The sequence below is a fragment of the Papaver somniferum genome, chromosome 4 (genome assembly GCF_003573695.1).
Source record: "Papaver somniferum cultivar HN1 chromosome 4, ASM357369v1, whole genome shotgun sequence".
Lineage (NCBI taxonomy): Eukaryota > Viridiplantae > Streptophyta > Magnoliopsida > Ranunculales > Papaveraceae > Papaver > Papaver somniferum.
In genome coordinates, this window is record NC_039361.1 from 80,633,669 (window position 1) to 80,705,757 (window position 72,089).

A 72,089-nucleotide genomic window follows, 5' to 3' on the forward strand; every position below is an offset into this window, starting at 1 on the left:
GTATGGTCCTATGGTTAAGGTTCTAGGAAGGTGCATTCGTACCTCGGTGGCTATTAAAAAGTTCAAACATCAACTATTGATTTGAATTTGAGATTAGTCTTTTTTTTTTTTTTTTTTTTGACTTAAAAGGTTGAGAATGTATTAAAAGAAAAATGTAGTAAGGCTCAAAAGGCCCCCTTTTTTGTTACGTACAAAAGGTTATCTGCTATGTATAACTACTTTCCAAAGTGTGATAAGTTCACAGAAAAATGTAGTTCTGAAGATTTCTTTGCCTCCCTAAATATAGAGTAAATTTTTAATTTCCACTATAACTTCCTCGACTCCTTGAGGTCTTTTACTAGCCATGACCCTGCGATTTCTTTCATTCCATAGAGCCTAGCATATGGCAAAGATTACAAGCGGCCATAATTTTCTCCCCTTATGTCTACCTCTTATGAACTTTCAAGCTTGTAATTGTTGGTGAAGATTGCCTGCTTGAACCCATCTTATGTTGTAGCCGTTGATGAAGTAGCTCCAGATTATATGGGAGAAAGTGCAGTTAAGCATTAGGTGGTCCACTGTTTCTTGTGCTTGATTGCAGAATGAGCACATTGCATTTTGTATCAGGCAGCCTCTTCTAAGTAGGTTGTCATTTGTTGCTATAGAAATTTTGTGTTCCAGTGCACATGAAAAATTGCACCTTTGGGGGGACTTTCTTGATCCAAATGCAGGAGTATGGCACATCATTTGTTGGGCCTGGTAATTGTTCTATGAGCCATTTATAACATAGTCTCAGAAAATCGTTGGATGTGAAGCGTTCTGATTCTATCGGATTAAGTGCTCCTGTGCGGAGAAAGAAGCCACGAGTAAATGCTTTTGTTACTAAGTATCTTGGTTCTTCATCAAAGGCGATGCATCTGCGGCTCCAATTTGGTTCTGATGAACCTAATTCAGCCTGGGCTTGGCTTGAACGCTGGACATTATCACGTTTCTGGAAACCATTTCTACAACCTAAGAAATTGAGATTAGTCGTATACAATATATTGGATTCAAAATGATAAGAGATAAATCTTCCAAACTATAGCTTCACGGAGCCTGAGGTATACAAAGAAAAATAGCTTAATTTTTAAAGGCTTGGGTGCCGACTCGGTAACTAGATCCGATGAGGATTGTCCTTTTTATTCCAATAATGAGGTTCAGGCCGTAGAGAGGATAAATAAATAGAAATAATAATTGAAAATTAAGAGTCATGTTATTATGAGGGAAAGAATGGATTTGAGGAAGGAAAGATTACGAGGAGGTAACTGAAATTTTCAGGGAAGGATTGACTTCTTAAAAGATAACTGAAAATTCCAACATGTCCCTGAATTTATTGACCAAACACTCCGGAAAGATAAAAAATCATTTTTTTACCTAAAACTCTGAAGTTATACCGCATCTCTAAGAAAACCATGGTTGTGGTAATGGAGGTCCGAAGAATAGGCATATAAATGGAAGTACCAATCAATTATCTGAAACCGACGGAACCTCATCAGAGTACTTACACCGCCATCTTTAACAAATCATGTCGTCCTCTTCTTCAACCTATAATCCATCTTCTTTGGTGCGAACGAAACTATGTGTCTTAGATAATGAAATAAGTGTTAAGCTTAATCTTCACTATAATGCTTAGGATATTGAAATAAATTTTGGCTTCGTGACCAGATCAATGGATATTGGTTTTATTAACGACTTTTAGGTTTTCAGTTTGAGTTCATAAAGCTTCAGTGGGTACTGCCTTTTTATTTTTTCGATTAGATTCAATAGGTACTGTTGATGTTCAATAACAATTATGAAATTACTTTATGCAAACAGTTTCATTAACATAATCGTGAGTTTTTGTATCGATTCTTTTTATGAAGTGTTAAAGCATATACCAGAACCAGAGACCTTACAGAGGAAAACCCATAATATAGTTACGAGAGGGTACGATTGGCATTTACAAAATAATTATTTTTTTATCACTTTGTTTGACTTTAACATGATATTGACTAGAGTTTGGAAGGTTTTTTCCCCCTCCTCAAATCCATTGTTTCCCTCCTATTAGGATGACTCAAAATTAATGAGGCTCAGGGACATAGAGCTTTGACAACACAGACTCAATCCAAAGGGAGTAATCCTTGTACTCTTTTACAATAATTTCATCCATCCTAACTTTTATAGAGATGATATCTTCCAAATGATTATCCTCTCTTTTGTTACGAGAAAGTTTCCAAAAATTAAAACCAGACAAAATAGTTTTTAATAATCTCACGAAACTTGATAATCTCCCGTAGCATTGATGGAACCTTCGTATAAATGAAATTTAATTTTTATTTGTCTAAAATTAATAGATAATAATGAATATATTAAATCTTTGTTTTATTAAGAAATTGATGATCATGGTCAACAAGTGCACCAGGGAAAAAGTGTGTATGATAGAATTTCTTAGATAGTTTCCAGTATAGTGTACAAAGCAAAGATGCTTGTGCTATCTACAAGAAGCAGAATGATAAAATACCTAAATAAATTGAGTATAAATTTTTCCATGAATAACAAGTTTGTTGTGCCTTATAATCCTTGGCCTCTTCAGAAATATGATTGTTGCATCAGGTAGAAATTAGTAGTAGCGTAGAGAATGAAAAATACCTTTATGAATATGTGTACAAACGCCCGACTATGTTTCTTTACAAACGCAGTCGGAACAGGATAATGACAACACAAAGAAGTTTGTTAATGCAAGATGGGTTTATTCTCCAGAGACAATGTGGAGTATCTTTAGCTTTTCTCTTTATAAGGTTTATCCATCGGTATAGAGATTATAGATCCATCTTCCCAACCAACAAAGAGTCATGTTTTATGATCACCAAGCGATCGATGATTTTTTTTTCTTCTGATGGACGAAGTTCTCTGTGGCTAATGCTCGTGATTCTAAAACGAGTGAGTTGGTATACCATGATTTCCAGAGTGCTATTGTTGGAAAAAAAACGTGTGGAAAATAATGCAAAGTACAAAAAGGACTATATGAGTGGTTTATATAGCACCCTCGGCAGGAGAAGAGGCACGCTCTTAATGTACGTTCCAAACCACATTAAAGGTCCGACGTATTTTGATGATTTATTGTTAGTTGATCGAGAGAGATGTTGGACATTGAAGAGAGTTTTCGAAAAAATAGGACTCTTAGAGAATGATCAGACTGTAAGAGCATCTTTGGCTGAAACAATAACCGTCAAGATATCGTCTGCTTTGAGAAGACAGTTTGCCTCTATCTTTATCTTTTGTAGTCCGTCTGGCGTGAGAAAATTATGGGATGAATTTTTCAACAACATGGTCGAAATTTTTCGAGTTCAAGTAATACAAGCTCGACATTCGTATCAGATCGTCTTCTTCAAGTATTGTATTTGATGCTTAAGCAACACGTCAAAGATACATCTATGTATAACCTTCCACCGACTCTAGGCACATTGGTTGGGGACTTTGAGATCTTAAGTATGATTCGAGAAGAGTTATTGATTCCCATATCTGAAGAAAATTTATCGGTTGTCCATAAGTTGAACGAAGACCACTCAAAGGCGTACGATACAGTCATGGGAGTAATTGAGCGAAAGGAAAGAATTGTCTTCTTCATAGATGGTCCAGGAGGTACTGGGAATATGTTTATGTATCGTGTTAATTTGGAAAATATCAGGAAGAACTGTGAAATTATCATTGCTATTATATTACCTAGTGAGAGAACTGCACATCAAGGTTTAATCTTCCAATGATACTAGCAGCAAGATCAACGTATCGTATCACTATACAATATGACAAAGCATCGTTGTTCTTTGGAGGCATTTGGTCGTACAATGAAAGACATAACAAATATTGATGAACCATTTGGGGCAAAATTATTGACATGGGAGGTGATTTCCACCAGGTGCTACTAGTGGGTCCACGAAATAGAAGGGGACAAAGAGTATGTACATATTAAGAATAAATATTTATTAAACTATGATAATTAACTTCTATTAAACAATAAACAAAGCTTAATTACTCACCTTTGTGGGAGAAAATAAATATTTTCATATGAAGAAAATATGTGTGCAACCAGGGATGCATCATATTCTGAGTTTTTGATTTGTGTTGGTGATGAGGATGGACATGTGCGTTGCTAAATGTTATGATAAAGATTTTGTAGGAGATGGTCATACAATGGGTTAATTAGTGATGACTCAGTTTCTCAGCTTATAAATGTAATATTTCCTAACTTGGTAGAGAATATCAAAGATAAAGACTACATAGTCGACAAGGAAAGGATCACACCATTGAACGAGTATCGGGAAGCTTAATGATCAGGTAATGTCATGTTTTCTTGGGAAGGGTTTATATTCTACTCATCTGATTATGTTGACGATGATACTCACAATCTTTACTAGCAAAAATACTTGAATAATATTGCTCTAGGGAGTTTACTATTACACATTTGCAAGCAAAATCGATGCATCTATTTTTGATTAATGTAGTATGTAACGATACAGGATTAATAATCAAAGAGTTTTTTTTTCCAAATGTATAGATGATGCATTTATTAGTGGAAATTTCATAGGTAAAGGAGTCTTCATTCACAAGATTATACTAGAGTCATCTAAGAATTCGAAGCTACCATGTAAGTTTATACGCAAATAATTTCCGATATGTTTGTGTTTCTCTTTTACAGTCAAATAGGCACAAAGGAAAACAATCGAATACGCGGGTCCTTATTTTCATGAACATATATTCATCCATAGTCAAATGTACATTGCTCTCTTAAGAGGTGTTAAGTAGTAACACAGAAGTATTAGTGACTAAAGGCAGAGTTTAACTAAAGAGGGAAAGTTCACGACAAATGTTGTATTTAAAAAAGTATTTTTGTACAATTCGAGGAGAGATGTTATATAAAACTTATGTTCCTTCGTCCTACCGAAAGGTTTAGGTATTTTCCAATAGATTAAGAAAACAAAGAGTGATTAATTCTTTTTTCAAATACATCCGTAACTAATAACTTTTAATTTTTTTTTAAATATTCTAGTTTTTTGTTCCTTGTTTCTAGTGGTTGATTTTAATGTAGGGACCAATCATGAAAAAAGTGAGAAAACATGAAAAATTTCATCTATTTTGGGACTAAAATCCCTTAAATCTTTAACTAAAGTGAAAACTATCAATGAATCCAATTACAAAATATAGTGTTAGTTTGGTCTAAATGATGTAAGGTTTTTTTCTTAAAATATATTTTTAGCATGACTCAAAATTGTTGTTTGGCCCCAGGATGAGTGCTACCCACATGGGATGATGTCATCCTCTTTTAAACATTATAAAAAATATATAATTATTTCTCTTTTCTCTCTTATTTTCTCGCTAATTATAAAAATAAATAAAAAAACTTAGAACTTAAATAGATTTTGAAATATAAGTCAAAAAATAATAAATTTTATTATTCAGAAAGCTATCGACGAGATCTTTAAAACGAGTACCATTTTCATTATATTTCAAAACATTAACTTTTAATGTTATTATTAAGCTAACATTCAACTACAAAATGAATTATTATGGAGTTTATTATACAAATTGAACTACTAGAATGAACTACCACACGAGTTCATTAGACAAATGAACTACATACCGGTTCATTATACAAATGAACTACCATACGAGTTTATTTCCACAAAATGAGCTATATGAAATGAAGTACCATATGAGTTCATTGTACAAAATGACTACTATAATGAACTACTACACGAGTTCATTCGAAAAAATGAACTACCATACGAGTTCGTTAACAAAACGAACTGCTAAACATAAACTATTATACGTTTCATTCTACAAAATGAACTGCTATAAATAAACTATACGAGTTCTATAAAATGAAATATCATGCCACTATAATGAACTATTATTTAAACGGTGTTCATTCTTGAATATGAATTACCATTATCAATACCCATGAATATTAAAGCTTCGAAACATAGTATAATGAGTACTAATTGCAAAGATCTCATCGAGAGATTTCCAAATATACAAATTTTTTAATTTTCGAATTATAGTTTGAGATGTTTGATTATTATGTTCTTTTATTGTTTATTTAAAATAGAGAGAGTGAAATAAAATGAAAAAAGAAAAAATAAAGAAGAAGAAAGTGACGTGAATAATATAAAGAAGAGACAGAAAATAGGGGAAAATATAATGCAACGAAAGAGAAAAAGGATAGTTTTGAATTATAAACATAATCACTAAACAAAAATCCTCTAAATATGGATATGCCAAACTGACTTGGAACGATTTAAAATAGGTCAAAACCATAATTTCCCCTTAACTAAACTGGGTTGGGGAGTATCATTTAGTTGATTGTATATTATATCGTGAATATTTGGTAAAGATATATGGAATCTTTATTTGTCGTTGTTTTGTTTTTGTATTTTTTGTAAACCGGAATCGATTCCGACCATTTAATATTATTTTTGTCTTCTTCAATAAGATATGTTCGTAAAAGAAAAGAGGCTTTTGCCCTAATCTTGTTGATCCGAACGAAATCAGAGCCCTAAATCCCTTGGATTGAATTGAATATGTATTCAAAGTTTTAGAGCACTGCTCGGTCGAACTCGCATGCGTTGCTATCTCAAGCATGTTTGTCAATGTTAGGGATCAAAACTATAAGTCTTGATTTCTAGTCTACTTATAGATGTCTCTGACTAGGACATAGATTGTGTAGTTGAGCCTTCGAATTCACGGCGCTCATCATTTGAAGACGAAGAACTACTAAGGAGATCTTGTGGAACTTCATCGACAAAAGGTATGTGGAGACTGAAACTCATCTATCACTTGGAAAGTCTATTTCTATTATATCTCCTATATTGAGACATAAGTCGTATTACGATATAGTTTTCTACTATACACATTTGAGATTTCGAGCTGAGTTTAACTCGCTTACATATTTCTCGCAATATGTGTTGGCAAGCTTTCGCTTCAACCAAGTTCATCTTATATTTTTGACGCAAGTCAAAAGATGATCATGTGAAAATTTCCGAGCAACATCTTACATGGTTTGTGTGATACAATCATTTGGTGTAAACTTGCAATGTTTCGTTATGATTATTTCAATATCTTGAAAATTGCTTTGATGCTAATAGTGTGTGAAAACGGCTATTGTCATCCTCTAACATAAGAGTTTAGAACACTAAACCATTATTGGATATGTCATTTGTGTACTCTTGCACATATGTAATCCATGTCTGGGAACCATAGTATGCGTACCCGTACACCTACCTGTTGGCTTGAGAAATCCGGGAACCTAAGTATGTGCACCCGTTCGTGTACTGGCGTAAGGTTCATGTCCGAATATTTTTGCTGGAATTGGAAGTTCGCGTACCCATTTGCGTACTGGCAAACCCAATTTTGGTCCGGGTATTTCAAGTATGCGTACCCGTTTGCATACTTGAAGGTTAAAGTTCTAAAATCGGTTATGTTCATGAACTTAAACATTTAAAAATAAGGAATGCAATCTTTGCAAATCGTGGATATAATGTTCATGAATTGATTCGATTGAATCAAACCGATTTTGCTTCAATTGTATTCTTGTATAATTCTATGAGAATATAGCAATTGAACAACTCTTTAACTAGTTTCATTTAAGTCATTTGAACTAGTTATGGTTAAGATGAACAAGGTTGATATGAGAGTAATCAAATGGACAACTTCGGTTAACTATTATTGAACCAACATAGTTACACGTTTAGGTACGGTTACATTAACCTAAATGAGGGTACATTTCATTTATGTGTAACAAGCTAAGTTCGATCTAACAGTTGAAAGATATTAGCTTGGATGAATAAGGTTTTTCATCTAACGGTGAATATTGAATGCTTTGTTACCAAGGTAACTTGGATTGCAAACCCTGATTTGAAAAATATATAAAAGAGAACTCTAGCAACTAGGAAACCTAATCCCCACACTTATGTGTGTTACTAGTTGCATAACTAGAGTCGATTCTCCTTTAACCTTAGGTTTCTCTCGAGACCCTGTAGGTTAACGACATGAAGACTTCATTAGGATTGTGAAGCCAGGCCCAACTATTTTCTTTGTAGTTGTGTTATCTGATCTTGTTGTTTCTATCGTGTTGAGTACAATTGGAATAATTGACTCGAGATTAATATCTTTGATAGGCAAGATAAAAAGTAATCACAAACATCTTCATCTCATCGTTTGTGATTCCACAATAATTTTTTTCACTAGTCGATTAAGATTATTGTGAGGTGATTGATAATAATAGGTTATTTTTCGGGAATATAAGATTGGTTTATCAATTGGTTCCTGTTCACCTTTATTTATCAAAATACAGAACAAAAACTCTTGGGTATTTCTGTGGGAGATAGATTTATTCATTTTATAGACTTTTTTGTGTGAGATAGATTTGTTTATCAAGTCTTCGACTTTGGGTCATAGCAAATCTTGGTTGTAGGTGAGATCAACTAAGGGAATCAAGTGCGTAGTATCCTGCTGGGATCAGAGACATAAGGAACGCAACTGTATCTTGAATTAGTGTGAGATTGATTAGGGTTCAGCTATAGTCCATTCCGAAGTTAATTGGTAGTAGGCTAGTGTCTGTAGCGACTTAATACAGTGTGGTGTTCAAAGCTGGACTAGGTCCCGAGGTTTTTCTGCATTTGCGGTTTTCCTCGTTAACAAAATTCTGGTGTCTGTGTTATTTTTTTTTCCGTATTATATTTTGTTATATAATTGAAATATTACAGGTTGTGCGTTGTATCGATTAATTAGGAAATCCAACCTTTGGTTGTTGATTGAGATTGATTGATCCTTGAATATTGGTCTTTGGTACCGTTTAAGTTTACTCCTCTTATATTCAATCGGGCTCGAAAAATTCTATTTGTTGATTGCAAATTGAATTGAGAGTTAGAGATATAAACTCTTGTTTATACTTTTCTCTAGATTGAGTCTGACTGTCAAGTTGATTCTATAGAAATTATATTGGAGTAAGTCCTCTAATATTGCCAAACAAATTGTTGGGTGTGGTTGTTGATAAGCATGTATATGCTACATTTTATACCCATATTTATATTAGCTATGATACAATATTTTAGTTACTAATATTATTTTAGTGCTTTTGTAGAAAGTACAAGTGAATTCGATCATCCAGCGAATAAACAGCAAAATGTGAGACTTAATGGTGTTTGCGACGAAAATGGAAAAATGTGGTTGGCCTGGTACTTCCATATATCAACAACCACAATGATGAAATGTGGTTGGCCTGGTATTTCCATGTATCAGCAACAACAATGATCAATTATGCTGGCCTGGTATTTCTATATATCAGCAGCACTTATTATGCTGGCCTGGTATTTCCATGTATCAGCAGCCGGGTTGGCCTGGTATTTCCATGTATCAGCAACCACAATTATGAAATGGGGTTGGCCTGGTATTTCCATATATCAGCAACCACAATGATGAAATGAAGTTGGCCTGGTATTTCCATATATCAGCAACCACAATGAAAAAAATGACAAAATGTAGCTGGCCTGCTATCTCCATATATATCAGCAGCATAAAATTGTTTCATAGGCGAGGCAAAAACGCAACAAATGAATTGAAATCAAAGTGGGGTTGGCACATGCAAACTGAAAATGAGAGTATTTTATCTTTCTTACTTTATTACAAATATATTCCATCGGGAAAGATAATTTATTTTCCATGTGAAGAATTAATTGAGGAATATTTACACGTGAGATTATTTTGGTAATAAAGTAACTCTTTCTTCATTTGGGAGATTTGGAAATAAGGAGAGATTATTATTTCATTGGAAGAACGAGGTGGCAATACTATTTGGGGAAAGATACTGATGACGACATCAACTTGCATGCAACATATTTTCATAGAATAATTTATTTTGATTCTTTGATTAATAAAATAAAAGAAAGGGAAGGTTATAAGAAGAGGTTTCGACTATTTGAGAGGAGAGCCCGGCCACAGGGCCGTAAGTAGAGAAGGGTTTTGAAGTTTTGTTTTCGATTCTTCATTTTTCATTAGATAGAGTTTGACTTTAATATGTTTATGGCTTTTGAGAAAGTCATGTCTAGCTAGAGTCATGTTAGAGTTTAGGTAGAAACCAATTTAACTGTGTAAACTCTACATTTATATGCTCAATAATGATTTGAATGACTAGTATTTTTTCTTTATATGGCTTGGTATTTTATTGTTCATGTGATTTTCTTGATTATTTATGTTTTCAATTGATATGGCGTGCTTTGGTTAAGTTCTTTGACGTGATATGCTTTAGGATTGATAGGAAATGCTTTAGAATCACTACCCATGAAGCGAAGAAAATTACAGCGGAGAAACAATATTTGAAAATGCATGGAATATATTTTTAATGACTAGTAGAATTTGCATAATTAATTGGTGGAAACCAAAATCTTAATAACCCGCTCTCATTTTGTTTACTGTTAGAATTATTATTATTTCATTTTGTTCCAAATTTTTGAAAATCTTTCAAACATCATCTTGTCGATTAGTTAGTTTTGATATTAATTAGTAATAGTATTTCACACTCCTCGTGAAAACGACCTGTACTTGCCATTGTTCTGCTAGTTAGACACTGTGCACTTGCAGTATTTTATTGTAGGTTTCCCAACCTACCAAGTTTTTTGCGCCGCTGCCGGAGAGTGGTTGCAAAATACTCTCTAGTTGATATCATTGTATATAGTTTATTTTTAGTTTTTGTACATAATTTATTTTTCTTTTTCTTTTAGATTTTCCTTAATTTCTTTTTACGCAGTTTGTTTGATTTTTTTTTTAGGTACCTTAGTCCGAAGTGCTGCGGGCGAAAAGCAAGTATGTACTCGGCAAGCTTTTGCAAGAGCCACTTGGAAGATCCATTAGAGATTTGCTTAGCTCATTTTGGGTTTGGTTTTGATGATGATAGTGTTATTTGTGAAGTCAATGCCTTGTTATACTCCGCATCGTTGCTAGACACTAATAAATGGAACCCCAAATTAGAACCTCTAGTTTTGTCCAAGTCTCGACTAGTTCCATCAGTCGAGAAAGATCCGACCTTGACCCTTAAGCCATTAAGTTCTGAATTTTTTCGTCTTGATGATATTAATAATGAAACCGTTTTAGATGATAATGGGTCTATGAGTCGTGATATTATTGCTCCATTGAGCTCTTGTTCCGCGGAAATTATTTCAGCTGATTTAGAACCTGTTTTGGAGCGTGTTCGGCCAATAAAAACTGTCAAACAATCTGAATTTTTTCTGTATAGGAATGATTTACTTATCCCATCTATGCATTATTTGAATATCACTTACAGTTTTCTATTGACAATGATTTACATACCGTTTTGGAGGTTTATAGTGTTCACATGGACATATCTTCAGCTGACCGGATTAGTTGGGATGATCCTCAACTTTTTAGACCGTATATATATGATTGGATGTCTACTTTGGGGTACCAACCTCACCTTGTTTGATACTACATGATATTGGCAAGTAGGGAAACAAATACATTTCGCTTCATGGGAGTCAACCCATCAGATTTGTTCCCTCTACTCTATCTCTTATTTTTTATTATTTATTTTTGTATTTTCCATCTTAATTTCTAGGTTGGATGACTCAATTACATTGAGAAAAATATAATGTTTAAGTGTGGGGGAGTGGGTAATTATCCATATTTTGCAGGTTTTCACTTTTCTTAGAATTCAAAAAAAAAAAAATCAATTGCATAATATCTCTGTTTTGCTCGAGGACTAGCAAAATATAAGTGTGGGGGTGTTGATAAGCATGTATATGCTACATTTTATACCCATATTTATATTAGCTATGATACAATATTTTAGTTACTAATATTATTTTAGTGCTTTTGTAGAAAGTACAAGTGAATTCGATCATCCAGCGAATTAACAGCAAATTTTGAGACTTAATGGTGTTTGCGACAAAAATGGAAAAATGTGGTTGGCCTAGTACTTCCATATATCAGCAACCACAATGATGAAATGTGGTTGGCCTGGTATTTTCATGTATCAGCAACCACAATGATCAATCATGCTGGCCTGGTATTTCTATATATCAGCAGCACTTATTATGCTGGCCTGGTATTTCCATGTATCAACAGCCGGTTGGCTTGGTACTTTCATGTATCAGCAAACACGATTATGAAATGGGGTTGGCCTGGTATTTACATATATCAGCAACCACAATGATGAAATGGGGTTGGCCTGGTATTTCCATATATCAGCAACCACAATGATGAAATGAGGTTGGCCTGGTATTTCCATATATCAGCAACAACAATGAAAAAAATGACAAAATGTAGTTGGCCTGGTATCTCCATATATATCAGCACCATAAAATTGTTTCATAGGGGAGGCAAAAACGCAGCAAATGAATTGAAATCAAAGTGGGGTTGGCACATGCAAACTGAAAATTGGAGTATTTTATCTTTCTTACTTTATTACAAATATATTGCACCGGGAAAGATAATTTATTTGCCATGTGAAGAATTAATTTAGGAATATTTACACGTGAGATTATTTTGGAAATAAAGTAACTCTTTCTTCATTTGGGAGATTTTGGAAATAAGGACAGATTATTATTTCATTGGAAGAACGAGGTGGCAATACTATTTGGGGAAAGATACTGATGACGATATCAACTTGCATGCAACATGGTGTGGTTTTAAAAGAACCTACAACTTAGACCTGCAAGTATACAGGGTCAGTTGTAGAGAGTGAGGTAAGAAGGGGTTTGTCCTCAGGGACTTGGTGTGTGTAGTTGAATCTATGGACTCACCACAACTGATTTCAGAACAAGAAGTAACACAAATAGGGGTTTTTGTTTGCCGATACGGCTAGATGAATGATTATACTACACAAACAATATTAGAATGCAATTAGAAAGCACTAGGGAAGTCGAATCCACTGCTTAACCTGCACTAGATAATTCAGTTATGGATATTACTCTTGTCCTTTTAATGAATAGCGGTGAGGATTCATGTCTTCCGCTTATTCATGGTGATCTGAAGATGGATGACTAATCACAACTAAAGTATTTATCCTAAGTAATAATTGTTTGATTAAAGCACAACTATTCAAAAGATAAATCAATTCATTTAAGCATGAGTTGCAGCACAACAACATAGAATTGTTCCAACTACCTAGGTTGCATGACAAACAAGGTGAAAGTAATATGTTGTAGCACAAAGATTAAATTTATCCTTAAGCAGTTAAGCACAACAAGAACAAATTCATAACCAAAATTATCTGATATTAGATTAAGAGATTCATCTAAGCCCTAGTTAGAAAATTAGAACATTATAAGAACTGAAAAATAAACCTAAATACTACAACTTGGTGCACCGGCTAATCCGGGCATCTAGGGTTGAGCTCTGGATAACTCAGGCATACCCTCACACACACAAACCTAATATTTATTTATAGTACAAGAAATCCCCAAATTTTACAAACCCTAAATGAAAATCCCCAAATCAGAAAAATTAGGGTTTAGAAAATAACCACTAAAAAATCAATACTTTCCTAAAATCTGCTCGACCCATATTTGTACTTCTCTTCCTCTTCTGTTATTGTCTGCTCGATCAACTCCTCTTCAACTGTGATGAAACCCTAGTTTCATCTCTCTCTTGATTGTCGCACCTAGTGTGTGTGGGTGCTAAGAACGAGAAAGAGAGGCAACTAGGGAATGGGTTTATGGGGTTTTGGTGATGGAGGGGGTATGGAGATGGTGGCGCAGCGGGTGAAGGGATGGAGTTGCAGACTGTTGTAGGGGGAAGAAGAAAGAAATTTGGGGAAGAGAAGATCGATGGGAAAAAGGGAAGGGAGTGTTTGGGTGAAGGGTATAGGTTCCGAGGCTAGGGTGTGAAGCGGGGATAGCGAATTTTGATGCAGAGCGAGTAAAGAGCGTTGGATGATCCCATATAGATTGAATCGAACGGCTACGATGGAGAGGTATGTAGCGACCGTTGGATTATGAGATACAACAAAACTGACGACTTCAGATGGAGTTAGGTACTATGGTGTTTGACAGGAACTTCAGAGTTTGATGCACGATGATGAAGCGACCGTGGGATGAAGTGATGGATCCAATCTGACAGCGGAAAATGGAAGCGGTTTTGGGTATTGGAAATGGATTTGGAACTTGGGTATGCCAAGCCCATATCTTCTTTAAGAACAATTCTTCCTCTTCAAGCCCACTTCTAGTTGATCCGGCTCTTGCAAACATCATTTTTGGCTGCCTTTCTGCGGGAGTCTTTGTCGTTTCTTTGCTCTTTTCGCTCCGTGAGTTAACCAGGCTCTATTTAGTACCTAAAAATGCAAAATTAATTAAGAAAAGTATTTATTCTTGAAAACAACGAAAACACATAATATGGGATAAAATGGAGCGTTAGTGCATAAATGATGAGTTAAATGCCAATAAAAAGGTGCAAATATATACAATATATGGCACTCATCACAACATATTTTCATAGAATAATTTATTTTGATTCTTTGATTAATAAAATAAAAGAAAGGGAAGGTTATAAGAAGAGGTGTCGACTATTTGAGAGGAGAGCCCGACCACAGGACCGTAAGTAGAGAAGGGTTTTGAAGTTTTGTTTTCGATTCTTCATTTTTCATTAGCTAGAGTTTGATTTTAATATGTTTATGTCTTTTGAGAAAGTCATGTCTATCTAGAGTCATGTTAGAGTTTAGGTAGAAACAAATTTAACTGTGTAAACTCTACATTTATATGCTCAATAATGATTTGAATGACTAGTAGTTTTTCTTCATATGGCTTGGTATTTTATTGTTCATGTGATTTTCTTGATTATTTATGTTTTTCAATTGATATGGCGTGCTTTGGTTAAGTTCTTTGACGTGATATGCTTTAGGATTGATAGGTAATGCTTTAGAATCACTACCCATGAAGCAAAGAAAATTACAGCGGAGAAACAATATTTGAAAATGCATGGAATATATTTTTAATGACTATTAGAATTTGCATAACTAATTGGTGGAAACCGAAAATCCTAATAACCCGCTCTCATTTTGTTTACTGTTAGAATTATTATTATTTCATTTTGTCCCAAATTTCTGAAAATCGTTTAACCATCATCTTGTCGATTAGTTAGTTTTGATATTAATTAGTAATAGTATTTCACACTCCTCATGGGAACGACCTGTACTTGCCATTGTTCTGCTAGTTAGACACTGTGCACTTGCAGTATTTTATTGTAGGTTTCCCAACCTATCAGTTCTTGTACCCCCCGCATTTTCAATTGGTATCAGAGCAGGCAAACACATTAAAGACCTTATAAGTCTGTGTTTGTAGTGATCTGATATGGGGAAGTGATATCTCGATAAACGTACCACCAGTCTTCGATGGCTCAAATTACTTATGGTGGAAAATTGTTATATGTGCCTTTCTTCAAGCGCGTGATTTTCAATCATGGGTTTATGTAGATAATGGCTATGATGCTCTCGTTGTTGCAGTAGGAGATGCGACCGTTCCAAAGGATATTGGTGCATATGACCCTACTGAAATTCTTGCTTCGAAGCCAAATTCCGACGGTTTGAATGTCATCATTCATGCCATTATACCAGATCTTAAGCAGCATGTGACTACGTGCACTCGGTCTAAAGATGCTTGGGATATCTTAGAAACCGTATTTGAAGGGAATACCAGTGAAAAGGAAGCCAGGCTTCAATACCTTAATTCCGATTGGGAAAACCTTCGTATGGCAGATGAAAATTCATTTGATAAGTTTAATCACAAAGTGTCTGAAATTGTCAATGCATATTTTGCGTTGGGTGAGACTATTCTTGAAAAGGACATTGTGATGAAAATTCTCAGACCGCTTCCATCTAGATACGATTCTAAGAAGCATGCCATAGTTGAGGGAAATAACCCTGATGCTCTCTCCAGAAATACGCTGGTTAGGAAGTTAAAGATCTTTGATCATGAGCATACATCCAAACCCAGAAAGGATGTTTCCTTCAAAGCACAAAAGAATACTAAATTACTTGACAAAAGTAAAAGTGTTTTCATCTCTGAAGATGATCTTTCTGAGGATGGTTCATCATATGAAGATCTTGACAAGTCAGTCTCTTTGATCGCAAGACAGTTTAGAGATCTTCTATTGAAGAGAAGTAAACGGTTCTCCGGAGATAAACCTAGGTCATCAGTTAAACCTCACAATCATGTTCCTCCTAAAAACAGGGATGTTAACGAGACAGATGACGAGGATATGCCTCAGTGCTTTAAGTGTAAAGGTTTTGGTCATTTTGCAAATGAGTGTCCGAAACGTAGAAAATACACTGGGAACAAAGGTCTTGCTGCAACTTTTGATGAGATGCTTGATCATTATGATTCTAATGAAGACGAAAAATCAAGTGTTGCGCTTCTTTGTGAAAATATTGATTTTGATAATTGTAGCAATACATACATCAATCTTGATATTCTTTCAAAATAAAACTCAACCAATCTGGAGGAAAAAATTGACATTTCCGTTGAAAACTCTTTGTCTAATGTTTCAGGTTCCACTATGTGTCTAACAACTTGTACATCTTGGGCGTCTGAATTATATTCTAGGTTGACATGCTCGTATTATTCACTCAAAGGTCATGAACTTTCAAAGTGTTTCAAGTATAAACACAAAATGAGGTATGTCAACAAACTTCAACGAAGAGAAAATCGATTAAACAAGCTCAAACTTGTTCAAAAAACCGCTGAGGTATGTAAGATTTTATCTTCTTCGAAGAAGTTGGTTTCCAAGGATAAGACAAGACCAATAGAGAAGAAAGTATAGTCTAAGCATTTTGAGAGACAGGGTTCAATGAATTCCTTTCAAAAAGTTCATGGTGGACAGATTGTTGTTCACCGCAGCACAACTTGATTGTGTTGTTTGGTGCATCTTGTCTCATGTGCCTGATCAAAAGAGACAAGATTGTGCATACCTCAGGCTTTAGCAAAAGTGTTTTTTTTTGTGATTCTTTTCTTAGCTTTGCCGTGTTTTACAAGTTTTGGAATTCTTCCACATCTAATTGATATTGGAATGAGCTTCCCTGGTCAATCAATAAAAGAGAATTATTATCGATAATTCTACTCTTCTTAGGGTTGTGAGTTGTGCGTACACGAACCTGTGTTTAAAGGTTTCGTAAAACTATATTCCTTTTTCTTTCTATGAAACTCTTTTTATCCTAAGACTGCTTGTTGAGTTTAAATTGTGAATTCCTCTCACAAACCCGTATGCTTATGGATACTCCATTCATCATGTCTTCTGATGGAAAAGATGTTAATATGATTGTTAATCCACCAATCATGAAGGAAAAAGAAATATCTCCGTTACCTCCAACTTTGAAAAGAAAAATAAGGAATATGAGGAAGCCAGGAGTTGTTCCTTCGAACTCTCAGAAGTTTTCTGGTGTTCTTGAAGAGTTGAAGGAAACAAGGAAGGAGATTCAACAAATAAAGGCTTTTGTTATGAGAACTTTTAAAATTCAGAAGGCCCTGGTTTGACATCATCATCCTAGAAGGATTGTTGGAATTGACTCTTATCTTCACGAACCGTATGTTCCCATGGCTGTTGACGACAAGGAGTTCGGGGACGATAAAGAATTCTTTAGAGGTCTCAATGTCTAGGAAAACTTCTTATGATAATTTTATTATTGTGTTTTTTAAGAAGGATAACTAAGGTTTGGAATAGCCATTATTGTGAGTACACATAGCTACGTCCAACGTTTTCATCTTCAATGTTTTTAGAATTATTTATTTAAATTCTAAGTTTTTTGGAAGATGATTTTTGCAGTATTAATATTTATGGTTTCATATATTGCAAATTGTCACGGGATATATTGTTTACGTCCGTAAACCTTGACTGTCCCATACTTGTTCAAAATTTATCTCTATTATGTCGGTATGAAAGTATTGATACAAGATAGAATGAACTTTTGAATACAAAAGTTAAAGCCTTTTATGTCATTATTTTGATGGAGGAAAGGATAAACTTTTGTTTACAAAGATTAAATCTATTATATGTCATTGTGCAAATAGTGATGAAAAATAGAATGAATCTTTGTTTATTCTGCAGTATTGGTCTTTCCCTGATCCACATTTTTGTACATATACTGTGTTGGTCCATAAGTTCTCTTATGTTGAGCATGGCCAATTGAATTGATCATTTTTGTAGCTAATTCAATTGTGATTTTTGGATACAAATTCATGTTTACATGTGATTTGATTATGTCCAAAGAAATCCTTTTTTTTCGTAAAAGTAAGGTCGCTCTTGTTGTTCTTTCGGGAATGCCATTTTATGGGGGAGAGTTCTTTTTGAACTTGTGCTTAATTTCCAAATCTTTGTGGGGAGTGCGGCTGTGGAATATTGTAGGGTTATCTTGTATCTTTATAAACTCCTTGATGAATGCATTTAGCTTCGGCTATATGATTGCATCTAAATAAGTTGGTATGTTATTCTCTTTTGGTCATGAAGTATCTCTATTAAAATTTCATGAGGATCCCACTAGTTTTCGTACCTTTGCCAATTTATATTAACAAAAAGGGGGAGAATTAATGTGTAGTTTCATACTACAAATACATATGGTTTATGGATGATTATGTAAGGGGGAGTGGTTCTCATGTCGAGATGAAGTATTGACTAAGGGAGTGATACATATCACCATAGTATTATTGTCAAAGTTGTGATACAATTGAATTTGATGTTGTGTAATGATACTATGACACTGTATAACAATGATTGAGAGCATTTGTTTTCTCATTGTTATCGCTACGTGTAGTGTATCTAGTACAACTAAGCACAAGTTCAAGGAGTTTATAAAGGAGAAGATAGACTCTAGGATGAGTACACCCATACAATTGGATAATTACACCCAACAGTGTATCTACTTAGAATTATAATGATGCATAAAGATCTGTGGCGCATGACACTTCCCCTCCCAATTAGATATCCTTGTCCTCAAGGATAAAATCTGGAAACTGAGCTTTGATGTGAGCAGCATATTCCCATGTTGAGTCTGTTGGATCTGAGTTGCACCACTGCACTAAGACTTGTGGAATTTCAGATGTGCCTTTGACAGTAATTCTAGTGTCCAAAACAGCAACTGGTTCAATCACAAACTGTCCTGCATGGTCTACCAATGGAAGTTGAGGGAGAGGACAGTCTGCAATCAATTTTCTTCTTCAGTTGTGAGACATGAAAAACTGGGTGAATCCTAGACCCCATGGGCAGTTTGACTTTATAAACAACAACTCCTATCTTCTGTAATACTTCAAAGGGACCAAAATATTTGGCAGAGAGCTTATGGTTCCTTCTCACAGCAACTGATGTTTGCATGTAAGGATGCAGTTTCAGAAAAACCAAGTCACCCACCTCAAAGGTTCTGTCAGACCTTTTCTTATATGCAAAGAATTTCATTCTGCTTTGGGCCTTGGAGAGTTTCTCTTTCAACAATTGCAGCATAAGGTCTCGTTCCTGCAAGTAGTTCTCTACAGTTACCACAGAAGTAGAAGAAGGAATTGGAAAAACCAGGTGAGGTGGAGCATAGCCATACAATGCTTGAGTGGTAATTTGTATTGAACCACCATTCAGCTAAAGCTAATCATTGTACCCACTGTTTAGGGTGAGAACTTGTCATTCACCTCAAGTATTATTCATCACAGGCATTTGTCCTTTCAGTTTGCCCATCAGTTTGAGGATGGTAGGCATAACTTAGCTTCAACGTTGTGCCCAAGGATTTGAATAGTGCCTGCCAGAATTGGCTAATGAATATCTTGTCCCTGTCACTCACAATTGAACTGGGTAGGCCATGAAGTTTGAAGATGTGAGAAAGAAACTCATTAGAAATTGTGATAGCAGTGAATGGATGTCCAAGGGAAATGAAGTGACTATACTTGGTTAATCTATCTACAACCACTAGAATGACATTCTTTTTATTAGACATTGGAAGTCCTTCTATGAAATCTAGGGAGATGTGTTTCCAAGCAATGTCAGGTATTAGAAGTGGTTGTAGTAAACCACCAGGAAGTGTGTTTTCTCCCTTGTTTCATTGGTACACATCAAAATTTGTGACAAGTTGAATAATGTCAGCCTTCATATTATGCCAAAAGAAGGAAGTTCTAGCCCTCTGATAGGTACCATTGATGCCAGAATGTCCTCCAACAGCTGAGGCATGTAAAGAATACAATATGGAGGATCTTAGGGTAGTACCTGAGCCAATATAGAGTCTTCCTTTGAATCTTAAAATGCCTTGTGTATAAGAGTAGTTTCCCTGATTTGGAGTCACAGTAAGTTGAGTAATAATTTGTTGTGTTGTTGTGTCAGACTCATAGCTAGAATGGATGTCTTGCACCCACTGAGGTTGAGATACTGCTAAGGAGGAGCATGAAGCATTAGGCAATCTGGATAAGGCATCTGCAGGTGGATTGTTTAGCCCCTTTTTGTACTTAATGATATAGTCAAGACCTAGTAATTTGACTAACCATTTTTGTTGTAATGCAGTAGACAATTTCTGGTCCATAAGATACTTCAAACTCTGATGATATGTATGAATGATGAACTGATGACTGCATAAATAATGCTTCCATTTTTGAACAACCATGACAATGGCTAAAAATTCTTTCTCATAGGTAGACAAGGCCAATGCTTTGGGACCCAATGGTTTGCTGAGAAAGTCAATGGGTTTACTGTTCTGCATAAGCACAACACCTATTCCTTTGGAGCATGCATCAGTTTCCAAGGTAAATGGTTGAGAGAAATCAGGCAGGGCCAACACTGGAGCTGAAGTCATAGCAGTTTTGAGTGCAGAGAAGGCATCATTAGCAGCATCAGACCAAGCAAAAGAATCATTTTTAATCATATCGTGAGTGGCTTACAGATGTTTCCATACCCCTTAATGAATTTTCGTAGTACCCTATAAGCCCCAAGAATCCTCTAAGTTGCTTCAGTGTTTGAGGTTTTGGCCAATTCACCATTGTTGCAACTTTGTCAGGGTCAGAAGCTACACCATTAGTAGTAATAATATGCCCAAGATATTCTAACTGTGGTTGAGCAAATGCACATTTTGACAGCTTGGAAGAGAGAGAATGTTTCCTCAACAAGGATAATGTTAGTTGTAAATGCTCTAAATGTTCTTCCATGGATGGGCTGTAAACCAAGATGTTATCAAAGAATACCAGTACAAATTTGCGAAGATATGGCTGAAATACCTCATTCATGAGGGCTTGAAAGGTTGCAGGGGTGTTAGTAAGCCCAAATGGCATAACTCTGAACTCGTAATGGCCTTGATGAGTGCGAAAAGCAGTCTTGTGAATGTCAGGTGCGTAAACTCTGATTTGGTAATACCCAGAACGAAGATCGATCTTGGAAAATACCACAGAACCATTCAATTCATCCAACAGTTCTTCAATAAGAGGTATAGGATATTTATCCTTGACTGTAATATCATTAAGCTTTCGATAATCGACACAAAAGCGCCAAATACCATCTTTCTTTTTGACTAAGAGAATAGGAGCAGCAAATGGGTTATGGCTGTGTTGAATCACTCCACTAGATAGCATTTCAGAGACCAAGGACTCTACGAAAGACTTATGTATATAGGGGCATTTATATGGTCTTTGAGAAGTAGGGTTAGACCCATGTTTGAGTGGTATTTTGTGGTCAAGTGATCGAGATGGAGGAAGGCCAGTGGGCTCAGCAAAAACATCTACAAAGGTCTCTAAGAGGGCAGAAACTGCAGGTGGAGGTGGAAGTATAGGAGTGGTGGAAATAGAGAAAAACTGGCCAATTAGGGTAGGTGTATTACTCTTAATAAACTTATTCAATGAAGAGCCACTAATCATGCTTAGAGAAGGTTTAGAAGTGGTACCCTGAAGTGTAATATGGCTGCCTTGATGTCGAAATGAAATACTCAGTTGACTGAAGTTAAATGTAACATCACCAAGTTGGCGCAACCAATCAGCTCCTAAAACAATATCGCAACCGCCAAGAGGAAAAGTTCGTAAATTTGCAGAGAATTGATGGCCTTGCATATCCCAATGTAAGTTGTGGCAGATACCTTGACTGATGATTCTATCTCCATTAGCAACTGTAACAAGCATCCGTCCAGTTGGAGAAACATGTAGACCCAATTTTGAAGTTAAAACAGCATCAATGAAACTATGTGTGCTTCCTGTATCAATAAGGACACTGACATAGTGCTTATTAAGATGGCCAACAATTCTGATTGTGTCAGGGGCAACATTCCCTGTCAAGGCATGTAAGGAAATCTCAATGGGATAATCAGGAGTCGAGGGAGAGTCTTTAGAGACATCTTCAGTGGATAATGACTCCTGCCTTTCAAGGTCCTCATCAACAATCAACATGAATAGTTGTTGAGTTTTACATCGGTGACCCTTCCTGTAGAACTCATCACAGTTGTAACAAATCCTCTTATCTTTTCTAACTTGCATCTGAGAATGAGTGAGTCTCTTAACAGGAGGAAAATAATTGTCTGAAGATGTTCTAGTAGGTGTGGTAGGGTGAGTTACAATGGGAGGTGATGATGATGTATTGTGCTTGGTAAGGGTAGAGGATGGGGAGAAAAATGATTTGACTGTATATGGTGGGTGGGAAACAGAAAGTGGTGAAGGTACAAATGGTTCAGAGAAGGATTTAGTTGGTTTAGGCTGATGATGTAGATAAGCCTGTTGCAGCCTAGCCAAATAAAAAGTTGTTGCAGTATTCTCAGGTTTGAACATTTGCACAACTGTACGGATTTCCTCTTTTAACCCACTAATGAAGCTTAATGTGTAAAAACTCTCAGGTAAATAAGGATTATTAGCTATCATAAAGCTTTTATAATGCTCCCAAAGATCATAGTAATCTTCGACAGTGAAGGTTTGGACTAGTTTATTAACACTACCAACATAATTATCCTGAGCAACATCCTCAAATCTAGCACATAAATCATGTTTAACCCATGAAATAAACTCTTTACCATGTTGGTAATTTAAAAACCATGAATCTACTGCTGAATCGAAATGAATTGCAGCCATATCAACGCGTTCATCTTCAGGAAATTTATGTAAACTAAAATACCGGTCACATTTAAGAGCCCAACCACGAGGATTAATACCATTAAAACGAGGAAGATCAACCTTGGGAGTACGAGTGAACTTACGAGATTCAGTATTGGAAAAATTATGAATCACCTGATGAAGATTTGTAAATGGATTACCCGGATTTGGTGGATGATTTTCCGATCCAGAAGCCTCAGGTTGATGAGATTGCGTCGATTGAAACAAATTGATAAGAAGATTCATCTTATCACCCAAAGATTGAATCTCATTTTTCATTTCAGTAATCGCATCGGTGTGTTGAGCAACAATATTTTGAATTTCTTGAAGCTTTTCTTTGGTGGTCATGGTTACAGGTTCCAGGATGGAGTCTCATACCAATTGTAGTGTATCTAGTACAACTACAAGATGAAATTTGGATAAATGGTAGCAAGCTACATTCTCTCTGATAAACAGATCCTGAACTTCAATTGAAGTTTAATTAGGTTTTCAATTACATGAGAGTTCCAGGAGAAGAATGATTGGTCTTTAATAGACCAATCCTTACCAACTGTATCAACGGCTAGTACAACATCACATCAAATTACAAGACTCGAGAAAAGACTCTAGGATGAGTACACCCATACAATTGGACAATTACACCCAACAATGTATCTACTTAGAATTATAATGATGCATAAAGAATTGTGGTACATGACACTACGGATCTTCAACAACTATGATGTTGAGTTGAACACATTTAGAATCATGGATTGGAAGTGACGAAGATTTTGAGTCGTGTTGAAGATACCAAGGATATCAAGCATTTGGATGAGAAGCTACAAAGTTTTATTTATTTTGTAATCCATATGTATTGATAGTTTTGTCACTAGAATTGACAAAAAAAGGAGATTGTTAGAGCACTGCTCGGTCGAACACGCAGGCGTTGCTATCTCAAGCATGTTTGTCAATGTTAGTGATCAAAACTTAAAGTCTTGATTTATAGTCTACTTATAGATGTCTCAGACTAGGACATAGATTGTGTAGTTGAGACTTAGACTTCACGACGTTCATCATTTGAAGACGACGAACTACTAAGGAGAGCTTGTGGAACTTCATCGACAAAAGGTATGTGGAGACTGAAACTCATCTATCACTTGGAAAGTCTATTTCTACTCTATCTCCTATATTGAGACATAAGTCATATTACGATATAGTTTTCTATTATAGACATTTGAGATTTCGAGCTGATTTTAACTCGCTTACATATTTCTCGGAATATGTGTTAGCAAGTTTTCGCTTCGACCAAATTCATCTTATATTTTCGACGCAAGTCAAAAGATGATCATGTGAAAATTGTCGAGCAACATCTTACATGGTTTCTGTGATACAATCATTTGGTGTATACTTGGAATGTTTCGTTATGATTATTTCAATATCTTGAAAATTGTTTTGACGCTAATAGTGTGTGAAAACGGGTATTGTCATCCTCTAAGAAGGTTTCAATGATTGAAATAAGAGTTTAAAACACTTAATCATTATTGGATATGTCATGTTTTATACTCTTGCACATATGTAATCTATGTCCGGGAACCATAGTATGCGTACCCGTACGCGTACCTGTTGGCTTGAGAAATCCGGGAACCTGAGTATGCGCACTCGTTCGTGCACTGGCGTAAGGTTCATGTCCGGATATTTTTGCTGGAACTGGAAGTTTGCGTACCCGTTTGCGTACTGGCGAAACCCAATTTTGGTCTGGGTATTTGAGGTATGCGTACCCGTTTGCATACTTGAAGGTTAAAGTTCAAAAACCGGTTATGTTCATGAACTTAAACATTTGTAAAATAAGGAATGCAATCTTTGCAAACCGTGGCTATAATGTTCATGAATTGATTCGAGTGAATCAAACCGAATTTGCTTCAATTGTGTTCTTGTATAATTCTATAAGAATATGGCAATTGAACAACTCTTTAATTAGTTTCATTTGAGTCATTTGAACTAGTTATGGTTAAGATGAACAAGTTTGATATGAGAGTAATCATATGGCTAACTTTGGTTAAATATTATTAAACCAACATGGTGTGCATGTTTAGGTACGGTTACATAAACCTAAATGAGGGTACATTTCATTTGTGTGTAACAAGCTAAGTTCGATCTAACGGTTCAAAGATATTAGCTTGGTTGAATCAGGTTTTTCATCTAACGGTGAATAATGCTTTGTTACCAAGGTAACTTGGATTGCAAACCCTGATTTGAAAACTATATAAAAGAGAACTCTAGCAACTAGGAAACCTAATCCCCACACTTCTGTGTGTTACTAGTTGCATAACTAGAGTCGATTCTCCTTTAACCTTAGGTTTTTCTCGAGGCCCTGTAGGGTAACGACTTGAAGACTTCATTGGGATTGTGAAGCCAGGCCCAACTATTTTCTCTGTAGTTGCGTTATCTGATCTTGTTGTTTCTATCGTGTTGAGTACAATTAGAATAATTGATTCGAGATTAATATCTCTGATAGGCAAGATAAGAAGTAATCACAAACATCTTCGTCTCATCGTTTGTGATTCCACGATATCTTGTTTCGCTAGTCGATTAAGAATATTGTGAGGTGATTGATAATACTAGGCTGTTTTTCGGGAATATAAGACCGGTTTATCAATTGGTTCCTATTCACCTTGATTTATCAAGAGACAGAACAAAAAATCTTGGGTATTCCTGTGGGAGATGGATTTATTCATTCTATATACTTTTCTGTGTGAGACAGATTTGTTTATCAAGTTTTCGACTTTGGGTCGTAGAAACTCTTGGTTGTGGGTGAGATCAACTAAGGGAATCAAGTGCGTAGTATCATGCTGGGATCAGAGACGTAAGGAACGCAACTGTATCTTGAATTAGTGTGAGATTGATTAGGGTTCAGCTATAGTCCATTCTGAAGTTCATTGGTAGTAGGATAGTGTCTGTAGCGGCTTAATACAGTGTGGTGTTCAAAGCTGGACTAGGTCCCGAGGTTTTTCTGCATTTTCGGTTTTCCTCGTTAACAAAATTCTGGTGTCTGTGTTATTTTTTTTCCGTATTATATTTTGTTATATAATTGAAATATTACAGGTTGTGCATTGTATCGATTAATTAGGAAATCCAACCTTTGGTTGTTGATTGAGATTGATTGATCCTTGAATATTGGTCTTTGGTACCGTGGATGTTTACTCCTCTTATATTCAATCGGGCTCGCAAATTTCTATTTGCTGATTGCAAATTGAATTGAGAGTTAGAGATATGAACTCTTGTATATACTTTTCTCTAGATTGAGTCTGACTATCAAGTTGATTCTCTAGAAAGTATATTGGAGTAAGTCCTCTCAGATTGCCAAACGAATTGTTGGGTGTGGTTGTTGTACTCCCGCATTTTCACAAAGCAATACCGTGATGAATAGTCGATGTTCTTGAATTGAGAATAGCAAGTCACGAACCAGCGATCAAGGTTTAAATTAATCACCCTCAAAGCGAAGAGAAACTCGCTCCAAACGACGAAAAAAAATCGCTCCAAATAACGAAGAAATTTGTCAAAAGACATCAAAAATGGAAAAAAATTAATTATTTTCGATTAAAACTTGAAAAAAAAATCTTGGACCAAATATGAGCAAGAAGTTAATGGAGAGTATTTTTCTTTTTTATATTTATTTCTTTGAATGAAGCAGAAAGGAGAAGAGAGGGAAAATACTACACCATTAGAATCCTTTTCCAAAATTATGAAATGTACATGCACTTTTCATTATATGTTGGTGGATTTAATTTTCGCACAAATAAACTTCCAAAGATATATCTATATATCTATATATATTATAAGGCACAATGGTGTTTTCCCACATTGACGGTTCTCTACAGTTTGGACACATAAAAGACGGTCCAAATCGTCTGACTATTAAGGTTTGAGATATGCAACTTAAAGACAATGTTGTTTTACTACATCGACGGCTATCCATAGTTTGGACACATAAAGAACGGTCCAGATCGAAAAGCTATCGTGTATCTGATATACTATTTATCCATTTAAAGGACGGTTACACATTAGGTAATTAATAAAAGATGTTAACAAATATATTTTTTCCTTTATATATTTATAATAGACAAATATATTTAGCCATTTAATGGACGGTTACGGATTAGGCAATAAATGAAAAATGTTAACAAATATACTATTTTCTTTATATTAATGATAATGATGGATCCCTAAAATATTTTTTTTTCTTTATGTTAATGATCATCTTCAAGAGAAAATGATACGTCGGTTACAGATACGGCTGGATTATCAAAACCACTCTAATATCATCTTTTAGGGTTAATATTCATTTCAATTTCATATTCATTCAAATACCAAAGCCATTACAGATTCCCATTTGATCCCCATAATCATTCAAACCCTACACCCAGATTTCCAGATTTTTATATTTTAAGGCACAATGGTGTTTTCCCACGTCGACGGTTCTCTACAGTTTGGAAATATAAAAGACGGTCCAGATCGTCTGACTATTAAGGTTTGGGATATGAAATTTAGAGACAATGTTGTTTTACTACATCGACGGCTATCCATAGTTTGGACACATAAAGGACGGTCCAGATCGAGAAGCTATCGTGTATCTAATATACCATTTATCCATTTAAAGGACGGTTACACATTAGATAATTAATAAAAGATGTTTACAAATATATTTTTTCCTTTATATATTTATAATAGACAAGTATATTTAGCCATTTAATGGACGGTTACGGATTAGGCAATAAATGAAAAATGTTAACAAATATACTATTTTCTTTATGTTAATGATAATGATGGATCCCTAAAATATATTTTTTTTTCTTTATGTTAATGATCATCTTCAAGAGAAAACGATACATCGGTTACAGATACGGCTGGATTATCAAAACCACCCTAATATCATCTTTTAGGGTTAATATTCATTTCAATTTCATATTCATTCAAATAACAAAGCCGTTACAGATTCCCATTTGATCCCCATAATCATTCAAACCCTACACCCAGATTTCCAGAATTTCCTCACCAAGGGTTTAGCCTATATAAAGCTCACAATGATTTCCAAACCATTCACATTCGTTTCTCAAATCTAGAGCAAACTTAGAAAATACCATACCACTAATTTTGGTGACCACTCCTGCTGTTGTACGTCTCTTTCTCGAATACAGAAAAATACCAGGTAATGTTTCCACTTTGTTTGGTTCAGTCTGTTTTGATTTGACTAGATGTTGAGAATGGTTTTGTTCGGAAAACCAAACACTTCCGGCTAAAACAGCAAGTGCCATGGCCTTTGTTCCGAGCAATTTCTGGTGCTAAGTAATATCGTCTCATACACTCTATGTCCATTCATACTTGATTCTATAGACCATACACTCTATATTATAAGGCACAATGGTGTTTTCCCACATCGACGGTTCTCTATAGTTTGGACACATGAAAGACGGTCCAGATCGTCTGACTATTAAGGTTTGGGATATGCAATTTAGAGACAGTGTTGTTTTACTACATCGACGACTATCCATAGTTTGGACACATAAAGGACGGTCCAGATCGAAAAGATATCGTGTATCTGATATACCATTTATCCATTTAAAGGACGGTTACACATTAGGTAATTAATGAAAGATGTTAACAAATATACTTTTTCCTTTATATATTTATAATAGACAAATATACTTAGCCATTTAATGGACGGTTACGGATTAGGCAATAAATGAAAAATGTTAAAAGATATACAATTTTGTTTATGTTAATGATAATATATTTTTTCTTTATGTTAATGATTATCTTCAAGAGAAAATGATACATCGGTTACAGATACGGCTGGATTATCAAAACCACTATAATATCATCTTTTAGGGTTAATATTCATTTAAATACCAAAGCCGTTACAGATTCCCATTTGATCCCCATAATCATTCAAACCCTACACCCAGATTTCCAGATTTCTATATTATAAGGCACAATGGTGTTTTCCCACGTCGACGGTTCTCTACAGTTTGGACACATAAAAGACGGTTCAGATCGTCTGACTATTAAGGTTTGGGATATGCAATTTAGAAACAATGTTGTTTTACTACATCGATGGCTATCCATAGTTTGGACACATAAAGGACGATCCAGATCGAGAAGCTATCATGTATATGATATACCATTTATCCATTTAAAGTACGGTTACACATTAGGTAATTAATAAAAGATGTTAACAAATATATTTTTTCCTTTATATATTTATAATAGACAAATATATTTAGCCATTTAATGGACGGTTACGGATTAGGCAAAAAATGAAAAATGTTAACAAATATACTATTTTCTTTATGTTAATGATAGTGATGGATCCCTAAAATATATTGTTTTCTTTATGTTAATGATCATCTTCAAGAGAAAATGATACATCGGTTACAGATACGGCTGGATTATCAAAACCACCCTAATATCATCTTTTAGGATTAATATTCATTTCAATTTCATATTCATTCAAATACCAAAGTCGTTACAGATTCGCATTTGATCCCCATAATCATTCAAACCATACACCCAGATTTCCAAAATTTCCTCACCAAGGGTTTAGCTTATATAGAGCTCACGATGATTTCCAAACCGTTCACATTCGTTTCTCAAATTTAGAGAAAACTTAGAAAATACCATACCACTAATTTTGGTGACCACTCCTGCTGCTGTACGTCTCTTGCTCGAATACAGAAAAATACCAGGTAATGTTTCCACTTTGTTTGGTTCAGTCTGTTTTGATTTGGCTAGCTGTTGAGAATGGTTTTGTTCGGAAAACCAAACACTTCCGGATAAAACAGCAAGTGACATGGCCTTTGTTCTGAGCAATTTCTGGTGTTAAGTAATATCGTCACATACACTCTATGTCCATTCATACTTGATTATATAGACCATCCAAATTCATTTATCATTAACATAAAGAAAATAGTATATTTGTTAACATTTTTAATTTCTCGCCTAATCCGTAACCATTCATTAAATGGCTAAATATATTTGTCTATTATAAATATATAAAGGAAAAAATATATTTTTTAACATCTTTCATTAATTACCTAATATGTAACCGTCCTTTAAATGGATAAATGGTATATCAGATACACGATAGCTTTTCGATCTGGACCGTCCTTTATGTGTCAAAACTATGGATAACCGTCGATGTAGTAGAACAATATTGTCTCTAAATTTCATATCCCAAACCTTAATAGTCAGACGATCTGGACCGTCTTTTATGTGTCCAAACTGTAGAGAACCATCGATGTGGGAAAACACCATTGTGCCTTATAATACTTGATTCTATAGACCATCCAATTTCCAAAAATATCAATCAACCGACCATGCAATAAAGAAAAGATACTGATATACGAGTCGCGCAGTATATCAACTGACAACGTTAAAAGATGAATTATTTGTGGAACCAAAAGAAAGAATACGAGGACAAATTTAGCGTAAGCCGAATCCTTGATGGATGGCATAAATAGCTTTTGATTTATACTTGTCCGGTTTTCCTTCTAAATCATGAACCTAAATACTAACTCCTATGAGAAGTTTTAAAAATATATTAAAATATTATTGATCCATAATAAAAAAAATTCTAAATTCCATAGTAACTCTAAGAATTTTCTTAGCTATCATCATGGATTACTTTGTTAATGTATGTTTTTTTTTTCCGGAACGAATGACTATTTATAAACGTTCATTTATATACTTTTCTAATGTGAAGTACTTCTAAAATTCACAATAGTTACAGTTTCATGTAAACCATGATATGCTTGATAATTCTTCACAAATAGCCTAACAAACCGCCACCTGTTTATCGGATCATGCATACTTACCAAGTCAATAAACTTCGCATCCAATATTTATTCAGAAAGATACTCATAAATGGAATAATCGTAGACGTAAAGTGTAGACTTCCGAAATTTCCATGAGTTAACCATCACTGCTAAATGGTGCATCGACACCAACGGTAATGGAAACGGTTGTAGCTCTAAGAACTAAACTTCTGTAATTAGGCTCAAAGTGTCTAATTACAGAAGTGTCTCAAATTGTGAGCACCAACTCATTTCTGTAATTAGGCTCATCGATTTACAACAACTTACAAAAATAATTCATACAAAAATTAAAAACGTATTGATATGGTTTAAAGACTAAAATTATAAAGACTCACAACGTTAATTGAATAAAAATTTAGTTAACGTTAAGTATCCAGACATATATAAAAAAATAATAAAAACAAGCTCCAAATAGAATTTTAAAAGGCTATACCAAACATACAAAAAGAAGTAGTGTCATAGAGGAGTGTATTTCCTAATTTATATTTAAGAACTTCTATGTCAGACACCTTGACAATAACAAGTATTTAAGTAGTTCAAAGAAAATACGTATGACTTTAAATTACTTGACAATAACACCTTGAAAATACGAATTGTTTAATATTCACATGGAGACAGAAAGACGGAGCCTTCTTATACACGGAGAATGTGCAAAGAAAAGATGAAAGAAGCAAGTGCTAATGGAGAACTAAAGCTAGCTTCGTCTTTACATCCCAACAAAGTTAAACAACTTCTGTTTTCTATCCACAATGCTTGCAACAACGACAAAAAATACTAAGCAATATCAACTACAAAGTTCTTACTGTGGTAGATAATCATCATTTGGAATGTACAAAATACGAAAAAATCAAATTTCTTTCATATAACTAACTACTAAACATATCACTATAGCCCAACTAACTGAGCACCGGGGATTGAATCCAGGCTAATTTACAGACTAAAAGGTTGTGGGTGGATAGGAACCACCGACCAGGTAACAAACAAAAACTAAAGGAGGTTGAGCCCCGGCCGTAGGCCGGGGTCATACCTAGTATATTATTATATAAAGCCAACCCTCCTAGCTACCGTAACTTGAAGCTGCAAATTTGATCTTTCCAATTTTGCCCCTGCTTCATAAAGCAACTGTAAAAATCTGATAAATAAAGTGATGGTAAATTAGTAATTTAAGCTAATTAACATTTTTTTGCATTTAAACTACACTTATACCCCGCTCATAAAGAAAGAGTGAAAAGGTAAGGGCTATTTTTACATACCGAAATTACCAAACTATTCCCATATCTTTTAACCGCATTAACACCTGTTGTATCAGGGTGTTGAACATGTTACCAAAAAAACAAAAAAAAAACACCTCTCGAACATGCACGCCTTTTGTAACACGTGCGGTAAAAGGGGTAGCTGAAGTATCGAATTTGATGTTTCATAAGATACAAATTAGGCATAGCCAACTTGATAATGTATCAGGGTTGTACATGATTAGTTTACTCCCTCAAATTATGAGATCATAGATGACGTTTATTGAGAAAACTCATAAAAATACAGATATAAATTACTTCAAAACAATTAATTCGGAATTTATTATTAGCATCAAATCTCTTGGAGTTGGGAACAGTATATATTGCTATTAAAACAAAGACACTACATAAATAAATATGTCTCAACGTTCAAGAATTAGAAAAGTCAAATGGCTAGAATTAAACCTTATTAATTATTTTAGGAAACGCGTTTGATGAAAGGGCTAACAGGATGTTAGTCCTCAAGGTAGCCGGGGGAATCGGGTGTAGTTAGGTTTTTTTTGGTTAGTCATGGGAAAATTCCCAAAATCCCCATTACTCGTGGGAGAGTTTAGAAGAGTCTCCCAAACTCCCTAGAAAATCCTATTAGTCGTTGGGGAGTTTGAAAGAAACTCTTAAACTCCCTGTTAGTGGTAAAAACTAGAATGCTAAGGAGTTGGGTTTTTTGGAGAGTTCTGGAGAGTTTTAGGGAGTTTACAGTGTACTTTTGCCTCACTCCAAAACTCTCAAAAGAGTAGAGATTTTGGGAGAGTCTCTCAAACTCCCTACACTCAAAACACCAAAACTCTCTCAAACTCCCTGTACTCTCTTACACTCCCTCAAAATCCCCAAAATCCAAAACACATTAAACTCCCTCAACTCACTCGTGGACTAACCCCCTGTAAATCAATATTAGAAAGTTATTTATCCAAAATAATATTGGTGTTAACTTCGATTTCTTTTTCTTGATAGGGAAACTTACTTATCCAAAATAATATTGGTGTTAACTTTGGTTTCTTTTTCTTGATAAGATGGAACAATGGTCTCAAAAACTATACCTTAAGTACATTGGTCTAGTATTATGCTTTTATAGGAATTTGATCCCCTAACGTTTTATACAGGAGGAAGCCTAAAAATCATCAAACCACTTGATGGTTCTCAAGTGTTAAATTTGACGACAAAATCATTTAATCTCATTCATATTTCCTACATTAGTACTCATTAGACAGGGTGAAGACTGAAATCTGGAAACTGGTCCTTGTAGCTTGCATTTGGTGTCTGTGGAAGGAAAAGAATAATAGAGTATTCTCTGACAATCAAAACTCTGCAATCTCAACGGCTAATAAAGCAATTTATGTTTTTTTTACTTGGGCTTTGGTTTTCAAGAATTTTGAGGATGTGGACTCTAAGGATTTGGTTTCAGATTTTTATCCCTTAATTAAGTAACAACATTTTGAATTCTAAGTCACATTTAGCAAACATCGTAGCACAATGAAAAGTTATGTGTGGGATCATGTTGCAGATGTAACAATATTTAATTTTATACTATAAACATCTTGAGAAAAGAAAAAAAAAACATAGCAAAAAGTATTGGCATGAAATCTCTGTAAAAACTTCACAAACTGATGATTATAAATTAATATAGAAATTGCTAACTAAACCAAATTATTTATGGTTGCAATTGTGAGAGCCAAATATTTTAGAAGCTCGCCTTTTAGGATTGCAAAGGATGCCTCAAAAGTTTTAATAGAAATCATGAACATGAAACTCTACAACACTAAAAATAAAAATTTGAAGAATTATAAAATGAGATGGAGGGAAAAACTCATCAACTTCTTCTTCCTTTGCTCAGATCTAGTCCCTAAAGGGCTAGATCTGAGCAAATATTTTTCTTGCTTTAAGTAATTATTTTTGTTGTTTTCAGTAACCTCTTCGCTTTTAGAGCAATTTTTATCTCCGCTATTTGGGAGTTTTTATCTATATTTTTATAGTGTTTCTTTCTAACGGTTTATTCGTGTTTGGTTTTCTTGATAAAAGTACATCGGAGATTCGGTACGGGCGAAGATCAAGTTTTACTTCACATGAAGAATTCCGGGTTAGTCGCTGGACATGAAGGGAAAATCACTCCTCTATCATAAAAGCATCTCTTTTCCAAGAAGAAAATCTATCAAAATGGTCGAATTATAATTCCGAGTACCATTTCTTCTCCAATTTCAAAGTACAAGATTTGGGTGCTATCGTGGTAAATTGCTCTTTATTTACGTTCTATATCTTTCTTTGTATTTGTTTCTTTTAGAGCATAGCTCGGTTGAACCCACCAAGCGTTGGTATGTCAAGTTTGGTTGTCATATTTTAGTGAATCAAAACTCATTTAAAGAGTCGCTTGATTATGTACTAGAGTCAACTTCGTATAGGTTAGCTTGAAAGTATTAGGATATGAGACATTACAAGTATTGCGAAGACTTGAAGAAGTGAAGAAGCAAGGAGCTACAACGACAACATCATCCTTCCACTTGAGGTTAGTGATATTTGACTTGAACTGTTTCATTCCCTAACGTATCTTTCAAGTCGTGTATATTGAAAACAAAACTGCGAAGCATGGTTGAACTTTAGATAGACATAGTATTAAGGAATACAATACGAGGTTTATTGCTTAACCATTAAACTTTGTAGATAAGACATCGACATAATCGTTTAAATGCTATTGCGATTATGTATGGGTATGAGGTGAGGATTTCATCCTAGGAAACAATGTTTTACATGTTTTTTAAGGAAATAAATTCATGAACTTGTTTTGTGAATCGAAAAGAAAATTGCCAGGCATTATTGGTATTGTTATTCATTGCATATCTTTTGAACAACCAATATGTGTGATTAGTATAACCGCTCATGACTTGTTTATGTTCTTGGTAAAACTATTCACAAAGGCCTGACTTTTGTATTGGTATGACTTTTATTAGTGAAACCGATCTTAAGTAATCACCTGAGATGGTATGATCGAGTTTGTGATTTGTGTATGACCAACTCTGGGTAAAGGGGAAGCGATCCTAGTAAGAGGTGCAACACATCACAAAGGGGAATCAATCCTTGTATGAGGCAATAAGTTTATAGCAGAATGGAGAACCGATCCTATGGACATGTGCAACACGTTTTTAGGCAAAGGGGAACCGATCCTATGGAAATGTGCAACACATTCAAGTTAGATACCATATATATGTGGGGAACCGATCCTAGTACCTAGTCAACCGAATTTTGGAAAGCTAGTGTGACTATGCACCGTACTCACATGGAGGTAGAACCGTTAAACCCATGATTTGTGATTGAGTGTTCTTGATCAATCACATAGTTCTTGAAGTTCAGATGAACCAATTCTAAACTTGTTTGGAAGTGTGGCAAATCGGTTTCAAAGTTGTATGTAATACCCGCGTTCTTTTTCTTAAAATATTAGGGTGTCCATTTGGTTTGGAAGACTAGGAGTAGCGCAACGTGGAGCGTTAAACCTAGTTGTGTTTTGTCTGAGAAACTATATTTCTGTTTATGCGAGCCTGCCCGTAGCTTGTGCGGACGTTAATAGAGTTTTCATACTCGAATTTGCGTTATAAATACACATGCCATGGGTACGTGTCGCGTTTGGGGCGAGTCGGGGGCAATTTTGGTCGTTTCAGTATTTTGATAAGTTTCAACTACTAAAATAGATTGACTACGTTTTATTTTTCCATCTGATTTCTCTTGCTCCTATATCAAAGAAAAGAAAATAAATTTTGGTCACAAAAGTTGGAATTTGAAGCTTGATTTACAATCGTTTAGTCGTAAACTTCATTCGGTTGATTTGGAAGCTTGAATTGTACAAAAGGTAGGGGGAATTCTTCTTTCTAACTGTTTTTGAATTGGTTTTAATGATTTCAATTCTCTGATTTGATATTCAATGAAATTGAAGATTTTTCATACTCTTACGATGCTCTCTATGATGAATTTATAATATTTAAAACGAATTCATGTTTGTTCATCTTGGTTTTGATTTTAGGGTTCATGAAAATTTTGGGTTTCTTCTAATTTGATGTTAAACCTATGCAACTTCTAAATATTATCCATGGGTTTTCTTTGAATTTGATTGGGTTAGCTTGGATTGGGTTTTAATTCTTATAATTCTTTGATTTCATGATTCAAAGTAACTTTCCCTAATTTCCTTTCAACTCCATGATTAAATTAACCTGAGTATGAAGTTGTTATTTCATCACTTTTTTGAATTGGGTATTTAGTACTCATCTAGTTATCTTGAAACATCAATTTGACCCTTAACCAATCTTGTGAATTTGTTTGTTAACTGAATTTCTGAAACTGTACTGCTGTCATGTTTTCTCAAGAACTTTTCATGTGGATATGTACTTCAAAATCTTCTCCTATTATTTTCATGTTTAATAGGACTCTCCCATATTTCTAACGAACCCAAGTTCGCTGAATTCCATTGTATAATGAATCCTACACGAATTTTTGATTACAAACTACTAAAACTGAATTTTCTAAAGAACATCACCTCTGTCATGTTTTGTTGAGAGATTTAAACATTGTTATATATCTTACTACCATTGTTTATTTTTTTTATATCAAAGTGGGGTTTCTTAGCTTTCTAATGGTACCAAAACTTCTTAATTTCATTGTGTAATGATTTTTATACAAATTTTTGAATGTACACTGTCGAAACTGCAATTTCTGAGAAACGTGATTTCTGTCTTGTTTTTTTGAAACACTTTCACAAAGATATAAAACTCATTGATTTTCCATATAATTTTTATCTGAAATATTATGATTTCTTCTTTAACATGAGCCAAGAACCAATGCATTTGGTTGAGTAATGAATTTTGTGTGAATTTTGAAGTTTGGGCTCTCAAAACTGCAGGTTTTCTGAAGCTATTGCACTGACAAGTTTTACTGAAGTAAATTCGACCTGTTAATGAATTTATTGCTTTTTCTCATAATTTTTATTGAATACCTTATTCTTTCTTATTTAAAATGAGATAAGAATCACTCATTTTTGTTGTGTAATAAAGTCTACACAAATTTTTGAACACAAACTATGCAATCTGGATTTCAGAATCGTTCTATTGTTGTATTATACCTACATCTCTTGTTATCTGAGCTATTTGGTTTTCTTGGTTCCAAAATACTAAGGCTTTTCTAGTTTTGATTTGAAATGGGGCCCATGGTAAGTTTTGAAAACTATAGGTTTAAAATAGATTTGGTTTGAAACGGATTTTGTTGCACAAATTCATTGATTTGATGCATTTATCGTTTCTGAGTTTTCCCAACTTTATGTTTTGATACATCCTTGGATTTTATGATCTTGTCTTATACTCCCTCCGTCTCTATTATATAGGCGGAGAAATTAAAATCTCGTAGAATAAGAAATTGTTTGGTTTTCATAAATTTTCATGTTTTTTCCTGTTTTTTCTCTTTATCTTATTCTGAATACAATTTCTAATATAACATAAATAAGGTTATATGGGTCAAAAAGTATCTTGGAATTAGAATTTCGTCTATTTAGTGGGACTAGGAAAATCCAATATTCTGCCTATATAATAGGGACGGAGGGAGTACATGGTAATCCAAGGTAAGTTGCTTTCATGGTTTATGAATCAATACTTTGTCGATGTTTGTTCGATACTCGTATTTAACGATATTTGTGATCTGTTTATCAATTGCGTTGAGCATCCTTTTGGTTACGAACCCTACTGATGAGTTTGTCGGGCCCACAAGGGGCCATCCATATTAATGGTGGCCTGCGGAAGATCGTCCGGGACGATAGGGTAGTTTTCTGATAAACTTCGACAAATGGTTATTCGGACCCTCACAGTAGATTATTGCGAACTCACTAGTTTAAGATGATTTCGATTGTGTATTGGCTTACAAGGCCTTTGATACTTCGATTTGGATGTGCTCAACAATTTAATGCATTTTTTATGCTTTAATTGACTCGATATCTTATCGTTATTTGTATTTGGGCGTTGTTTATACTCGTGTTATCGTATCGTTAACTCTCTACTGGGATGTAGCTCACCCTTTTGTTTTGTTTTGTTTTCCACAGAGTTTGAGGTCGGCTTGAGGTAGTAAGCTTGCTTGAGGTAGTAAGCTTGCTTAAGCTTGGTGCATTGAGCTTTGGGGTCAAAGTGAGTACATCACTTTGTGTTCATGTATATTCATGTGTATCTGGGTTGGCTTATGAAAAAGGATATTGTATTTTTTATTGTTTTAGTTTGTGAAAACTGATACTATCGTTTCTTATTAAAGTTGTTGTTTGTAAAAAGAATATTATTATTAGTAAGTGTGGGTCATACTTAAATGGTTTCATGTCTCATATCTTGTATTCCACATTTTTTGGCTAACTGGTTTATGTAAATGAAACTTCTTTTGTTATGTTTAATAATAGTATGACTTTTACTCTTGTTTACAAACTGGTTTTCAATCCGTGCATCTCAAATGGCAGCTCGGAGAATTTGGAACTTGTCAGTTGACCGAACTCCACGGCCGACTGGAAGCGAAAAATTTTCCGGGCCGTCACATTGTAAGTATGAAAGAGGACTTACAAAGTAAGGATGTCGACATACTTTGAACACGTGCAGTAAACGCTTATCTTTAATTGTTCAAAGTTATTCCTTAATAGCTAAAGGAAGAAAATCCCAGGATTTAAACATAAATAAGTTAAGAATCTTTTATTTAAGAATTTTAACTTTATTTTAGGAAAATGAGAATTAGTAATGTGCATTTACTAGTTAGAGATTTTCCGAGAGATTTTCGGTCAATATTTTGGACAGAGCATTTCCAGGAATTATGGAAACCGAATCTGAGCTTTAATGAATATCTTGAGAATATTTTCGGTTTTGGAAATTTCTTGGTGTCCAAACTTCCTTGTCTATAAATATGAAAGCTTGCATCTCTAGCAAGTTAATCCTTCGTGACAACAAACTTCCTCGGTTGTGTTGTTACTGGTGAAGCCGCCTATTCAGAGAGGAGAGTAACCTAATTAGACGAAATCTCTTACGACCGCTCAGTTTAAAATCTTATTTGGGATTGAGAAGCTCTATTAATACCGTTGGTGGGAAACTAGATAATTGTGGTTTATCTTTTGTTTTCGATTGATTTGATTGACTAACGGTGGTTGAACTTTGATTGCACCTAGTTTGTTTATGCTTGAGAATCTTCTCTTCTGATATAAGATTCACTCAAACTAGATCGAAGTTTCGACAGGGATCTTTAGACTGTTTGTAGATCTAAAGACGTCTTGTGACAATCCATTGTTAACAAACTCCGTTCTGTGCGTGATTGATCACAAGAGATTCAAGTTGTTGTGTGCAGGTGTTTATTGAAGATCTAAGAAGATTTGAAGACAAAGAAGATGTTGAAGATTTCTGATTTGGGGTTCATAATCTTTGGTGTGCACAATACTTATTTCGGTATAGAGGATCCAACTATAATCGGTTTATCCTTGTGGTAGATTAGATTGATTAGTTGTGTAGATCGGCATCAATACAATTCCGTGTGATTAAAAGTATTGATTGCAAAATCTTAACAATTACTTCGGTAGTTGAGAATAAGATAGATCTAAGAACCTGACGAAGGAGTTTATTGAGATAAACAGAAGAGCCTTTGTCGAACTCACGTCACTTGATTGAAGAGAGTTGCTACCAAACAGATTTGTTGTTCCTTTACTGTTTGGAACAAGAACCAAAGGAATTATTCCAAGTACGTGACTTATTCATAAGTTGGAGGCGTGGGAATACAGACGGAACTAGGTGAGCTATAGGTTTAGTTGCTTGGTCTCAACTATACGAAGTTGGTTTATTTTGTATAGCGGCTTAATCCTGAAAGTATTCAATTCTGGACAAGGTCCCGGGATTTTCTACATTTGCGGTTTCCTCGTTAACAAAATCTTGCTGTGTCATTTACTTTTATTTTACGCAATTATAATTGTTTGTTATTATAATTTAAAGTAAATTACACAAACGTTAATTTCTATTTACTTGATAAGTAATCATATTGTGTTTGGTTAAATCTGAACCTTTTATCAAGTAAACATACTTCGTTGTTGTATTGTCTCGATCTCGTATCCATAGACGATCACACAAAGTGTGAATTGATTAGTTGTATTGTCTCGACTCAGTCCATAGACAATCACTTTTGGTAAAAGGACTTATAGGTGGGAAAAGTTTTAGCTTGAGGTATATTTGGGTACCCTCGCCTTTTCAGTTTCATGTTATGATGTACTTGTTTCTCCTTAAAACCATCACGTAAACGTTTCTTGTGGAATGAAATACTTGTTGTTTGATGATCAAAAAAAGGAAAAAAAGATTTTAAAAAAAAATTGAAATGGACATTAATAACTAATGGAGAGTTACTGTAAAATATTTATATTCAAATCTCAAAAGCCCATCAAATCAGGTTTCTACACATTCTCTTAAGTTCTGAAAAGTCTTATGGAGCACGAATAGTATGTAGAAAACAAGACAAACACATTGGCAAAAGTATCAATGTTTATTTTAAGACACTGCGATTGCTGGCATCCGACATAGCACAAATTCAACAAGGAATAATTTCTAGAGGTTTATACTCTAATAATAAATAACATCTTTTTTGAAATCCTATATATTAAACTTAACTGCATGTTTATTGGATTTCCACAAGATAACACCTTTTTTGAAATCCTGTCAAACTTAACTACATGCTTATTGGATTTTGGCAAAACTAATGTCGGATATGATATAATTCTTCGAAATTGGACCAATACTTTCAACGGAGATAAATATGGAAACTTTAAAATAACATCAGCTGAAGAAGCAAAAGTTGTGACTCTACTATAATACGACGATGAAATGAAGAAAAAAAATGGGATAAAAATTCTGGTCATAGAAGAGGATTGTTTGTCGACAACCAACTACATTCAGGGAAAGAATAATACAATCAAATGGAAATGTCAAGCAATTCTTAATGAAGCAAAAAACCTGTTTGAATAACTCGTCTCTTTTTTGGGCTTTCAATTTTCTAACAGAAAACCAAGTTTTGGGATGATTTGCCTCCTACCTTTTGAGTTTCTAGGATAACTTTTGACTATGTTAAAGATTTTGATATATTTAGATAGAAGGAAATCAATGCTAAAAAGGAATATTTGTTAAACAATAAAAAATGGGTATTTAGAAGGATCAATGTTTAATATCCCAAACATACGTCATTCCTGGTTGAAGTGGTTAAAATGAGTGAGTTGATTTCTCATAATCCAACTCGGTAAAAACGAACATAATAAATGAAAATCCATATGGTATAATGTAATTGAACTATATTTTTTACTAGCTTCTATTACAAGAAAAGAAGGTGATGATGATGATGTGTTCTTCTTTAATCAGATATTCATCAACTTTATTTGTTATTTTTTTTAGAAACAAAAAACAATCACTGCATTGATAACCGATTATTTTATTTTTTACAGAAGTTATCTAAATACCAAACATAAACTAAAATACAAGAAGAGAAGATCAGACTAACATTAAGAAAGTGGTTTGTTGACGTCTCATCACCAAAATATCTATAAATACCAAAAACGTCTTATCACCTGAATAACATTACGAAAGTGGTCTCTTAAAATATATTTTTTTTAAAAAAAGTTGAAGATAAGAAGTCAACGTCCGATCACATGGATCGCCTCCAAAGCATCTTCAAATGCAATCCAGTCGGTCAACGGTGGTATCTCAACATCTCCACCACAGTGGTGGTAAGTCAGATACCTTCTCGACTGCCTCCATGGAAGCCTGCATGCCACTGATTGAAAGATTTACACTCCATGGGTGAGCCTTCATCGGCAACTCAGTATTGGAGAATTTCAACCGGGTGCCAGACTCTTGCAGTTTACCAAGCATGGGACCCTTAGGAGTGGGCCTTGGTGCAGCGGCCCACTCATAAAATACGAAACAGGAAATTCAGTGTCGACCTATTAACGCATCCTAAATCATAACCCAGAAATATCATATTACTAATATTCTGATCTAAAATACAGACAAGAAAAACCAATTTCTTCATTGATGGAGACATCAAAACAACAGAAAATAACAATCGATGGAATGAAAAAAAATCAAACATCAAAAAGATAGAAAGAATAAAGGAAATCCAAATTCATATCAATCAATTCAAGATCCATATGCAAACAAAACCCATATGGAAAAAAAATCCAGATACACTTGAAGTTTACCTGGATCACAAAACCACATAGTTCAACAGCTTCTTTGACTCCTCGGACACCAACAAGAGCTGATTGTAAAACCCAGTACCTGGATAATAATTAAAAACAAAATCTTAAACACCTAAAAATCACACGAAATAAATAGCTGAACAAATTCAAAAATACATAAACCACAAAAACCCATTTTCATAATCTTTCATAATCACCGGTAACAATAAACAAACCCACAAAATTGTTGATCATAAAAAAATAAAAATCAAACAGACGCTTACCCTTCTTGTTCTGTTGAGTTTGAAATAACAATGACTCTTCTACCATTGATTGAGGTCAAAGAAGCCTTCATCCTTCATAACAAAACCCTTCTTAGAAAGTTTTTAAATAAATAAATATATCACACGAAATACCACTCCAACTACAAAAAAAAACTGATACAACTACAGATATAACAAAACTATATTTTCCATTTTCATCGTCAAAACCCACATAAACGGATACATGTACAAAAAGAAGAAGCACATTTTTTTTCTTAAAAAAAAAGAAAAAAAAATATCTCAAGAACCAATTCATCATATCAAATCGAACTCACATAAACTCAGAAATCAGTTCATCAAACCCACATATACGAACAAAGAGAAACGGATTAAAAAGAAGAGAAAAACTCATTTGCAAAAAAAGAGAAAAAGAAATAATCTCAAAAACCAGTTCTATCATATCAAACCCACATAAGCTCAGAAATCAATACATCAAACCCACATATATAGACACGGAGGAATGAGTTTAAAAAAAAATAATCTCAGAACCAATTCTATTGTATCAAACCCATGTAAACTCGGAAATCAGTTCATCAAACCTACATATATAATAAAGAGGAACGGATTAAAAGAAAAAAAAAACTCATTTTCACCTATAGGTGATAGTACGAGTGACTGAGTTTGAAACTCCACGACAACACATATTTCATCTTTCCCTAATGGTATGGCAAAAAGAAAAAGAAAAATTTGATTCACGTGCCTACCATGTGTTTCCACTTTCATGGGCGTAAACTGTAATAAGTAACGCCAAATTAGAAGTAAACTTCGTTGATTATTCAACTCATTCTTTCTTAGGGTCAAAACTGTTTAAAATAAAGAAAAAAGAATCAAATTTCTCTCTTTTCTCTTCGACTATTCCACAGTAAGAAATCGCGCCGTTTTTCCTGTAATATGATGAAATCTATTAATACCTTAATAATTTAAAAGGGACTAATTTCATTTCATTTCTTCTCCCTCTTCCTCTCCTTCAAGAGAGAAAATGGTAGAAGTATTAAGAGGAGTACCTCTATTATACCAACAATACAAAGCATTACTGAAAAAAAACTTACTACTTTCATGGAGAAACAAAAGATCAACGTTTATGCAATTATTCTCATCCTTATTCTTCATATTTCTAATCTTTGCTATTGAAAAAGCAATCAGTTCTAGATTCTCAGGTACATCTACCTACGAAAATGTTTTTGATCCAGAAGCTTTGGTTTCTCCACCAATACCACCTTGTGAAGATAAGTTTTATGTTAAGCAACCTTGTTATGATTTCATATACAGTGGGAAAGGAAATCCCAGAATTGAAGATATTGTTAGTAAGATTATGAGTAATAATCCTGGTAGACCAATTCAAACTGATAAGGTAAATTTCATTTACTTTCAGTTTGAATTTTCAAATTTCTCTTTTTCTTTTTTTAGTTTTAATTGAAGAATTTTAGTGAATTTTGTTCATCTGGTTTTTTACTTTCTGTGATGTAAAATGAAGTAATATAATATTCTTTGGGATTTTTGCTGACTGAAAGGTCTGAATCTGGCTTGGATTTGAGCCAGATATTTGTGGTTAATTTTCTGCATGTCTGACTCATTAAGGGTTGTTGAGTCAGCTTTATAATTGTAGCCTTGTAGGGCATGTCTGACTCGATGTACGTATTATCAAGGTACGTTAGTGATGATGAGTTAGCTTCATATTCAGGCGAGTCAGCAGGAAACAATATCACCAGTACATTTATGGGTTCTGAGTCAGCTGTTTGTGTCTGAATATTTTACATGTCTAATTCAAGGGGAATTTGATCAGCCTTGTAGTTGTATCCGACTCGTTCGACTTGATGAAATCTTATGAGTTGACAAAATGTGAGATAGGTGAACAAGTCAAATTCTGGAGAATTAGCAAAAAAAGATCAATGCTTGAATTGTGGTTTTATGTCAGACCATTTGTTGTTCACATTTCCAAAGTCTTATTGGAGTTCGGCTCAAGGGTCATCTAGTTAGGTTCCATTTTATTTGGTGCACGTTTGTAATTAACAAAATGCAAATACGTGCTTCTGTTGGATGGCTCAGTCATTAGAAAACTAATGCAACTTTACTTAATACATGATATTGCAGAAAATTTGACACTTATCTTGGATGCGTGTTTGGTTTAGATTTTGTATTTTAAACCTGAGAAGTTGTTTTGCTGAAATTAAACGTTCGTTAGCTTTAAAACGGTTGACTAAATAAAATATAATAGTATCATTTATGAATTTCATAGGTTCTATCATTTGTTACACGTAAGGAGGTCGATGATTGGCTTTTCAAGCATCCTATGCAAGTACCCGGAGCTTTGCACTTCAATGTTAGAAGTGCTACTGTACTAAGCTATGGCGTTCAAACAAACTCAACTGCTGTTAGAAAACGGGGAAATAGTGAAGACCCTACTTTTAAATTTCAAGTTCCACTTCAGATTGCTGCAGAGCGTGAGATTGCGAGATCCCTTCTTCAAGGTTCTCCATTCTTCTTTGCCTCTTCTTTTCTTTTTTTTCCTTGTTGTTTGATTGGTGGGAAATTCAAACTTTCTTTATATGGGCCTTATATGAATTACGTGAAAGATCTTCTACCACATACTTATAATAGTGAACTTTATGTGTGTGCAGTTCCAGATTTTAGTTGGACTGTTGGGCTTAAGGAGTTTGCACATCCTGCTGTTAGAACTTTCTCAGCGGTAGGAATTGTTGGACCAACCTTCTTCCTTGCGATTGCCATGTTTGCGTTTGTGTTTGAAATTGGTGCTTTGGTCGCAGAGAAAGAACTTAAGCTGCGTCAGGTAGTGACATGTTTCTCTTCTTTTCATTGTCCATCCATATTTTAAGTTTTTTGCATAGAGAATCCCTTTGTTCCAAATTTCCAATCAATTTAATGTGTATTCATTATCATTTATGTTTGGACTTGCAGGCTATGTCTACAATGGGTCTTTACGAAACTGCCTATTGGTTGTCATGGCTCACATGGGAGACTGTTACCACTTTTATCTCCTCACTTTTCATTGTTCTGTTTGGGATGATGTTTCAGTTCGACTTTTTCCTAAATAATAGTTTTGGAGTTCTTTTCTTTGTTTTCTTCCTTTTCCAGATAAATATGGTACGTTATATGCAGTCTTCATCACTTCTTTATCCTTCAGCAAGCTATAAGGTTTATGAGCTTTTTTGTAGTTAATATAATTTTTTATTTACTGACTCGTGATGCTAGGTTGGCTTAGCGTTCCTGATTTCCACTTTCATTAGTAAGGCATCATCGGCAACGACGGTTGGTTTCTCCATATTTATTGTCGGCTTTTTGACCCAGGTAAGATCAACTCCCTCAATTCATACAGCAACTCCCAGTACAGTTTTCAACTAAAATATTCTAATAGTTTCTTTTTTCTTTCGTCTAAACAGCTTGTTACAACATTTGGATTTCCTTACACTGATAGCACCTCTATGATTTATCGGATTGTTTGGTCTCTCTTCTCTCCTAATCTTCTTGCTAAAGCTCTTAAAACACTTGGAGACGCGACAGCTACTTCCGAAGATAGTGGGATCAGCTGGAGCGGTCGGTCACAGTGTCCAGTGACTGAGACTGATTGTGTGATAACAATTGTATGTCCGCACTTTGATATCTCAGACATGTACTTACAAAAAGAGGAAATTTTCTGCATTGATTACACTTACCCAATTAAACATGTCTCAACAGGCTGACATATATACATGGTTCGTGGCGACCTTCTTTCTTTGGTTTCTTTTGGCTCTGTACTTCGACAACATAATCCCAAATGCATCAGGCGTCAGAAAATCATGCTTTTACTTCTTGAACCCACGGTACTGGACTGGACGAGGTGGAGGCAAGGTATCAGGTAGCTACTTACTTAACTTTCAAATATTTTTCTCCTCCAAGTTGTCCTAGTTCTTTGTTTCTGGTGTATGAGAGTAATTGTTTTCTTCACTTTTATCAGAGGGTGGCATTTGTAGTTGCACGGGTGCAATTCCACCATTGGAAGATACTAATCCAGATGATGAAGATGTCCGCGAAGAGGAAAGTATCGTAAAACAGCAAATGGCTGAAGGAAGTAATGATCCAAATATCGCAGTTCAGATACGTGGTCTTGCAAAGACGTACCCGGGGACACTAGATATGGGTTGCTGTAAATGCAAGAGAACATCTCCTTACCATGCTGTCAAGGTAAATTCAATTTTATCTTGATACAAAGTGTGTCGAGTCATGAAGAGCAGGCATGCTAGTTGTTCCTCCTCCATGGTTCTCAGATGCCTGAACCAAAAATGCATGATCTCAATCCTGCCTTTAACTTCTTTCTTATTCATGAACGGTCAGAATATCCAACCCATAGAAAACTGGAATCGTTCTTCTCATTTTCCGTGTTACTATGTTTAGGGGTTGTGGGTGAACTTTGCAAAGGATCAGCTATTTTGTCTTCTAGGACCCAATGGAGCTGGGAAAACGACAGCGATTAATTGTTTGACTGGAAATACACCCGTCACAGGAGGAGATGGTAATAGTTACTAAGATCATAAGTTTCAGGAGTATTTTTAGTTTTTATGTTATACATTTTGATGGGCTTGGTCACTTAAATGAATTCTCTATCTTTCTTGAACAGCGTTGATTTATGGTTATTCTGTACGAAGCTCTCTTGGAATGTCAAATATTCGAAGGTCGATAGGAGTTTGTCCACAGGTATGCTTTTTCATATCCAATTGTTTGCTTTGCAAAAGGAAATTTTTAAAAATGTAGCTTATGCTCAAAATAAATGATTCTTGAACTGACCTCGTTTGTTGTTTTTCATTAGTTTGATATCCTTTGGGAGGAATTATCCGGACAAGAACACCTTCATCTCTTTGCTAGTATTAAAGGCCTCCCCCCTGCTACAATCAAATCGGTACGTTATAGCTCAAAAAAGATATTTCTCTACCTCTTATATCTGGCTATGTGCCGTTTTAGTTATGTATAGCTGGAATTACTCAAAGGTGGCATCACTATTTGAATATCGATATATTCCCAATAGAGTCTCGTATATGGAAAATGATATAGTGGCAACAACAGGTTGTTGATAAATCCCTAGCCGAGGTGAAGCTTGCTAATGCAGCAAAAGTTAGGGCGGGAAGCTGTAGTGGAGGGATGAAGCGTCGGCTCAGTGTTGCAATAGCTCTTATTGGAGATCCAAAACTGGTTTTCTTGGATGAGCCGGTATGCAAAATTTGAATGTCTTACTTTTTAGTTTTTAACAAATTTCAGAGGTTTTATTGTGCCAACCTAAGCTTAACGTGGGGCAAGTTTTCCACCATGTTGATGAGGGTCCTGAACAGTTCCTTAATTACATGGCGCGATCCTCTTGTCCCAGGTTAAAACAAAATTAAACTCTTTCTTTTGTGAAAAATGAAGTTTATTCAATGCATTCCTTTGATATGCAGACTACTGGAATGGACCCAATCACCCGGAGGCATGTGTGGGACATCATAGAGAATGCTAAGAAAGGGCGTGCAATTGTTCTTACGACTCACTCAATGGAAGAAGCTGACATTTTAGGGGATCGCATAGCAATTATGGCTAAGGGGAAGCTCCGATGCATTGGAACATCAATCAGGTTGAAATCACGGTTTGGGACTGGTTTTATTGCTAACGTGAGCTTCCTTGAGAGCACTCCAGGACAAACTCCTCTGAATGGACAAACTCTTAGAAATGGGGAGGCAAATGGTGCAACTCAACCTCATCACGTGGCTGTGAAGCAGTTCTTTAAACAAGTATGTCTTGTTAGAAAGTGGTTAGTGTATTGTAGCATAGCAAGGTTTTGTTGACTAACTTCAGTGATCTACTTTGCAGCATTTGGATGTAGTACCCAAAGAGGAGAACAAATCTTTCTTAACGTTTGTTATTCCTCATGAAAAAGAAGGACAACTAACAGTATGTACCAACTACTCATTCTTTATTTTTTTGCCATCTCATAATTATCTCCGAATACCTTGAAGTGAACAGATATATTTTTGTGTTTGTAATGTGTAAATATGGAATGTAATAATTAATGCGTATTACAGTTTATCTTTGTTCTGTTTCTTCTTTCTTGAACATACTCTTACTCTCCTTGCAGAAATTTTTTGAGGAGCTTCAAGATAGAGAAAGAGAGTTTGGGATATCTGACATCCAACTCGGACTTACAACCCTTGAAGAGGTGTTTTTAAATATAGCAAAACGAGCAGAGCTAGAAAGTGCAGTGGCAGAGGGGACTTTAGTGACTCTGACTTTAACATCTGGGTTACTACTAGAGGTAAATTCTGTTTACTTTTATCATCAATAAATTCTGCGAAATTAGGATCAAATTCTAAAATTTTGGTTGGTTTCTAAGTTCACACCAACTTTAGTTTTTCAAATGTTAAAAACTGTGAATGATTAGAATTATCCCAAAACACCCAAGTCACACTTCTTTCTCCTCTCCATCTTTTTATTACCTCGGTCTATTATATCTGTGGCTTCAACGGTAACTGAAATCTGTTGGCTTTCTGATTGAATATCTGACTTTTTATTTAGATACCAAGAGGAGCAAGGTACGTTGGTATTCCTGGAACAGAATCTACAGAAAATCCAAGAGGTTTTATGGTTGAAGTATACTGGGAGCAAGACGAAACCGGTGCATTATGCATTTCAGGTCATTCGCCTGAATCTACTGTACCCAGAAATGCTCAACCAATCGCTGCAGCTACCACACCAGTCTTGACTAGGCAAAGGAGTTTCTTAGGCAGGACGCAACTTGTTCATGGTATCATCTTTGATCCTTCTGAAATCGAGGGCTCAAATCGCCGGTAAACTTTCCGACATTTACAGCAATTGCAGTATTGTACCACCACTAGCTTATAGTGTCATACGTGTTTGATACTTCATTTTCTTCTTCCAGTTATTATTTGATCAGTGTGCTATAAATTTTTCCTTAATTATCATGTAACAGAAACCAACTACAGTCTAGCTCCTTATTTTTTTGCCCGTCTTATTTTTGTTTTTACTCGCTACTGCGTCATGAATATTTGTATTCTTATGGATGTAATTATATGTAGAAATGCTTTCTATCTTTGATACAACATTTACAAATGTACTGTAACCCACTAAAATTTTACTAACTTCAAACATGTACCAGTCATATGATTCAGCCAGAAATACAAAAGTAAAAAGTAAGTATAACCACCTCCCATAATCCAACGGCTCCCAATAAAAGTGCACATATTTTAATGGGATTTTGGTAAAAATTCCAGTGGGATACACTTCAGGAAAACTGCATTTAAAACTACGCGCTATTTCTCTTAATGGGTTGATGTTGTCAGTTACTTTTTTTGGTAATTTTTGTTTCCTTTTCTTTTTCTTCTTTTGTTAAGAACGGGATTTAATGAGAAAGCATCTTGGAGTAAATGGCTGGATCAACTTTGATCATTAAATTTGTTTTTCCTAACCCCATAGATTTTAAATAAAACTTAAGAATCATTTCTTCAACACAATCCAAGAGGTAGAAGGAGAGAAAGATGGTAGAGGTATTGGAAGGAATACCTCTACTGGTACAACAATTCATAGCGTTGTTCAAGAAAAACATACTATTGTCATGGAGAAATAAGAAATCATTTTTTGGGCAATTATTCTCACCGGTTGTCTTCATACTCTTATTGGTTTGTGTTGATAAACTTATGAATTCTGGTTTTGGGTCGACCGGAACTATAGATGTCCATGATCCTGAAGCTTTCATTATTCCACCAATTCCTCCGTGTGAAACAAAGAACTTCATCCAGCTTCCTTGTTATGATTTCGCGTGGAGTGGGAATCAAAGTCCGAGGATTCAATCAATTGTGGAGAAGATAATGTTGAACAATCCTGGCAGGCCCATCCCTTCAGACAAGGTAAACATCTCATCCAATTGTTATAATCAGGTGTTAGAATAGCCCCAGAATCTAGATTTGTGCATTGGTTGTTCATAAAGTCCCTAGTCGATGTGCAAATATATTTATTTTGTTCATAATTTATGTTCTTAGTTCTAATTGCAAGACGCTTTCAGTCTTATCTGCGTATTAATCAAGTTCTAACACTTTTGGGTGTGTTGGAATTGGCAGGTCAAATCATTTAATACAAGTGCTGATGTAGATGATTGACTTTACAGAGAGCCAATGCATTGTGTTGGGGCCTTACACTTCATTGATAAAAGTGCTACTGTAATAAGCTATGGGATACAAACAAACTCCTCAAGTACGACGATACGAGGAGTAACTGAAGACCCTCTTTTTAAGTTTCAATTACCATTTCAAATTGCTGCCGAGCGTGAAATTGCCAGGTTTCTTAATCAAGGTAACTCATTCATTCTTATTGTCTCCTTCATCTTTCTTTCCTTTTCTCACTCCTTTCTTTGGTAATACTGCGGGTACTCCTATTCTGATATTTACCGTTCATGTGCCAGATCCAAATTTAAAGTGGAGTGTTGGATTGAAGGAATATGCACATCCTGCAACCGAATATGAATCTGCATTTGATGTCGCAGGATTGGTTTTCCTTCTTGCAATAACGATGTTTCCTTTCATATCACAAATGAGTTCTTTGGTTGCGGAGAAAGAACTTAAGCTGCGTCAGGTAATGCGCTTGTTCTTATTTCTTTTTGCTTTTCTTTTACATATTTCGGGTTTAAGAAAGAATTTAGAACACTTGACGACAAGCATTGGTATCCCTTTTTCATTATTTACAGGTGATGTCTATAATGGGTCTTTATGAATCCGCGTATTGGTTATCATGGCTCCTATGGGGGACTGTTATCATATTCATTTCATCGCTTCTTACTGTTGCCTTGGGAGTGATATCTCGGTTCGACTTTTTCGTGCACAATAGTATTGTGCTTCTGTTCTTGTGTTTCTTCCTGTTTCAATTCAGTATGGTGAGTACCTTGGTTATTCTTTAATACTAAATCATCATCAGTATCACTTTAAGATTCTTTGGTTCTTACTTATGATGCTAGATTGGTTTCGCCTTTGCGCTTTCAACTCTCCTTAGCAAGTCATCAGCAGCAAATACTATTGGTTTCTTTATTTTCATCATCAGTTACTTAACTGGGGTAAGATCTGTCTCAAGCTCGTACATGTACACTATGTGGTTGTTGTTGTTAAAATAACAATGGTGTTAATGTTGATGCAGACTCTTGTTCCTGGGGATCTCGTGAAAATATTCCCAACAAGATACAGAATTCTGTGGAACTTCTTTCCTCCTAATGTTTTCAGTGGAGTCATTCAAGTACTTCAGGCGGCGACAAGAACTCATGATGATAAAGGAATTAGCTGGAATAACAGAAATAAATGTACTGGTATAATATTTCCACCTGACGGGCCGTGTTCAACTATGGTATTCTCTCACTTAAGGCTCTACTAAAGGACTTGTTCATCCCATAGTTGCAATCTTTTGATCTCCTGGTTTTTTGTTTCCAAATAAAATTGGCATTTACTTGAATATGTATGGTTTTGATAGGATGATACATTTAAATGGTTTGCGGGAAACTTCGTTTTCTGGTTTCTTTTGGCTCTGTACTTGGACAACGTTATCCCAAACTCATCTGGTGTAAGAAAATCAGTCTTTTTTTTCTTGAATCCGCGCTACTGGACTGGAAGCAGTGAAGGTAACTCTGCTGAAGGTAATAAGCTGACCTTTTCCATCCCCGTGATCGTCCAAGTTATCTTGCTATTTATCGTGAACAAGGGACTCAATCTTTTCATTTAATTTCCCAGGTTGTATTTGCACAAGTGAAGTTCCACTACTAGATGAAAAGAACCCGGATGATGAAGATGTCCTTGAAGAGAAACGTATGGTGAAAGACCAAATGAGGGAAAATTACAGCATGAACAACGATTCGAATATTGCGGTTCAACTACGTGGTCTTGCAAAGGCATATCCTGGAACAATCAAACTCAAGCGCTGTGGTGGTTGTTGCTGTACGTTAACCAGAACTTCAACTTACCATGCTTTCAAGGTAACAAAACAACCTTTTAAGAGTTGTTCTAGTTGTCTAACAACTGTCATGATTGGGCGTCCGAACTTGTTGTGTGCAAACTGAGTTGAATGTTGAATAGTTGCTTCAACTATGTTGTATAATTTTCAGGGTGTTTGGATGAACTTTGAAAAGGATCAATTATTTTGTCTTCTTAGACCTAATGGAGCTGGAAAAACTACTTTGATAAACTGTTTGATTGGCAACATACCCGTGACAGGTGGAGATGGTAATAACCTCTTTATCAGGATATTAGTTACATGGTTTTCTATATGCAAGTGGTGTCTAACAATCACCTTATTTCACCATCTATCCACAGCTTTGATATATGGGAATTCAGTTCGAAGCTCGGTTGGTATGACAAATATCCGAAGACTCGTAGGAGTTTGTCCTCAGGTTTGCATTTTACTTTTCAGCTGAAGAACATGATAATTTGTAGTCTGAAAACCAAAGAATAACAATTCTTTGAAACTGTGTGCTTGTTTATATAGTTTGATATTCTTTGGGCGGAGCTATCCTGTCAAGAACACCTCCAGCTCTTTGGAAGTATCAAGGGTCTACCCTCTTCTTCACTCAATTCGGTACATCCTTTGGCGATTCTGAAAATCTGTAATTCGAGTTTGTCATTTTTCCTTCTTTTTTTGAGTTAACTTTATAAAACTGTTACTGGCAACGCAGATTGTTAAGGAATTACTAGCAAAGGTAAAGCTTGCTGATGCAGCAAGAGTAAGGGCCGCAAGCTGCAGTGGAGGGATGAAGCGTCGCCTCAGTGTTGCTTGTTCTCTTATGGGAGACCCAAAATTGGTCATTTTGGATGAGCCGGTAATCATAATTGCACTTCTTTTAAATACATGGATTTCAGGGATACTCATTTAGTGTTTGTGCAGAACAACAGACTACCTGTTTCAGTATGAAACAAGAGCCTTCCCTTTTCTTTGTTGCTGCTTTCTGATCCTAGGTACTTTTTGGTACCATAATCGAACAAATAGTAACAAGAACAGCCGTGAAAAATAATACTTTTTGGTTGGAACTGTCATTTAGCAATAGTGAAATTGAAACAGCAACTGACTGAGTTTTTTTTATTTTTTTTGTACATTCCAATTTTAGATGGTTCAATAGCCAGATGGGGATATGTACCATGGATGTCCCAATGGGTTGATGGTTTCATATTTATGTATATTTCATTTATATCTGAGAGTACTCCTTTGATGTATAGACCACAGGAATGGACCCAGTTACTCGTAGACATGTATGGGACGTAATAGAGGACGAGAAGAAAGGCCGTTCAATTATTCTGACGACTCACTCTATGGAGGAAGCTGATATTTTAGGCGACCGCATAGCAATCGTTGCAAAGGGGAAACTCCGTTGCATTGGAACGTCAATAAGGTTGAAATCACGGTTCGGGACCGGTTTAATTGCTTCAGTTAGCTTCGCAGAGAGCACGTCAAGAAAAGGAGATGCAATAACTGAACCTCATCATGAGGCTGTGAAGCAGTTCTTCAAGCATGTACGTCACATTTTCAGTGATGTTAGTTACTGAAGCAATTTCTTAAAATCCATTCTCCGACTTACTGACATCTTAACTTGCAGCATTTGGATGTGGTACCTAAAGAGGAGAATAAGTCATTTCTGACTTATGTTATTCCTCGTGAGCAAGAGCCATTTTTATCGGTAAACACCCAATTCTCCTTTTTGGTTTACAAACTGCTGTGCCCTTTGTGCTCAACTTGATACTGTAATGTTATTCCAGGAATTTTTTGATGAGCTTGAAGACAGAAAGTATGAGTTTGGAATAGCGGATATCCAACTTGGTTTGACAACACTAGAAGAGGTCTTCTTGAACATTGCCAAAAAAACTGAGCTAGAAAATGCTTTAACTGAAGGCAACTTGGTTAATATAACATTAACATCTGGGCAAACACTGAGGGTGAGTTCATACAACTTCCATCAGATATGCAAACAAACACACAAGAATTTGCTTATACTTCGAATCTACATTCTACTGCAGAAACTTGAGTAGTTGGTGGCTTTTGCAGATACCCAATGGTGCAAATCGTAGGTGTTCCAAAGAATTAATCTGAAGAAAATCCAAGGGGTCTTTTGGTTGAAGTACTCTGGGAGCAAGATGATAATGGGGTTCTCACCATTTCAGGTCATTCGAAAGAATATTCAGTACCTCCAAATGCTAAAATAGTTGCTTCAACTGCAAAATCATCAGGAAATCCCCAGTTGGGTAAACCAGAAGTAGGGATCATATACGATCTTACAGATTCTGAAGCTTCAAATTTGAGATAAGATTAGAATCATGCAAAACCATTAGTTTCTTCTATTTTTTTATCCATGGAAATTGATAATGCTTCAGAATTTTTGCTCAGTTTTACAAGAGTTTCATGTTGAAGCTTATCACTTTCAAGGGTCTAGTGTTTATTCAGTAAACGGAAGCCTTCAAACTTGGACAACATTTCACTAGTCCAAAAGATTTATGACATTCTTGGAAACTTGGACCACATTTCTTTTATCAACTTTCGTATTCAACAAAAACAGTAAGAAGAAACTGAGCAATCAAAAGCTTCAACTTCCATGTTCATTTGAACCAGACACCCAGATTGGAGATTCTATTATAAGAGCCAATGAACAAAAGATGGGAATAATTTGTCCAGAACATAAACCAAGCCATAAACTAATGCCTATAAATTATCAACTCTTTACATGCACTAAAACAAACCCCAATACTAGCAAAGGTCTTTGCTCACTACACACACGAAACACCTGCTATCATTCCAAACCCAGTTCTTTTAAGGTTTTACAATTAGAACTTTACTCCAAAAAACATCATAGTAAAAACTGCAGACAAGAATTTTCATCTCTACTATATCAATAACCTCCTTCCGATAGCATCTTCCAAAACTATCTATTGGAAACTCACCTTCTCCATTCAGCTTGGGCAACCTTCTCTGGAAAAAGATAAAAGGAGAGAGAAGTTAATGACCTGTGTTCAACAAGGATTTGCGGAACTATAACCAATCCATCAAAAAGTGACTGAGTGAAAGAAAAATAAAAAAGAAGACCATTATAATGCTTGCTTACCGTTTCCGTCTCTGGAAGTTAGCAAAGATCTGTCAGTTTTGGATGCTCCTTTGCCATTTGATTGGACCACCCTTTGAGTTCGTGGGGATGATGAACTCATTTTTGCATTGATCAAAGAGGGCAGAGAATGTCTCCTTGTAAAACCGTTCTTTTCAACCACATCGTTACTAATCCTCGGAGAGCCTTGTCCACGAAGCTTTGCCTTTGCAGATTCAGTTGCCGCCATATAGCTTGGTATATTTGGACTATTTCTCAAACCAATCTCCAAATTCTCTTGCTTTGCTGGGAAAGAAGTTCTCCTCTTTGTAATTTTATGGTTCTCATTACTGGTTTGATCATCCTTAGAAACTAGATCTGTGTTGGTCACAGGAATATTTTCGTCTTTTGTACTGTTTTCCAAAGGTGGAAACTCAATTTGTGAATGATCTTCAAGCAACACATCAACCTGTACCGCTTCTGCCAACAATTCCTGAGTAGGTTCAACATCAGCCTGTTGGATTTGTACAGCACATTCATCAATGGCCTGCTCCGAAATTTCACAGGCTGAAAAACTCGATAATTCTTCCATATTGTTGTTAGGCTTTTCTGCCTCAACTGGAATATTAAATTGTTCAGTCACTGGAACTGTTGAAACCTGTTTTATTTCTGCAATGGACTCGCTCATGGAATGGTTTGGGATATCGGCAGATGGGGAATTTGATGGCTTTCGCAGACTGCGTTTTGGCTCCTCAGTTTCGATTTCTGACTGACTAGCAGGTTCTGCGCTTGAGTTAGAAACCTTTCTCAAATTGCGTTTAACTTTCTCAAGCTCGCTTTGTGGATGTTCTTGAACTGGATCTACAGGGTGAGCAGAAGATTTCCTCAGGTTGCGTTTCGGTTTTTCGGATTCTGAGGTGGAGAGTGCAGAGCTGGTGTCAGCATTGGCCATAGGAGCTTTACGAATAACACGCCTTGACCGACTTGGCTCAGCTACCACATTGTGGTTGGCTCCTTGCCTCGTCTGAGATTTTGAATCAACAACTTTCTTAGGTTGCAGAAATGGTTTCCAGAAACGTGATAATGTCCAGCGTTCAAGCCAAGCCCAGGCTGAATTAGGTTCATCAGGACCAAATTGGAGCCGCAGATGCATCGCCTTTGATGAAGAACCAAGATACTGAAAAAACAATGAAATCAATTCGCGATTGTAAATCCCATAAATATAGAAATTTATTTATGCATAACAGAAACGGAACTGCTGAGTGCTGATAAAAATTATCAATGTTGGGCAGGTACATGCAGTAAATTAAGATTTCTCGTACTTCTCCCACCTAACACACATTAAACTTTCTGCCGATGTGATGGCAAAATGTGCAGTACTGGTATCATTGGTAAACCAGACTTGCTAAATTGCAAAAAGGGGCATGTTTAAAGTTATTATAGATTCGCTCATGTTGTCACTGTTTGCACAATCTATCTTTGCTATTAATATATTTCTAAATTTTCCTCAAAATAAAAAATATATTTCTGAATTTAGCACAAAAGTAAAAAAACATCAATTTACGTTGATAATCAACTACATGGAAATTGTCCCTCTCTGGTCAGCAAAAAGTTCCTAGCTAGCTAATGGCTGCTTTCATTGTTACTGTTATAGTGTTATCTAACGTTGTGTGTCATGCCTGTGCAAGAAACAGTATAGAACATGTAAACAATTTCACTTATGATTTTACACAGCACTACAGTAATGCCAGATAATCAGATATCCATGACTATCACAATCATAATCCTTGTTTTCCATCCACTGAATCAGATCCACAGAAAACCAGCTCTCAGCCTAGGCATGTCTAGCATTATCTTGGTGGTGTGTTTACTTTTGACATGCAATACAGAAAGAGATGGCTTCCTTCAGTTGTTAGGAACGTGATGTTTCGACTCAAAATAAAATCATTAAGATGGGTTGTCCTCGGTTTATTTCGCTTAAGGGCACATGTTCTTACTTTAAAGTCCCAAACAGATAATCCCGATGAACAGACAGGCAACCATATCAAAACAAGATAAATGAAACTCGTTATACCTTAGTAACAAAAGCATTTACTCGTGGCTTCTCTCTCCGCACAGGAGCACTTAATCCGGTAGAATCAGAACGCTTCACGCCCTGAACAACAGTTCAAATTAAATTTTCCATGACACACTGAGACAGGCAACTGAACAACCAGTTCAACTACCAACTATAAATACTTGGAACTCGGGAAACAAAAGGAAACTGATTAAATATAAGAAAACAAAAAAGGCACAAAATTAGAACCCTAAAGCAAAAAAATGTTAGAATTGACAGCATTAGACAACTCTCAGAAACAAAGAGCAAAGACACAGTGACAATGCTAACCAAGCAACAAGGACACAAATGAATGAACCAGTTGTGACGACTAGTTCGACGAGTATCAGACACATCAGCCTTAATAACCTAGGCATTAGTAAATGTGCCTCACACACCGATAAAGCACCATATTTGACGAGGTAAAAATTGTTTGGAAATAGACCTTTGACACCAAGCAGCTGACAGCTTGGTACTTCCGTACAAGAACTTCGTGTCATGGCTCTATTCAATTATCTCAGTAGACCACAACAGCTATGAATCAGCTAAACTAATACTAAGGCTTCAGGAAATTACCAGCGGTTTTCTGAGACTGGACTTCTTGGAAACCTCAGTACGACCGTCAGAAAGTGTGACTCTTTGACCTCGAACCAATGCCTGTAGTTTCACTATTCCCTGCATACAACGCAAAGTAGCACGAGCTTGCCTTCTCACCAGATGACCACGTACAAGTGCCTGCAGCCGTATAATGCCTCTGAGAGCGCGAAATGCCCTACGAGCCTTCAGAAAATTATGCTTATATTAACACACGAATTAAAATCACTTTGAATATAAAACAAACCCATTGGAGTCAAGTCTAAACAAAGGAACTTTACCAGGTAACCCCTAAAAGCAGCTTGCACCATAGTAGCCGATTTATATTGCTTGGTTCTATCAAGATCAGATGGGAGTTGTTCTTGGTTTTGAGGCAACGAGACAACCTCATTGCTATGTAGATTGGGTGTCGTCCCTGTATCTGTATCTGAGTTCCCTCCTTGTTTATGGGTTGTACCAGATGCGGGTTGTGAAATAATGGGTGGTGACACAACCAAATCATCAGAAGGTGCCTTAGCAGTAATCCGTGTTTCTTTCACATTTCCAGCTTTCTTCATCATATGACAAAAGAACATCAATTAGACGTCTACAATTAAAAACCACAATATACTGAAAAGTGAAAACCAATAAAGGGAAGTCGGAAACCAATTAAAGCCTAAAATACTTTTTTTCCTTAATGAAAATCGCAAACAGTCTCACTTGAAAAGAACCAATGCAGAAGAAATCACGGCAATGTGTTTGTCCGGACAACATACCGAACTATCTCTTCCTTTTGATACACTCGACCGCGATGATTTCTTCCCTAACAGGATAGTCTTAAGCCACTTTCCTGGAGATTTTCCCATTGCGGAATAGTCCCAACCAAAAACCACAAGACTAGGCAATGAATAGCTGCACGTACAAACACACTTAAGTTATAAAGAAACTAAATTGAATTTCCAAGACACGAACAAAGAATATCGTACTTCCATAGCAAAAGAACTAAACTTATAAGAACTATTGTAAATAAGAAGATCTTGTGTAAAACCCCAAACTCACACTATCAAAAACATAATTACATTTCACAACACCAACTGACATACCAAGAATCTAAATGGAAACAATACTAATACAAAATCGTTCAAACCCATCCAAACAGCCAAAAAGATTTCAGTACCACATGGCATTCACACTCACATTCACTTCCCAATACTAACCCCCTAAACAGAAAAACCACTGAGTTTCTTCCTAACATACACTCTGGTACCAACTTTACTAACAACTCTTCTACCAAACCACACAAACGTAAGCTCATGATGAACACAAACAAAAACCTAGATCAGGAAAATAACCAAAAACCCATGATCAAACAATGCAGAAAAATAACCAATGAGATTACAGATCTGAAACTTACCACAAAAATGCACCCCAAAACCCTTGAATCTAACTTTTCTGAACCCAAACAAAACAAACCCAGTATGAGTTTCAAAGATATAAAGATGAAAATTGCAAAATGAAAACAAAAATCTTGTTACAGAAAAAGCGAAGGTAATTTTAGGGCTTTGGATTATTGAAGCAAAGGTGAGTAAGTAAGTACCATGAGAGTGAGTAAGGAAGTGAACAGAATGGAGCCCACCACAGTCACCAAACTTTCTTTCTATTTCTTCTCCACTCTCTCACTCTCTCTCTAAAAAAGGAGAAGACCTGGGCTGATACTGCAGAGACTGAAGAAGAAAAAGGAACCCAAGGGATTATTATGAAGGGTTGAGATAATAATTGTTAATTAAGTACTAATTAATTAGTATATTAATTAAAGAAGGACTGAAAAGGAATATTTGACACCTTCCATGGCTCCAACTGAACTTCTTTTAGAAATCAAGTGTCCGGATTCTAAGATAATTTACACTAAAATAATGCATTGTTTGTATACCCTTTTAGACCCTAGTTAGTAAGTTCGCGAATGATTCGCGAATCATTCGCGAATTTTTCCGTATCACGAATTTTACCGTCTTATTCGCGTACGTTTGCAACTCCGAACCCAAGTCGCGTATTATGTGACATTTCCGAATTATTCGCGAACCGTTCACGAATTTTACGTATCCCGAATGATACGTCCGTTTAATTCGCCATAAATTCTTTAGCTTTTACTTTTCAAAGACTCCATTTTTTGGGCTTTACTGCCTCCTGAGCATACACGACCGAATATTAGACGTGTTGTGATTTTTATGAAACAAAAACGACTGAAGAGATTTGAAGGTGAAGGTGAGAGAGATCTCAAACTCACTAACCAAGCATCTAAACCACCATACGACGTCCTCTTGGATAACTAATGTTGTATATATTATTAATATCATCATATTAAGTTTATTTTTTCTTTAAATAACTCACACATATGCATAAAAATTGGTCTATGACCTTATAAATACAAATTATTTGTTATATATAGATACCGAATTTTCAGAGCCGAACTCACATTTATAAATCGAATCATACACGTACGTATGCCGTTCCGAATTACTGACGAATCACGTCCCATTGACCGAATTTTGGACCGAATCTGAATTTTGCAAAACCGTATAATACTCGTACGTTTGCCGTTCCGTACGTTTGCCGAATCCCGAATTACTAACTAGGTTTTAGACTCATGTTTTAAAAAATAGAAATTTAATAATTCAAATAATTTTTTTTTATTTTATGTGAAAGGTAATTTAGGGATATTTGCTTCTTTGTTTTTTAAACTGAACTTTTGTTATGAAAGCAAATTCTCAGATAATTTATACTAAAATAATGCATTACTTGTATACCCTTTGAGACTCGTGTTTTGAAATCTAATATTAATAATTTTTATTTTATTTGAGTAATTCCAAGACATTTTTTTTCATAAAAGAGGATAAAACCTCATCATACAAATTACATTAAAGAGTTACACGAATTGTCCAACATCATTACAGGATTTTTTAACAGCATTACCCTATCAACCGATCCAAAGTATCTCCACCAATTCTTGACTTTCCATCCCAATTTTACAGACCTAAAAACCATTCCAGAATTCCTATAGGACCAAATAGGATCACAGGGTCTAACTAGTTTTGAAACAAAACTAGTTTGTTTGACTGCAAAGAGCAGTGGTTGGATCAAATCCAACCCCTTGATTTCAAGAACATGTAAGTCTAGCTTACATGAACTAAGTTTTTCATAATCATAACATCTTACACCTAAATCTAAATTACAGAGTCTTGAGTAACAGTAACATAAGTAACAAAGGTCTTCTGACAAAGTCTTTTGAAGTCTGGATCGTAACGAAACTGCCTGAATCGGCATTGGAGTCTTTGTAACAGTTGTTGTTGTAGTTGATGAACATTTTGAGGAACTTGATGTTGTTGTAGTTGCCTTTCTTTCCCTATAAATAGCTGAAGTTGCTCTTATTGATGTTCTTTTTGTTGACGTTTCCATAACAGAGAAGAACACATGACCCAAATAAAAAAGTAAAAAAAGAAAGCATACAATTCTGAAACCAGAAGCAAAACCAGATCTAGAAAAACCTAGATTGGTATCTAAAACATGAAATCTGCATAAACTAAAAACATTGAAAAATAATAGCCGATCATCACCGGAATCACAGAAGAAACCAATGGTTCTTCCTAGATTTGATGGAGATGATGTTGATGCTACAAAAATTATTGTTGAAATTTTAATAATCTCACAGATTTGCACTGAAAGTGAAGAACTAATTTGATTTCTTCTTTGCAAAATATTACATTATCCCTGCTCTTTCAGCCATAAATCCACGAATCAAACTCATACCCAGAAACGTTAGCAGGATCAAAACAAAAAAACCCAAAGTAACTAAAGCAAGAAAAAAACAAGTAAATTTGAAAGATTAGAGCGAGAGAGAGAGATCAGTGGTGGTTGATCTGCTCAGATCAACCCCAAAGGGACATATCTGAGCAGAAGAGAATCAGGGATGAAGAGTTTTCGTTGAAGGGTATTTTCATAGAAAGAGGAAAGAGAAAGAGGAAAGAGCAAAATGTAATTCCAAGACATTAGTTTTCCGAGTGAGACATTGTCGATTTGTGTTTGCGCTTTAACTACCCTCTTCAGCCTAGTTAGCAATTCGACAGGTGGCAAAAATTTGGATCAGCAGAAATTCGCGCATTAGCCGGCTAACTAAAATGCGAATTCGGTGAAGTATGTAGTTAAAAATTCGTGATATAGGGAAAATGTCGCAATTCGTTGATTCGCATATAAAGCGGTTCACATATACAAATGCAGCTATAGTTGCCTAAAATCTGAGAGAGGTTAGAAGTGGGATTCTAGGGTTTCTGAATGTGAGTTACGGGAGGTTGAGCACGAACAGGTTTCGTTCAAAGGCTGCTTCAGCCACAGTGATGGAGATTTATGGCTGGTCTTAGGGAGGGAAGCAGATGAAGAGAGAGATCAGAGAATTCTAGGGTTTGAAGAAGAATTGGGCTGAGAGGTTATGAGAAAGATGATCATAGCTTGGAAAATAGATGACCTATTTGTAGCTGAATTCTCTAATCTGAAGTCGTGAAGATAAGGATTGCTTTCCGTGCCGTGCGAAACAATTATCCCATCTGTTAAGGAATAGGGATAAACTAGGTTGAGTTTATCTCATTATTCCACCGCCTTTAGTCTCTTATGTGGTGATAAATAAGCCGGGTATTTCTCACAGGTGTCGTAGACCGCCAGACCAAAACCTTAATTGTTATCCCCCCATTTGTGTGAAGCTGAGTCAGCCTTTGTGATGATGTGTTGAGAGAGAAATATTCTCTTTAGACGAGTTGGCCAAGATAGAGAGATATTCTCTGATTTGTGAGAATGACTAGGATGAGTCACGTGAAAAGGAATGGAATTCCTCAGGAATCGTGTGCAGAGTGTGAGAGGAGTTGAGGTTGATCTCCCTCTCTCCATGGTCGGTCACATATGTCATGTGAAGACTGTATATTGTTTGTGGGTCCCTTTGTAGAGCATGCGGAGCTCAAGAGAGCTTATCCACGTTTTTGGATAGCCATGTATAGTTCAGTCTCAATTTACTAGTCGTGAGTGTATTTGAGAGGCTGAGAACTAGGCTTGAGCACTAGGTAAGGCGTGCGCCTATCATGCGAATTTATCCGAGGTTTTGAAAAGAGATTTGAATCTCTCAGGGATTTTGCGGACGACTCAAAATCTCTCCGGGATTTTGCAGAGATACTTGAATCTCTCCGAGATTTTGCAGACGACTTAAAATCTCTCCTTGATTTTTGCAGAGAGATTTGAATCTCTCCGAGATTTTGCAGACGACTCAAAATCTCTCCTTGATTTTGCAGAGAGATTTGAATCTCTCCGAGATTTTGCGGACGGCTCAAAATCTCTCCATGATTTTGCAGAGAGATTTGAATCTCTCTGATATTTTGTAGACGGATCAAAATCTCTTTGTGATTTTGTAGAGAGATTTAAATATCTCCGAGATTTTGCAGACGGATCAAAATCTCTCCGAAGATTTTTCTTAACGGATCCAAATCTCTATGTGGTTAGCTAGGACTCGTCTTGGAGAGAGAGAAAAGGCGTCGTACGCCCGATTAATGCCTCTGCGAGACTTTTGCTCACTTGTCTTTGACCATCGTATCTTGCAGAGATGTGCTAGGAATGAACTGTGTGTCCATATGATGGGCCAACAAGACCAGTGTATCCAGAAAGGATATTTTAGGAGTCTGTCGAAAGGTCCCGGAGGCAGAATAACCAGCGTATCTCGCGAGGATGTCCTAAGAGTTATTCGGAAGCCTCGGTAAGTCGAGTCAGAGCCTAGAATATACATAACCAGTGTATCTCGCGATGATGTACTAAGAATCAGTCCTCAATCTCAAATAGGGTGAGTCGTGCTTACAGGAGATATGCAAATCTCCGTTCTGGGTCATAAGTCCGCTGGGGACGTATTTACGCATCTACAAAGCCTACATGACCAGTACCATCTCGTTGAGGATGTATACTAGGAATTGTGGCATCATAATCAGCTGCGTCTCGCGAAGACATGCTGGAATTGTGGTTGTTCTGGTTCATAAGTATGCCGGGGACGTTTTACGCTCTACAGAACCTACGTGACCGGCAGTATCTCATTGAGGATGTGCGCTAGGAATCACGGCATCACGACCAGTAGTGTCTCGCGGGGACGTATACTAGAAATCGTGGCTAAAGATGCCTTGAGGGCCAAGGGATTAATCTCTCCCATGAGAGTTGAATTCTGCCTATAGGGTTAAAATGTCACTTTTGCCCCTTATCCAAATTTCACCATCTATATTAAGTCCCCTACTCAGAGTAGAACCTTGATTATTCTATGATGAGTATATAGATAGTAACAAACCATTCGCAAGTCTTGAACTCTCCTTATTCATCTTTGATGCATACTTCTTCGACCATTAAATGAATAAAAGTAGTTGTAATTGTCAAGAATTTTCTTCGTTTAAGAGTTTATCAAAAAACTTCAGATTTAAGACGCTTAGAAAGTATCATTGTGAATTCTTCATACGGACTCCGATTTGAGTCCTCGGCCCCAACTTTGAAATAAAAGAGGATATGCTTTCTAACGCAAAAATAATAACTCGGTTATGAGTTTGTCTGGCCAATCAAACCCGTGTATACTTTTAACTTCAGAAATCCCGTATAAAATTTCAGGAGTTTTTCATATTGCAATTACTTTGGTGTTGGGGACACATCTCCTAGCTCGTTTATCCGTTTGAGGCGGACTTTTGATATGTTGTTGGGAAGACATATAGGAACATATTTGTTTAAGGAAGTACCCCGAAATTCCTCACGTATTGTCATCAGTTTTCACGTCTCCCAGCTGCAGTGTATAGCATTCTGAATTAGGAAGGGAATCCTTGTGTTCTTTGGATTTTTGACATGTCCCAATGCTTCAAACATGCGCCTTAGAGTTTTATGACCTCATTAAGCCTACTTATATTATAATAGGTCGCGATCTTTTCCTCCCTAGGTGAAAGACATGCCCATCATTTGATTTTATGTTTATACCCTTTGTCGTGAAGAAAACGTATTTTTCCTTGATCCTTTGTTAAAGTGTGGAATCAAACAGATCCAAGAGTATCTCATGAGATGTGATATAGATTTATTGATAATAATAGGACTCTATGCATGAGGTTAGGCTTGAAGGGATTAGGAGAGGACAAGGCTTGAAGGCATTGGATGAGACAAAACTTTAAGGGATTGCATAAGGACAAGGTTTTAGGTGGGAAATTCGGTCCTCATATAGAGAAAACCGTAGTCGTGTGTTGTTGATTGGTAGGCCTTGAAAGGGTATAAAATTATGCGCAATAAAAACGGGGGCCTACAGTAATACCGCAAGTGCACGGTCGTCGGTTGTAGCTCGTGCAAGTACGGGTCGATCCACAGAGATCGGGTGTGTTTTGGAAGTGTTTCTAGCTAATTGGGTTCCTAATTTGCTATTGGGTTTTGAAGCCTTTTGGCTTAAATTGGGCTTTGAGTGCTAATGGGTTGATAACAATAAAATGAACTGAGCTTGGGCTCAGTTGGTCTTTGAAATGCAAATGGGCTTTGGCCTTAAACTTAAGCTTTTGGTTAAGCCTGAATTGGATTGGGCCTTAATGAATTTGGGCTTTGGTCTTAAATGAAATGGGCCTCAGTGCACTAAACCTTGGGCTTTTGTTTCAGTCAAGAATCTGGGCCTTTGGGCTTCACTGATTTGGACTTTGGCTCAGTTGGATGGGATCTGAGCTTGGCTACAAGAACTGGACTTGGCTTGGCAGGAGTAGTAGCAAGTCTGCACAGCAGGGCAGCTGCAAGGGAAGGCAACAGCAACAGCAGCTGCAGCAGAAAGAGGGAAAGCAAAGGCAATGCACAGCAGTGGTGCACCAGGGCAGGAGAAAGAAAGTAGCAACAACAGAGTTGCAGCAGCAGCTGCAGACAACTGCAAGGGAAGCAACAGCAGCTGCAGACAACAGAAGCAGTGCCCAGCACAAGGCCAAGAAGACAGCAACTCTGTTGCTGCAGCAGCAGTGGAATAAGAGAAGGGAGCTGCAGCAGCAAAGAAAAGAAGGCAGCAGCAGCAGCAGGGCAAAACAAGGCAATGAAGGGAAAGAACAGGGAGCAAAGAACAAAGGCAGTAAAGCAAAGGCAATGCAGTAAATAAAACAAGACAATGAAGACAATGAAGAAAACAAGCAGAGAACAATGCAAAAACTAAACAAAGCAAATACTAGACAGCAAAGAAAAATGATAAAACAAACCAAGGCCTAAGGCCAAGGGCAGGGGAGATAGGAAGGCTAACAGTGATGACAATACAAGGCCAAGGCAGTGGTTCTAGGCATATCAATGGAATGGGAGGAGAATTAGCTTGCTATGAGCACTAATTCCTCCCATTGCTCAATCATAACAATGCAATAGAGTTAAGCATACAAATGGAGTGGGAAGAAAACTAGCTTGCTCATTGTCACTAGTGAGCACTAGTTTCTCCCCACTGCTCAATCAAAACAGTGTATTGAAAGCTCTAACCTAGCATACCATCACTTCTTGACAATGAATTGAAACACAGTACATCACAAGAACATGAAACAACTGAAATTAAAGGCACAAACATCACACCAAACAGAACACATTTAACAGGAAATTAAACAGGATATGAAAATAAATGGAATTAAAACTAACACAATTGAACTAACAGGATACTAACACAACTAACATGAACATAACTGAATATTAAAGCAGGAAATTGAAATTGAAAACTAAACATAAACATTTAACAGGACATGAACTGAATTTGAAAAATGAACTAAAGTTAACATTTAACAGGACATGAAAGTCCTGGATGTTGGCTAATCCAAACATAGTTTCTAACACAACCCCCACAGTCTATTTATACAAACAATCAAAAACCCCAAAACAGTGAAATTAGGGTTTGGTGAAAATTGAAATTAGGTTTTACCTAATCACTGATAGCACTCAATAGCTTCGACCCAATCTTCCTCTGACTCCCCTCATGCTATCCACGCCTCCAATTGCTTCATCTATCAATCTAATTCACCAAATCCAATCCTAACAGTGAAGAGGATGGTGGAGTTGTTGAAATAGCTTAATAGGTGATAGGGGTGATGATAGTAGTGATGGGTTGCGGTTGTTGTGGAGAGTTGGTGGTTTGGTGGCTGTTGCAGGAGGGGTGGTGATGATGGTGGTGCGGCAGGGAAGGAGGTGGTTCTGCAGAGAGGGGGGTGATGGTGGTAGATGGGTTCGATAGAATGGGAGAAGGGGGTTGTTTGGTTAGGTGGTAGGGCTCGGGTGATAGAGTGTTAGGCGGCTTCATCCAATCTTGATGTTCTGTGACGCTGAGCCGCGAGATGCGAAGATGGTAGGTAGATCGTAGGGTGATGCGGAGGTAAGCGATGAGCGACTGTTGGATTATATGATACAACAAAATCAACGATGCCAGATGGAGTTAGGTGTTGTAGTGTTAGGCGGAGATATCAAACTTTGATGCACAGCAAGGGAGCGACCGTTGGATTCAACTACCATCTAATCTGAAGGCTTGGAATTTCAGCGCTGTGGTGCTCGGCAGAGACTTCAGATTTTGATGCTCTATGAAGGAGCGACCGTCGGATGCTTCTGAGAAATGATCTGATGGCTGAGAACGGAGGCGCTTTTGTGTGTAGAAAATGAGGTTGTGCGCACCATTCTTCGCGGCTTCCTTGTATCGAATTTCTTCCGGCTTTTCACTACTTTTCTGCTCTTTTCGCTCCGCGACTCATCCGAACTTTATTTATTACCTAAAAATGCAAAATTAATTAAAAAAATATTTATTCTTGAAAACAATGAAATACAGAAATATGGGATAAATGTAGAATTAATGCGCAAAAGATGAGTTAAAATGCCAACAAAAAGGGATAAATACAATTATGGCACTCATCAAATACCCCCAAACCTGAATTTTACTTGTCCTCAAGTAAAACAAAACTAAGGAAATCCTAACTTACCACTGTCGCTGGTCTCTCGAATGCATTAGCGTATGCACTAAGCCTTTTAAACCACTAAGTGTCCCTAGTGGACGAGAGTAAGTTGAAGGTTTACCAGAGGTGTGCCTACAAAACCTAAGGACAAAATATAAGCTCAGATTCCATCAAACGTGACATGTGCAAAACAGTTTAAGCTCACAGCAAAATGGAGATGTCAATCTAGCTATCGAAGGCACAATCCTAGCACTGATAACAAAAAAAGACATGTGATAAGAGTGTAAAGTGTATCTACACATGTGTAAAGAAAGATCTGAAGTTATGACTACTAATCACCAAGAGATAGTTTCTCAGGCTAAGAACTGAGGTCGAAATCTAGCTAGCTGTCCGGACTTTACGAGAATTGTGAATGAGTTGGAGGTATTTCACAATTACTCGCGTTGTACATCAATGGCATACACCCTCCTTGCTATTACAAAGAAACAACAAAAGATGACTATTTACATGACTCTTATTTACATTGACTACTTCTTTTTATTTTGGAACAAGAGATGATGGAATTGAACAAATACTGATTTTTTTGTTTTTCTGATTTTTTTCTCCCTTTTTTTTTTTTTTTTCTGAATATATACATCGATTTTTTTTTTTTTTTTTTTTTTTTTTTTTTAAACACTGATACACTTTTGAACATAACAAAAGAAACAAAAGATTAACATGACACTTTGCAAGAGGTAGCCCTTTTTGATGCACCCAGTTAAATTCGATGGTTGTCTTTCTTAATGTAACCTCCACCTTCTATCCCAACCAACCAAAGAACAAGCTAGTCAAGTTTCGTTCAGTATTCTAAAGTGATTGGCAATCGTAACTTCCTATCCAACACCTTGAAGATCGAGGCCATACATGTATTGGTAGATCGTGCGCGTGCAAATTTCTTATCACTATGTGAATTGTGCTAGAATCAGGGTGCCTAAATATCTAGACTAAGACTCCTAATAAATACATATTTGCACAAGAGTCAACATTTCAAGGTAAATGAGCTCCATTTTTATGATTTTTCATTTTTTTAATTTTTTTTTTGAATTTTTTCAATTTTTTTTTCAAAAAGAAGGAGTTGTTTTCAATTATGGCATATTATCATGGTATCTACTCTATACCCCCAAACCTAAACTAAACATTGTCCTCAATGTTTCAAAATATGGAAAGAATTAAAATGCAACATATGGAAAGGGACATGCTGAGTAGAGTAAAAGGAGAGAGAATACCCGATTTCGGCGAAAGCAGAATTAAAACTCCGTTATTCAAGGCAAAAATCCAACATATTTCAGCCGAGATCATATTGGATTAGCAAAATATATACAAAAGGAACAAAAGGGTTTTTTAAAAATTTTATCTACTGGATTATATACAAAAAATTCACCATACACTAACAATCTAAAGAGTTGAGGATCAACCCAAAAGAAAGTGTAGAGACAAAGAAGTTTAAAACACTAAAATTGGACTTAAATGGGAATGAGAGTGAAAAACCGAATGAATACCCCTAAACCTAAATTTTCAACAGGTTTACTTTTAAGCACAAAATCTAACAATTTTAGGGTTCAGGATTCAAAAGGTCTAACTCATAATGGACTGTTTTCGGGATGGGCAAACATGCAATTTCCAACTGTGGCTCTTTAAAAGTGTTATATTTTGAAGCAAAATAGTCCAAGAGGACTTGGGAAGCACACAGTTCCAATCCTAGATTAGGAATTTTCAGAAAAATTGGTTTTACAATATGGTACAAACCAAATCTAGGTTGGGTGGAAGGCCACAGATTGTGACTTAGGTAGAAGAATAGGCATATCATTATCAATCAAATCAAAATCTTCTAACTCATCTACACATGTCACATCATGCTCACAATCATCAATAATTGGCAAGATTACAATCAGAATTATCAACATCATCAACAGATTTATTTCGTGTATCGGCACATCAGGGGAAACATCACATGGAATACTAGAAGAAATATCATGCATTAAGGTCGGGGCAGAGAAGCCTAATGTATTTGAACCCAAAGGTTCCATAACATTTTCAGTATAGACATGTTCTTCTAACATAACATCATAATCATCATCATCATGATAGGCATTTTGCAATCTAGGATAATTTTCAATCCTAAGGTCGGAGCTATTACAAGAATAAAACTCTAATTCATGGGGATGACTCATATCATGTGGTGTTGTTCCTGTTTCCCTAACGGATTCCCATTGATGGGTTTTTTCTGCAATCTCGGCTAAAAAATTCCATGCATCATCCACAGATTTATCAATAAACTCACCATTACACATAGACTCAACCATGGTTCGAGATTTAAAGTCTAGTCCCTCATAGAGGATGACGACAAGTCTCCACTTCTCAATTCCATGGTGCGGACATTCACTCAACAAATCATTAAAACGTTCAAAATAGTGAAAAACAGTTTCCTCATCCAATTGGACAAAACAATTGATATTTGACGAATAGCGATGGTCCTATGTGTGGAAAAAATTTTTGGAAAAATTGATTAGTGAGTTGTTCCCAAGTGGTGATTGATTGTGGTCTCAAACCGTAAAACCATGTTTTGGCCCTTTCTTTTAAAGAAAATGTAAACAAACGCAATTTCAGAGAGTCTTCGGACAAATGATCAGGTTGCATAGTCCGACAAATTTGTTCAAACTCTCTTACATGAGTATAGGGGTTCTCAGAATCTAACCCTCGAAATATAGGAAGTATTTGTATCATGTTTGCATTTATTTTAAAAGGGTTATTGGTTTGAGGTAATACAATACATGATAATGGAATTTTTACTGATGGATACATGTATTCATGGAGAGCACGAGGTTGGTCCATTTTGAAATGACACAAAGCCCACTATTTGGTTTTAAATGGGAAAATTTTGGTTTTTGATGGGTTTGGATTTTTGGGAAAAATTTGGTTTTGGTGGGATATATAAAAATTTTGTTTAAAATGGGAGCAAGTAAAATTTTAGATTTTTTTTTTTTTTTTTTTTTTTTTTTTAAATTAAGAAAAATAAAATTTGGTTTTTGAAATGGGAGCAAGCCCACTGTGCAAGCCTCTAATGAAATGGAAGGAAGGCTGCGGCCTACGAAAATCCAAGTTTTAATTTTGAAAGTTTAATTTGGCCCAGTTGGTTAAGGCCCGACGTTTGTTTTAAAACTTTGGTTTCGAGGTCCACTCACAAGTCCACAATCAGTTATAAGCTCAGCTAGGTTTAAACCCAGAGTCTAAAATACAAGTCCAATGAAAGAATTTAAACAAGCCCACACAAAATAAATACAAGCCCACAACAAGCCCAAAAATAATTATTACAAACCCAAAATAGGAAAATAAAAAGCCCAAAAAAATTGGGTTAATTATTACAAGCCCACAATTAAATAATTTTGGAAGCCCACAGGTTGGGTTCTCTCAATGGAATGGGTTTAGGCTTACCTTTTTAGCACAGCCCAGCTGCTCTGATATTGTTGCAAAAACCCAGTTGGGTTTTGGTTCTTTTCCTTGGTGGCGTCCCAGCAGAGGAAAAACAGGTTCAGAATCAGCAGGTCCAACAACAAATGAAATGAAGCAGATGCAGATGCAAATGCTATGCAATGAAATACAAAATAGCTAA

The 72,089-nt window shown here is 35.9% G+C and overlaps 3 protein-coding genes and 1 pseudogene across 3 annotated transcripts; 2 read left to right on the plus strand and 2 right to left on the minus strand.

Annotated features, from left to right (window-relative positions):
• Positions 1–20,876: 20,876 nt before the first annotated feature.
• On the minus strand, positions 20,877–23,429 carry LOC113272740. The gene has a single exon (XM_026522538.1). It carries the CDS (start codon positions 23,427–23,429, stop codon positions 20,877–20,879), a length of 2,553 nt encoding a protein of 850 aa, XP_026378323.1.
• A 20,152-nt stretch (positions 23,430–43,581) lies between these two features.
• Positions 43,582–49,816, plus strand: LOC113275996 (ABC transporter A family member 11-like). Its single transcript, XM_026525589.1, has 16 exons — positions 43,582–44,086; positions 44,972–45,203; positions 45,354–45,523; positions 45,652–45,837; positions 45,946–46,041; positions 46,134–46,334; positions 46,429–46,588; positions 46,688–46,914; positions 47,125–47,242; positions 47,348–47,424; positions 47,537–47,626; positions 47,791–47,934; positions 48,159–48,488; positions 48,568–48,648; positions 48,833–49,009; positions 49,270–49,816. The coding sequence occupies exons 1-16, from the start codon at positions 43,715–43,717 to the stop codon at positions 49,543–49,545; spliced, it is 2,937 nt and encodes a 978-aa protein (XP_026381374.1). The 5' UTR covers positions 43,582–43,714; the 3' UTR covers positions 49,546–49,816.
• Positions 49,817–50,096: 280 nt separating this feature from the next.
• On the plus strand, positions 50,097–55,231 carry LOC113275998 (annotated as a pseudogene).
• Positions 55,232–55,324: 93 nt separating this feature from the next.
• LOC113275997 (protein IQ-DOMAIN 31-like) lies at positions 55,325–60,225 on the minus strand. Its single transcript, XM_026525590.1, has 8 exons — positions 60,070–60,225; positions 59,887–59,924; positions 59,249–59,384; positions 58,775–59,044; positions 58,476–58,679; positions 57,879–57,959; positions 55,829–56,981; positions 55,325–55,695 (listed from the first exon to the last, which is right to left on the minus strand). The coding sequence occupies exons 3-8, from the start codon at positions 59,336–59,338 to the stop codon at positions 55,664–55,666; spliced, it is 1,830 nt and encodes a 609-aa protein (XP_026381375.1). The 5' UTR covers positions 59,339–59,384; positions 59,887–59,924; positions 60,070–60,225; the 3' UTR covers positions 55,325–55,663.
• Positions 60,226–72,089: the final 11,864 nt, after the last annotated feature.

Coding starts and splice junctions, on each gene's coding strand:
- LOC113272740 (XM_026522538.1), bottom strand. CDS start 23,429: ATGACCACCAAAGAAAAGCTTCAAGAAATTCAAAATATTGTTGCTCAA.
- LOC113275997 (XM_026525590.1), bottom strand. CDS start 59,338: ATGGGAAAATCTCCAGGAAAGTGGCTTAAGACTATCCTGTTAGGGAAG. Junction 59,045..59,248: donor CAAAAGGAAGAGATAGTTCG/GTATGTTGTCCG, acceptor CATATGATGAAG/AAAGCTGGAAATGTGAAAGA. Junction 57,960..58,475: donor CCAGTCTCAGAAAACCGCTG/GTAATTTCCTGA, acceptor ACTGTTGTTCAG/GGCGTGAAGCGTTCTGATTC.
- LOC113275996 (XM_026525589.1), top strand. CDS start 43,715: ATGGTAGAAGTATTAAGAGGAGTACCTCTATTATACCAACAATACAAA. Junction 48,489..48,567: donor TGAAGCAGTTCTTTAAACAA/GTATGTCTTGTT, acceptor TCTACTTTGCAG/CATTTGGATGTAGTACCCAA. Junction 49,010..49,269: donor CATCTGGGTTACTACTAGAG/GTAAATTCTGTT, acceptor CTTTTTATTTAG/ATACCAAGAGGAGCAAGGTA.